At 32.2% G+C, this 72,089-nt stretch overlaps 2 protein-coding genes and 1 long non-coding RNA gene across 6 annotated transcripts; 2 read left to right on the top strand and 1 right to left on the bottom strand.

The window, feature by feature from the left end:
- Window positions 1-27,765: 27,765 nt before the first annotated feature.
- LOC139862157 (uncharacterized) lies at window positions 27,766-29,751 on the top strand. The gene is made up of 2 exons (XM_071850717.1): window positions 27,766-28,103; window positions 28,754-29,751. Exons 1-2 carry the CDS (start codon window positions 27,809-27,811, stop codon window positions 29,533-29,535), a joined length of 1,077 nt encoding a protein of 358 aa, XP_071706818.1. The 5' UTR covers window positions 27,766-27,808; the 3' UTR covers window positions 29,536-29,751.
- A 923-nt stretch (window positions 29,752-30,674) lies between these two features.
- Window positions 30,675-34,427, top strand: LOC139861580 (endonuclease 1). Its single transcript, XM_071850015.1, has 9 exons — window positions 30,675-30,831; window positions 30,941-31,121; window positions 31,668-31,775; window positions 31,987-32,042; window positions 32,131-32,214; window positions 32,307-32,402; window positions 32,744-32,808; window positions 33,197-33,270; window positions 34,068-34,427. Exons 1-9 carry the CDS (start codon window positions 30,706-30,708, stop codon window positions 34,196-34,198), a joined length of 921 nt encoding a protein of 306 aa, XP_071706116.1. The 5' UTR covers window positions 30,675-30,705; the 3' UTR covers window positions 34,199-34,427.
- Window positions 34,428-51,314: 16,887 nt separating this feature from the next.
- LOC139862344 (uncharacterized) lies at window positions 51,315-54,432 on the bottom strand. 4 transcript variants are annotated; one of them, XR_011764139.1, is made up of 4 exons: window positions 54,287-54,432; window positions 53,304-54,054; window positions 52,198-52,549; window positions 51,315-52,129 (listed from the first exon to the last, which is right to left on the bottom strand). It is a non-coding gene; the product is annotated as an uncharacterized lncRNA (long non-coding RNA). The 4 variants fall into 4 exon arrangements; XR_011764138.1 differs by having other exon boundaries at window positions 51,315-52,323; window positions 52,488-52,549; XR_011764140.1 differs by having other exon boundaries at window positions 51,315-52,549; window positions 53,304-53,564; window positions 53,915-54,054.
- Window positions 54,433-72,089: the final 17,657 nt, after the last annotated feature.

Genomic DNA, 72,089 nt, shown 5'->3' with positions numbered 1-72,089 from the left:
GTAGGCTTCCAAAAATAAAACTGTTGTTGCCCGGCTCGAACCCGAGACCTCTCCATTAAACACAAACACTCCTAACAGTGAATTCGTGGTTAACATTTAACATTATCATCACCTTATCACCGCCATAACATCATTATTGTTTATCACTAACATAATCACATAAAATCATAAACTAAACATCGTTGCCTAAACCCGTTACTCATCATCATCATCCTAAGTTCACAATCCTCGATCATCGTCTTCTAATCTTAAATAGAAAGCGAACGGGTTGAAGTAGCAAAATATAAATAAATGGGTTTTGTTTGATCAAAAATAGAAATAAGGAACCAGCGAGTAGCAGTATTAATTAATATCTTCATTGTAACCTCCACCCGTCATTATAATCATCAAAAGAAGGAAGAAGGAAAATATATATTTAGTAATGGGTATGAACCGAATTAGGACAGAAGGCGATATCATGGTTTCGAGGCCCAACAAAGCAAGCAGACTGTAGAGTTCCAAATTAATTCATGCTGGATTGAGGGGCTAGTGGTTTAGTCTATAAGCCCAAATTTGTAATATGTAGCAGTCGAGTTTTAACAGGTTTACGGTTTTAAGTGGAGAAAGGGGTCCACATTTTAAACAGCTAACTATGATTCTCTTTCTTTTTCTTATTATAATATCCGACAGGAGCTATGCTTATAACTTTTCAGAAACCAAACTGAGTGGGTGTTGTTTCTTCGGCCCACCACAGTTGACACGAAAATAATATAACCAAAGGCAAGGAAAGTTGACAACTATATTACTTTTGGAAAAGAATTTGATACAGGAAGGTTGTATTTGATAGGTGGGTTTTTTTGGTTGATCGTTTATAATAGTGAAGGTGGTTTGATTCGAAAAAGAGGACGAACACATACAGTAGTATAGCAGCTCAAACCCAGGACAGATACGATAGTAAAAGTTGATGATGGTTATAGGTTTATGGGGTCAATTCTTGGCTGCAACAATCAATTTAACCGTAACAGTAATACTATGGTAGTAGCAGTGGTGTAGCAGCTTAACATCGTAGTATTTGATGGATTATAAATGGTTGTTTGAGTAGCAGCCGAAATCAGTTACAGTTAAATGGGTGTTTTTGGGTTTGGGTTCAAGCACGTATTATATGTATGTATGTGAAATAAAGAGAGGGTGGTGATTGGTAACCAGTGTAGCGTGAGAACCAAAACAGAAAAATAGTTGATGTGTGTAGAGGTGTATACGAAATAGTTATATTTTTATTACAAAATACTATTAAATACGATACAATTTTACACAAGTTATTTATTTATTTATTTATAGAGTGGATATACCTAAACCTTGCTACAATACTTATAGGCAGTGTACCTAATCGTACAGTAGTATAGTTTTTAGTAAGTCCGGTTCGTTCCACAGGGAGCTAGCCAAGTTTAACGCTATATTTTTAAAACTATATTTGTATGTATATATATATATATATATATATATATATATATATGTGTGTGTGTGTAAAAGTAGTATTATTATTATAAAAGGGGGTTTTACCGTTTAATGACCAGTTTGTCGAATTTATGTCTTAAGTCGCAGTTAAAACCTAATGTAAAATATTAAAAATAAATATAACTTAGTTTAAAGCGTAAAGTAAATGACGATAATTAAAATGCGATAAATTAAAGTGTGATAAATAAAAGGTCGGTAAATAAAATTGCGATAATTAAAAAGTACGATAATTAAAAAAGCGATAAATAAAATGACAGTAAATAAAATTGCGATGAAATATGAAATAAAGGAATTATGCTTATTTAAACTTCTGTAATCATGATGTTCGACGTGTTGATTTTAATTTATTTATCTGGGTTAATTGTCCTTTTTCCTGGATTTATTTGATACCTATCTGGTTTTTGTCCATAGTAGTCCCTCGGTCATAATTATAAAATGCTCGTCAAATTAACCTTATTCCCGAAGTCAAATATTTCAACTAATTAGGGATTCGAACTGTAACAAGGTTTTAATACTTTGTTTAATGATTACACCAGGTTATCGACTGCGTGTAATCCAAGGTTTTAATACTTTGTTAACAATTACACCAATTACCCTTGTATGTAATCCACCCCTGTTTTAATAAGATATGAACATTAATATACCCACTTGATCAGTTTGAATAATCAATTACCCAACCCGAATAATTAATTAAACGATCTTAAAAGATGTCGTATAAACGTCACTAAATAGGACATGCATAATCATTTAATAATTATTAGATTACCTAATTTGAAGATAGGTTCGACAGATTCCAATGAGTTGTCATTCGATTAGACAATACCCCCTATCTATTAATAGTCAATAGTCCAATGTCCACAAGTGTCGGTCTTTTGTCCAAACCTTAATTATGGTACAAAATCTAATAACCCATTTTAATATTTAGTCTAACATCACGATTACTTCGGCTTAAATAAGCATAATAATAACTTAGTTACAAGACATTAATTTAAAAAGGAAGAACATAGCTTACAGTGGTGATTAATTGCGTAGCGGTACACGGAGAGAATTTCGACTAAAAACACCTTAAAACATTCTTTACAATAACCCAATTATTATAAAAACTTAATTTAAAATTAAAATTATAATTAAAAATATAATTATGATTACAGAGGAAGAAGAAAAAAAAAGGTGTATATTACTCGTCAATTCGCTGGCCTTTTATAGATGTGAGCTGATTTTGGGATCCATGCGATCGCATGGATTCCCTTTATTATTTCCATGCGATCGCATGGACAGGCTGGCCAGCATACATCACTTTGTTTTCTAGTTTTGCCGACGTTTTATTATATAATATAATATATATATATATATATATATATATATATATATATATATATATATATATATATATATATATATATATATGTATATATATAATTTTAAGAATTATTTATATATTATATTATATTCATGTGCATGGTTGACTTGTCATTTTTGCTCCGTTGCGTCGCGCGTTGATAGTTGGTTTATGTCCCGGTTCCGAATTTTCGAACGTCCTTTCGTAAGCTGAGATATTTTGTATTTTGAGTTCCGCGGCTCGTACACTTGTAATTTTTAAACGTTTCTCATCAGTATTTCGAACCACTTGGATTGTACTTTGTACTTTTGGCTTTTTGGTCATTTGTGTCTTCAAATCGTAGTTTTCTTCTTTTGTCTTCGCACTTATTTATTTAAACGAATATTACATAAAAATAGAACAATTACAACTAAAAGCTTTACATATTGGAAGGATATTGTGCCTAAATATATGTTCATTTAGAGCATTATCAAATATCCCCACACTTGAATGTTGCTTGTCCTCAAGCAATACATAAATTGAAATAAAATCACACTTCACTCGAATCACTTTTTTATTCTCACACTTTATACATCAGTGATTTTAATACAGCGGTATAAACAATGATAGTAACGATGTGGTTTACAGTCCCACATGACTATGAAAATTTAGATCCTTTAAGGAAATTGGATCTTTATGAAAACATTTGATCTTTTGAAAATTCAATCTAGCTTTTACCCTAGATAAGTTTTCCGGAATAACCCTTCACTGGTGTTTGCAAAATGTTTTTGTGGGTTTTGTGGGTTTCAGATTTGAAAATTTTAGCTCAAAACTTGTGGCTTTGTGTCACCCACTTGCTAACCTTGTATTAGGAAAGCAACACGTCCAGTTTACTTGCTCCGTATATTACCTTTCGGTAAACTACCGTCCGGTTGTAAAGGAAAGCATTGAACAAGCAACTGTTAAGGCAATGTCTAATGACATGCAGATGTTCATGGTCAAAAATGTGTCGGATGCAATTACTATCCTTTGTAGGAGCAATAGTAAAGATCACCCTATTGTTTTTTGGTCTAGCACAAGGTCCCGTCTTTGACTATGCTATGCAACCACCGTTCTTACGGTTGACACCTGATTTAGTTCAGGTGACCTAATGAATTCCGGTGAATTCCTAGGATTTTACGTTCAATGGTAATGAATGCATTGAAAATAGGTTTTCAGAAAATAAATCAGTTTTAATTTTTTTATCAAAATATTTTCTCGTTCAAGCTCGAGTTTAGATATCATTGAATTCCATGAGTTTGTAATTCTCAGTCTTTAAAGTCAATCTTAAGGATTGAGTAATATCAGGCTTAAATGCTGATTTTTAGTCTTTAAGGAGATTATCCTTTTCTGGGGGTCTGATTCATTAGTCTTATCAAGCTAATTTGCACGGTTCCTTCCCCATTTTACTTTACAGATCCTCTCATGGTTAGGATAAGTCTGACCACTTGATGACCCTGTTTGATGCTGAGGTCCGTGGATTTCCTGCTGATTTTAGAGAAAACTTTTCAAGGTTTTTCGTAGACTCTACAACCGGTCTAGACGACAACTTCCTGACCTAAATCAAGAAGCGCGTGTCTTTTTCGGAAGACTTTACTTCCTTTTAATGATGGAATTGATTCATCGTGTAGATCCATCTTTTCATTCAAATATATTACAGTAAATCGGGTAAAACTGATTAGTTTAGTCCAAAGCAAAAGTACCTGCAATAATCTGTACCAAATATGTGATACGTGTTTTAAAGAAATTGGTAAATTCTTCCCATACTTAGCTTTTATTTATTCTTTTCTTTTGCCTTTTTATTCTCTTCTATTCCATTTTAAATGAATTCAAGCGTTTTGGGTTGTTTCTCCATTTATGTTCTCTCCGAGGTAACAATAATTTTAGCATTAACACCTAGTTTTATTGTTCATAAATATGTATAAACATGATTTTGAATTCATTTAGTTGAATTTTTTTTTCTTCAAATTTTCACAAAATTTGGCAATTAAACTAAGTGTAAACCCGAGAGAATTTATAATCCTTCCCCATACTTGAGATCATGCAATGCCCTCATTTGCATGAAATTAGTAAAAAATTAAATTCATGAGGGTGATTAGTGTAGAAAAGTGATTAAAAATACCGAGTTTGCAAACATATTGTTTTATATCACAATTGATATTTTACGTTTTGTCGTTATAATTAGTAGCTTTTGCTGAACTTAATGTCAGTCTTTGAAAGTGCGCTGTTTTACCCTGTTTTCTACATAAGATAAACTACAAACATATATATAATATATATTTTTTATAAAACCTTTATTTATCAAAACAATTTAAATGAATAATTTTTTAAAATTTTGTTTCCTTTTACTTTGGGTAGTTTCGGTACGTTTACCTAGTCCGTCCCTTGACAAAATTTAAAATTTTGTCGTTTTTAAAGCGATTGTTTTAAAAGCAAAGATTTTTATTTTTTTATTTTTTTTAGTATACTTTAGATCAATAAAATTAAAAAGAATGATAATAAAATTTTTCGCCCCACCCTCGGGTAAAACAATTTCGGTTTCATCACCTAGTCTTCAACTTACGATGAATTTTAGAAATTATTTTTTAAACTTAATGAAATAAAGTAATTTTTTGTTTTTTAAATTCACACAAAACTTAAATTTAAAAATGCATATTAATTTTATTCAAAACCTACAAAACAAAAATTCAGAATGGGGGGAGAAAACAAGTTCTTTAGTGTCTGCTAGTGGAAAAGACCAATCGGATTCCATTCTCGAAACTACACGAGAACAGAACAACTAACTCTAGACAACGTTTTCTTTTTAGAACATTTGAATCTCCCCATACTTAGGTAACTGTAGTGTTGAAATTGTGATTAATTTCATCGTCAATTTCTTTTGGACCATAATCAACTTGCATATCTGTGACTTTTGCTTTAAGCAATTGGTTGGATTCCTGTGTAATATCCACAAATTCAACTAGTTTCGCCTTTTCTTTAGGCGATAGATTGGATACTAAACGGTTACACAACTTAAAGTTCCCCTTGGTTCTAGCATCGCGAATCCGTTTAATAAGTTTCTTCATTGAACTGTTAATAATGGAGTCATTTATTTTCGTATCAACAACGGGGTTCTTTGTTATCAGGTCATCATTAGGTGTTACTTCATTTTCCCCACACTTAGGTGTTTTATTATTGCTAAGCACTATTGTTGGAGTTGGTAAAACAATATGCTTCTCATCGATCGTTTTTATCGGTTCAATGGTTTTGGTTGGTGGAGATTTAGACTTTCGAATCACAAAGGTGACCGATTTGTCACCATCACTAAGTGTCATTCTACCTTTTCTTACATCAAATAACGACCCGGTGGATGCTAAGAATGGTCGACCTAAAATTAGAGGAATGTTTGGGTCCTCTTCTATGTCAATGACAATAAATTCGACTAAAAAGGTTAAATTACCCACTTGAATGGGTAGGTTGTCAGCAATTCCAACTGGGTGCCTAATGGTTTGATCAAAGAGTCGGACACTCATCTCTGTTGGACTTAACTCACCTACTCCTAATCTCTTATATAATGAAAGAGGCATAACACTCACACTCGCACATAAATCTGCTAGTGCATCATACATGACACAATCACTAAGTAGACAAGGAACAATAAATTCACCCGGGTCACCCACCCTGGGTGGAGGTTTTGGTGGAACTGTCTTCACCGGGTTTATCTTTACGGTTTTTGTTTCTTGCACTTTCTTATTCTTCTTCTTCTTTCCAGAGGTATCACAAACTTTATTACCTATTACTTGCTCATACTCAACTCCTTTTCTTGGAAACGGGATGGGTGGTCTGTATCTTGCCACCACTGGCTTTACATACTCGGGTGGTGGTAGTGGTGTAACTTCTTCATTGTTACTCACATTAAAAACCTTCCCTTCTTCTGATAATGGTTTTTCAGAATTCGTTGAAACCATATTAACATTCTCATTCCGAGGATTTACTTCAGTATCACTCGGTAGCTTTCCTTGTTCACTTTCACTCATCATGCTAGCAAGAGTACCTACGTGTTTTTCTAGATTCAAAATGGAAGCTTGTTGAATTCTTAATGACTGATCAAACCTCTCATTTGTTTGGGTTTGAGATGTAATAAATTGTGTTTGAGATTCCATTAGCTTTGCCATCATTTCTTCCAGATTTAGCTTTTTCTCTTCGGTTTGTTGTGGTGGTTTATATAAGCTAGGTTTTTGTTGATTGAAAGTGTTGTTTTGAGTTGGTTGGTTATTCGGACCTTGTTGGTTGTACGAGTTATTGTTGGGTCCATTTGGATTGTAAAGAATGTTTTGATTTCGATTAAAGTTTGGCCTTGGCGGTTGATAATTATTTTGATAATTATTTTCCGGCCTTTGGTTCATGTAGGAAACATTCTCTCATTGTTCCATCCTTTGCTTAATGTGACAATCTTTCGTTAAGTGTGGTCCACCGCATTGCTCACAACTGATTCGTATTGCGTGAATATCTTTATTCATCTTTTCCATTCGTCTTTCGAAAGCATCTATTTTTGCGGAAACGGAAACAAAGTCATGGCTAGAATCGGCTCTAGCCGCTTTAGATGATCGAAAAATATCTTTTTCTTGATGCCACTCATGTGAGTGGGATGCTGTATTATCAATAATTTTGTAAGCTTCAGTTGCGGTTTTCTTCATAATGGAACCACCAGCTGCTATGTCGATGTCTTTTCGTGTAGCAACGTCGATACCTTGGTAGAATATTTGTATTATTTGATAAGTGTCTAAACCGTGTTGAGGACATCCTCTCAACAACTTTCCGAATCTTGTCTACGCCTCATATAATGTTTCATTTGGCTTTTGCGTGAACGTAACAATTTCTCCTTGAAGTCTCACAGCTTTAGATGCCGGAAATAATTGTTTAAGAAAATTTTCAACTAAGACATCCCATGTATCAATCGCCCCTTCAGGTAACAATTCTAACCAATCTTTGGCTTCTCCCTTTAAAGTCCAGGGAAACAACATGAGATAGATCTGTTCATCCTCAACTTCTCTGATTTTGAATAGAGTACAGATCCTATTAAAGGTTCGAAGATGTTCGTTTGGATCTTCTTTTGGCGTACCACTATATTGGCATTGATTAGTTACCATGTGTAGGATTTGTCCTTTGATTTCATAATCTGGCGCATTAATGTCTGGCTTAATAAATGCGTGACCTTGGCCCGTGCGTGTGGCTCTCATTCGATCTTCCATACTTAGAGGTTCCAGATTTTCTATGATTGAATTTGTTGAATCTGAATCACTAGAGGATTCTGACTTAATGGTTTCTTCCTCAACAGTCTCTGGATGAGTAATTTGTGGTTCAGGAGGAATGATTAGTGGTTCAGGATCTCTGAATTGTCCCTGAATATCCTCCGGGCTCTCAATTGTGAGGTCGGGTTCAAAAAATGTATTATTGAAAATTTGAATTGGAGTACTTGGTCGACTAGATGATAATTCCAAAGAAAAATCAACAGCGGCAATATTAGCTAGATGTCTTGATCGAGTTACAGGTGGTGAACGTATGAAAGGTGGTGAACGTTTTGCTCGGTGCATTCACTGAATATCCTATTAGTTATAAAAATAAAAATTATATAAGTTATCAAATTAATAGACTTTTCTGATTTTGCCCACATTTCGAATAGCCAATAGATGCAGCAGGTAGCCAGGACCCTTTAAATCGGAAGCCCACAACTCGCCACTAACAAATCCAACTATTACTACGAACCAGAAAATTTTGGATGTCTATTAATTTAACCACTTAAAATAATTTTTCGTTTTGAAATTTTAGAGAAGAAATAGAAAATTCTATGTCCTAAGAAAATTCTATGTCCTAAAAACTAGAGCGTTGAGAAATAAGAAAGAAAAAGAGTGCGTCAAAAAATGTCGAAAAATAAAAGGTCGAAAAATAAAAATAAGAAAGAAAAACGTCGAAACTTAAAAATCTAAAAACTAAATCTAAAAAGTTGCGCCTAAAGATATTGAAGCTTAAAAGGAATTCTATATCCAAAACGGCAATAACTTAAAAGGCACTAAAATATATAAACGGCGTCGCAAAATTCTAAAGCGCCTAAATCTTAGTCTAAAGAAAAAGCACTTAAGGGATTTTACGGCAAAGCCTAAAAATCTAGAAATAAAATACTATGGCAAAAACTATCTTGAACTAATTATGAACGATAAATATATAAATTACGATTAAACGATTAAAAATATACAAAATATAAAAATAGGCTTAAAGTTATAAAAATACAATTTTACAAATATATTATTTTTATATTATTATTTTATAAAAGTATTAATTTAAATATTAAAACTAATTAAAACTTAATATTATAAATTAAATAATAAAATTAAAACTAATATTAAAAACTAATTAAATAATTAAACCCTAATTAGGGTTGATTAATAATAATAATTAATAATACTCCCTAAACCGTACCAGCTGATGATGCAGACCTGTCAGAAGACCTCATGAGGTCGCATGAGGTTTACTCATCTGGGCCATGCGATCGCATGGCCGTGTAGGTTCAGTTTGATGCAGACTAAAAATAAGCAGGTTCATATCGTATTTTTTTAATTTTTTACTCTTTTTTTTAACTTATAAAATATTTATAAAAACTTATATTTTAAAAAAAAAATTACCTATTAGTTTTTATAACTAAAAAAAATACAAACTTTTTAATTTTAAAACGTAAAAATATAGTAATATATATATATATATATATATATATATATATATATATATATATATATTTCTTTTCTTTTTTATCCTTTTATATTTAAAACTTACTATATTTTTACAAAAATAGATTAAAAATAAATATATTTTTTTAGAAAAATAGCGTTTCGCTTCGGCGTTGTTGAGGTCCCCGGCAGTTGCACCAAAAATACTTGATGTGTGCAGAGATGTATACGAAATAGTTATATTTTTATTACAAAATACTATTAAATACGATACAATTTTACACAAGTTATTTATTTATTTATAGAGTGGATATACCTAAACCTTGCTACAACACTTATAGGCAGTGTACCTAATCGTACAGTAGTGTAGTTTTTAGTAAGTCCGGTTCGTTCCACAGGGAGCTAGCCAAGTTTAAAGCTATATTTTTAAAACTATATTTGTATATTAATATATATATATATATATATATATATATATATATATATATATATATATATATATATATATATATATATATATATATATATATATATATATATATGTATATATATATGTATGTAAAAGTAGTATTATTATTATAAAAGGGGGTTTTTACCGTTTAATGACCGGTTTGTCGAATTTATGTCTTATGTCGCAGTTAAAACCTAATGTAAAATATTAAAAATAAATATAACTTAGTTTAAAGCGTAAAGTAAATGACGATAATTAAAATGCGATAAATTAAAGTGTGATAAATAAAATGACGGTAAATAAAATTGCGATAATTAAAAAGTGCGATAATTAAAAATGCGATAAATAAAATGACAGTAAATAAAATTGCGATGAAATATGAAATAAAGGAATTATGCTTATTTAAACTTCCGTAATCATGATGTTCGACGTGTTGATTTTAATTTATTTATCTGGGTTAATTGTCCTTTGTCCTGAATTTATTTGATACCTATCTAGTTTTTGTCCATAATAGTCCCTTGGTCATAATTATAAAATGCTCGTCAAATTAACCTTATTCTCGAAGTCAAAAATTCCAACTAATTAGGGATTCGAACTGTAACAAGGTTTTAATACTTTATTTAATGATTACACCAGGTTATCGACTGCGTGTAATCCAAGGTTTTAATACTTTGTTAATAATTACACCAATTACCCTTGTATGTAATCCACCCCTGTTTTAATAAGATATGAACATTAATTTACCCACTTGATCAGTTTGAATAATCAATTACCCAACCCGAATAATTAATTAAATGATCGTAAAAGATGTCGTATAAACGTCACTAAATAGGACATGCATAATCATTTAATAATTATTAGATTAACTAATTTGAAGATAAGTTCGACAGATTCCAATGAGTTGTCATTCGATTAGACAATACTCCCTATCTATTAATAGTCAATAGTCCAATGTCCACAAGTGTCGGTCTTTTGTCCAAACCTTAATTATGGTACAAAATCCAAAAAACCCATTTTAATATTTAGTCTAACATCACGATTACTTCGGCTAAAATAAGCATAATAATAACTTAGTTACAAGACATTAATTTAAAAGGGAAGAACATAGCTTACAGTGGTGATTAATTGCGTAGCGGTACACGGACAGAATTTCGACTAAAAAAAACCTTAAAACATTCTTTACAATAACCCAATTATTATTAAACTTAATTTAAAATTAAAATTATAATTAAAAATATAATTATGATTACAGAGGAAGAAGAAAAAAAAAAGGTGTATATTACTCGTCAATTCGCTGGCCTTTTATAGATGTGAGCTGATTTTGGGATCCATGCGATCGCATGGATTCCCTTTGTTATTTCCATGCGATCGCATGGACAGGCTGGCCAGCAAACATCACTTTGTTTTCTTGTTTTACCGACGTTTTATTATATAATATAATATATATATATAATTTTAAGAATTATTTATATATTATATTATATTCATGTGCATGGTTGACTTGTCATTTTTGCTCCGTTGCATCGCGCGTTGATAGTTGGTTTATGTCCCGGTTCCGGATTTTCGAACGTCCTTTCGTACGCTGAGATATTTTGTATTTTGCGTTCCGCGGCTCGTGCTCTTGTAATTTTTAGACGTTTCTCATCAATATTTCGAACCACTTGGATTGTACTTTGTACTTTTTGGATTTTTGGTCATTTGCGTCTTCAAATTGTCGTTTTCTTCTTTTGTCTTCGCACTTATTTATTTAAACGAATATTACATAAAAATAGAACATTTACAACTAAAAGCTTTACATATTGGAAGGATATTGTGCCTAAATATATGTTCATTTGGAGCATTATCAATGGTTGCAGCGGGTTAGGTTCGATGGCGGTGGGTTGAAGAGGTGTTAGTTTGATTGTGTTTCACGACTAGAATTCAATGGTAAGATGGGGGTTCTTGGCAAACAACAACAACGAGTATCATGTCACTAATTTGTTTATTGGGTGTGTTTAGTGATCGAGCTTGAAGATTGTGGTTCATCAAGTTAGACAGGAAACGGCGGTGTAGGGTGATGGGTTTAGATGGTTGGTGATGGAAGAAGGGTGAATAAGGTGGTGAGTAGTCACAGAACTCCATACATATAACTATACATATCATATACAACACATATATAAATATTCTATTCTTAAGTTGGCAAATGATTAGAAAGTTTTAAACGTGTAAAAGAATAGTATAGCCGCCCCCTAACTGAATTCTTGAAATAATTTGAATCTTTTTGAAAGAAACATTAAACAATGTTTTGATGTTGATTTAACTTTTGAAAAGAGACGAGTGGGAATCAAATGGGAAATAAGTGTGGTGTGTATTAATGTAATTGAAATATATAATAGTCATATGTATCATTCATGATACAGCAAAAGTGATAATAATGCATCTATTATTTACTATAATAATATATTATTAATTCATATTAACAAAACGTGTTATAAGGAAATTTAATTCTGCCGACAGTTTTAATTGGAATAGTATATCGTGCTACGTTAAAAATAAGTGGCGGATAAAAGTACACAGAAAAATCCCATATTTTTAAATTAACTAAATTTATTTATTTTGGTCATTATGGTATAAAATTTGATCATTAATTTATTAAATAAAAATTACATCAACTGTCCCGCTCGATTCTGGGTAAAATATAAAAAGTGTTAAAATTTAATAACTAGATCCTAAATACATTTGTAGTAAGCCTAAAATTATATCACTCATTTTTAGATCACCGTTTATTTTAAAATAATATAAGTTTGAATTTAACTCGCTTAATATCAATCGAAGCATCAAACGAGTATTACAATCGTTTAATATTTATTTTTAATATACTTTATTTATATATATAGATATATTTTAAATAATAATTATTATAATATCATATTTTTATTTTATTAATTTTTTTAATAACAACAACATATAATACTTCAAATTATATTTCGAATTATTATTTATATATACATACACACATATCTATTTACAATTAATTGTTCGTGAATCGTCGAGAGCAGTCGAAGGTCAATTGAATATATGAAACAGTTCAAACTTTTTGAGACCCAACATTACAGACTTTGCTTATCGTGTCGGAAACATATAAAGATCAAGTTTAAATTTGGTCGGAAATTTCCGGGTCGTCACAGTACCTACCCGTTAAAGAAATTTCGTCCCCGAAAATTGATCGAGGTCGTCATGGCTAACACTAAAAATGTTTTCATGACGAATATGAGTTGATAAATAGAGTTTTATCATTATCGATTAATATAAATAAAACGATTCAATTATGTGAAGCGTACGAGTGAAGCTGTCACAAAAGATTGAGATAGAGATTTAACTTTGGACGTAGTCACGGTGGATTTCCGGAATTCAAGGGGATTTAAAGTAAATCTTTGTAATAAGATTCGATTCTTCAGAAATTAAGGAAATTAGGATCCTCTTTGGTTAAATGCGATAATCTGTTTCGATTGCTCTGTCAGATATTTCATTATAAATCCACCCTCTTCATTTCCTTTATATTTTGGAGTTCCATACTTTCGTTTTCTTTTCTCGACTTTAAGTCAAGCGAATAATGATCCATAATTCATAGGTATGGAGTTTCGAATGAACATGGCTAATGTTCTAAGAGATTGTAATAGCACGATCTTGATTGGTTAAATTACTAAATTTCAAGAGAAAATATAGAACTTATCAGAAAGATATGTTCTTGATATATTTGGAGATTATGTAGAATGTAAGAGTCATGTAACATGGCAGATGATGATGTTATGATCTGTGAATCATCACATTTCATTAGAAACTCAGCATGACTTACTGTAATATAATCACGTTGATCAAGTGTCATTATATTATACTAACTCATGCTTCAGTTCCCAACACTACTTCAATATCATTCATATTTTAAATTCGAATTTTTCAGAATTTAGTGACAAAATAGTTTCCTTTCTGATGTAACACTGATATCGCGAAGAGATAAATGATTTCAGATAAGAATAGTTATGAAAATATCTTCAGAAATATCGAGGATATTTATAATGCAAGATACGATGATATCTTAGAATTTCTAATAACAGAGGATGATGAAGAATATTTATCCGTAAAAGTTTAGAGTCGGGAGCAAGGTATTCGTTAATGACTTCAGCAGATGCTGAATCATTTAGATTCTTTGAATGTAGGTTTAGTCTTTTTGATTTTGTCCACAGCCTCCTTCATGATTTGCTCAATTCATTTTTCAGTATCCAAATCTTTGAGCTTTTTCAACACTTCATTCTTTATCATCAAACTTTTGACTGTTAAGGCAGTCTTCAGTTTTTACTGCTTCATCAGCTTTTTTTTTTTAAAACTCAGAAAACTGATTCATAGGTTAAGACGCTTTTCAGAAATTCAGAATTGAAGTTCGTAAATCCAGGAGATAGAAGTTATATATATATATATATATATATATATATATATATATATATATATATATATATATATATATATATATATATATATATATATATATATATATATATATATATATATATATATATATATATATATAATTGTTGTCGTAGAGTTGCTGAGAAATTTGAGATTATCGATTGATGTTTCTCGGTATTTGGTATGGTAATTATCGTTACAAGATGCCAATGAGTTCATGATAAGACTTCATTAGATAAATATAGTGATTTGTCAGAGAGATTTAAGCCAAAGAGTAACGAGGTTGCTGGTATGTCTGCTGGTAATATGGTGAAATATAAAAGGTTCCCCGGTAATGATGATGGAAAGGGTAATCGTATATATCAAGGTTATAATAAGGCTCTTCCGAATGAAAAGTCGAAGTTGTCTTGCTGGAGCTGTGACAAAATTGGCTACTTGGGAAAGGGATTGCAAAGTTATTTTCGGTAAAAACAACGTCAAAGGAGCTAGCACAGATACATTTTAAACGTTTACTCAGGTTCCGAGTGTTTTCAGGTGCATAACTATATGCATCAATCTTTTCTTCCGTCGATGAAGTGCGGTTGGTTCATCCTCTCAATTGAGGTGTTTTCAAGAATCATGAAAGGTTTGAACGCAGATTGTAATCGCCAAGATACAAATGAGGTTTAAGATGAAATCAAGTGGCAAACTTGAAGAAAATGTTTAGTTTCATATGTTAAAAATGAACATATATTTAAATAGCATTATCCCTCAAGAAAGACAAGCTTTTAGTTGCAATTGTTCTATTTACAAGTGATATTCGTTTAAATAATAAAAGGTGAAGACAAAAGACAGATTCAACGAATTGAAGACGCAAATGACCAAAAGGCTCAAAAGTACAAAGTACAATCAAAGAGGTTCAAATTATTGGTGAGAAACGTCTCAAAATTGAAAGAGTACAAGCCGCAAAACGCAAAATACAAGATATTAAATTGTACGCAAGGACGTTCGAAAATTCGAAACCGGGACTAGAGTCAACTCTCAACGCTCGACACAACGGACTAAAAATTACAAGTCAACTATGCATATAAATATAATAAAATATATAAATAATTCTTATAAATTATTTATATATTATATTATTTATTAAAAGTGTCGGTAAGCTAGGATCCAAACTCACCTGAGCTGGAAAAAGAAGCCATGCGATCGCATGGCCTGGAGGTGAAAAACCCATGCGATCGCATGGTGAATAGTACCAGGCCACATCCTATAAAAAGCAACGAATTCGGTCGAATATAAAATATCTTTTTCTCTTCCTATCTATCAACGTGTATATATATATATATATATATATATATATATATATATATATATATATATATATATATATATATATATATATTATAATTTTAATTTTAATTTTAATTTTAATTCTAATAATAAGGGTATGTTAGCGAATGTTGTAAGGGTGTAAGTCGAAATTCTGACCGTGTAACGCTATGCTATTATTAATCATTGTAAGTTATGTTCAACCTTTTTAAATTAATGTCTCGTAGCTAAGTTATTATTATGCTTATTTAATGCTGAAGTAATCGTGATGTTGGACTAAATATTAAAATTGGGTAATTGGGCTTTGGACCATAATTGGGGTTTGGATAAAAGAACGACACTTGTGGAAATTAGACTATGGTCTATTAATGGGCTTTATATTAACTAAACGATACCTCGTTAATTTAATATATAGACTTATAATTTGACGTATTTATATATAACCACATACGCTTGACTGGGTATGGTGGGCGGGATATCTATAAATACCAATAATTATTCATTTGACCGGACATGGAACTGGATTAATAGTTAATAGACTTGTTGAAACAGGGGTGAATTACATACAAGGGTAATTGGTGTAATTGTTAACAAAGTAATAAAACCTTGGATTACATGGAGTCGATAACCTGGTGTATTCATTAAACAAAGTATTAAGACCTTGTTACAATTCGAATCCCCAATTAGTTGGAATATTTGACTTCAGGAATAAGAATAATTTGACGAAGACTTCCGCACTTTATGATTATGATTGATGGACTATTATGGACAAATCCGTATGGACATATCGAATAATTCAGGACAAAGAACAATTAACCCATGGTAATAAACTAAAATCAACACGTCGAACATCATGATTACAGAAGTTTAAATAAGCATAATTCCTTTATTTCATATTTAATTTCCTTTATTTCATATTTAATTGCACTTTTAATTATCGCACTTCAATTTATTGTCATTTTAATTATCGTACTTTTTAATTATTGCAATTTTATTTACCGTTATTTTATTTAATTGCACTTTAATTTATTGCACTTTAATTATTGTCATTTACTTTACGCTTTAAATTAAGTTATATTTATTTTTAATATTTTACATTAGGTTTTAACTGCGACTTAAGTTTTAAAATCGATAAACCGGTCATTAAACGGTAAAAACCCCCTTTTATAATAATAATACTAGTTTTATATATATTTATATTTTTAGAAATATAGTTTTAAAAATATAGCGTTAAACTTGGCTAAGATCCCTGTGGAACGAACCGGACTTATTAAAAACTATACTACTGTACGATTAGGTACACTGCCTATAAGTGTTGTAGCAAGGTTTAGGTATATCCACTCTATAAATAAATAAATAACTTGTGTAAAATTGTATCGTATTTAATAGTATTTCCTTGTAAAAATATAACTATTTTGTATACACCTCTACGCACATCAGTAGTTCACAGTTAGTAGTTCAATAATTCATATATAGTTTAATATATAATATTCTAATTAATTAATACGTATCGTGACCCATTGTATACATGTCTCAGACTCGATCACAACTCAAAGTATATATATTATTTTAAAATCAACCTCAATCCTGTATAGCTAACTCGAGCATTACCGCATATAGAGTGTCTATGGTTATTCCAAATAATATATATAGATGACGTCGATATGATATGTCAAAACATTGTATACGTGTCCCGATATTTAAAATGCGTAAATAACAGTATTTAAATGACGATAAATAAAGTGCGTAAAATAAATAAGAAAAATTAAATGACGATAAATAAAATTGCGAGAATTAAAATTGCGATAAATAAATTGCTATAAGGAGTTAACAGTTAGCTTGGAACAGTTAGCTAGGATTTTGTTAGCGTGGATTCTTAACAAAATTTCTCATAGTTAATTTGTTTGTTTCTAACAAATTTTATTTTTGTCCAATGTTTTCTTCATTATGCCACTTGTTAGATTCTAATATGTCAAAATCCAAATATGAAATTGAATGAAAATAGTTATTCTGAAGTGAACGGATACGTATATCTGTGGATGTAAGTAGGATAGTAAATGACTGTTGAGTCAGATTGGAAGAATGTACAGTGTAACTTATTAATGTGAAATTTAAATATTCCTTGGGTATTACCTACCCGTTAAAATATTTTCACCATTAACAGTTTGTACAATAGAATTTTTAATTACAATCTTTATGAAAAACATATATACATATATATTTTCTTCAGATGTATTCATGGATTTGATGAGTTAATATGATATTAAACTCATTTGATTTACCGTTAGAACTAGAATATATAATCTCTAAAACATTAGAAATTACATAATCGTCATGCAGAACGAAGATAAATGAAGTAGAACGATTCATAGAACGATAATAATCGACGTAGAACAAGATGTAGAACGAAGATTATGCTCGAGGTATAGTTTGTGATGTTGAGGCATGTGTTGCGGATATTGTTGTTGGTGGTACAGGTACTGTTGGTGCTGATGTTGGTGGTGTTGCTGGTGCTTGTAAAGTTTGCACCATATTCTCTAAAGCCATTACTCGAGCACGAAGTTCATTGACTTCTTCCATTACCACGGGATGATTGGTGGTTTGAACAAAGGGATGAATAAGGTTTAGAATTGTAGATATTATGGAATCATTGCAGGTTATTCTGGAAATGAGGGTGAAAATGGTGTTTCGGACAGGTTCGCCAGTAAGTGCTTCAGGTTCTTCACCAAGAGGTGAATTCGTTTGGTGGAAAGGATCTCCTTCTTCTCTTCTCCAATGATTAAGTAGGCTACGAACCTATCCCCAATTCATCCAGAATAAATGATGGCTAATTGGTTGATCCATTCCGGTCACACTGCTCTCGGAGCTCGAGTGAACTCCATATCGGAATCCGAGGGACTTGAACTAGTGGCGAGTTCCATTTCGTATGATTGAATAAAGAATTTTCGATATGAAATGATTTTCGGATATTAGATGATATTCTAATTACATAGAATATCTATATATATAGAACAAAAGATTTCGTAGATTACGGAGGAATTTACGGAATATATCAGGCAAAGTTTACAATAACAGATACGCTAAGATATGAATTAGCAGATATGCTAAGATATGAATTTTGTCTATACACTATTCATGCAATCAATGCAGTGGAACATGTCTAGACTAAGATTATTAAGTAGATAATTCTCTAAGAATGATAAGCGGGTAATTTTCGACAAGAAATGATAAGCAAAACTTTTGACATGCAGACACGGTCGAAGTCCAGACTAACTAATGCATCTAAACAACTATCATTTAGACACACTAATGCAAGACCTGGTTCGCTAAGACCACCGCTCTGATACCAACTGAAATTCCCCGTTCATATCGATTATAAACGATTCACAATAGTTGATTTCATTGTGAGGTATTTGACCTCTATATGATACATTTTACAAACATTGCATTCGTTTTTAAAAGACGAACTTTCTTTACATCGAAAATTAACGGCATACATACCATTTCATAATACATCCAACTATAATTGACTTAATGATAATCTTGATGAACTCAATGACTTAAATGCAACATCTTTTGAAATATGTCATGAATGACTCCAAGTAATATCCCTAAAATGAGCAAATGCACAACGGAAGATTTCTTTCATACGATACGATATTTTGTAGTAAAAATATGCATACGACGGAACTGAATAATGCATGGTTGACTTCGGATTCACGGACCTTTCAAGGTATTTGTAGGCTTCCAAAAATAAAACTGTTGTTGCCCGGCTCGAACCCGAGACCTCTCCATTAAACACAAACACTCCTAACAGTGAATTCGTGGTTAACATTTAACATTATCATCACTTTATCACCGCCATAACATCATTATTGTTTATCACTAACATAATCACATAAAATCATAAACGTAACATCATAGCCTAAACCCGTTACTCATCATCATCCTTCTAAGTTCTCAATCCTCGATCATCGTCTTCTAATCTTAAACAGAAAGCGAACTGGTTGAAGTAGCAAAATATAAACGAATGGGTTTTGTTTGATCGAAAACAGAAATAAGGAACCAACGAGTCGCAGTATTAATTGATATCATCATTGTAACCTCCACCCGTCATTATAATCATCAAAAGAAGGAAGAAGGAAAATGTATATTTAGTAATGGGTATGAACCGAATTAGGACAGAAGGCGATATCATGGTTTCGAGGCCCAACAAAGCAAGCAGGCTGCAGAGTTCCAAATTAATTCCTGCTGGACTGAGGGGCTAGTGGTTTAGTCTATAAGCCCGAATTTGTAATATGTAGGAGTCGAGTTTTAACAGGTTTACGGTTTTAAGTGGAGAAAGGGGTCCACGTTTTAAATAGCTAACTATGATTCTCTTACTTTTTCTTATTATAATAACCGACATGAGCTATGCTTATAACTTTTCAGAAACAAAATTGAGTGGGTGTTGTTTCTTCGACCCACCATAGTTGACACGAAAATAATATAACCAAAAGCAAGGAAAGTTGGAAACTATATTACTTTTGGAAAAGAATTCGATACAGGAAGGTTGTATTTGATAGGTGGGTTTTGTTGGTTGATCGTTTATAATAGTGAAGGTGATTTGATTCGAAAAAGAGGACGAACACATACAGTAGTATAGCAGCTCAAACACAGGATAGATACGATAATAAAAGTTGATGATGGTTACAGGTTTATGGGGTCAATTCTTGGCTGCAACAATCAATTTAACTGTAACAGTAATATTATGGTAGTAGCAGCGGTGTAACAGTTTAACATCGTAGTATTTGATGGATTATAAATGGTTGTTTGAGTAGCAGCCGAAATCAGTTACGGTTAAGTGGGTGTTTTTGGGTTTGGGTTCAATCACGTATTATATGTATGTATGTGAAATAAAGAGAGGGTGGTGATTGGTAACCAGTGTAGCGTGAGAACCAAAACAGAAAAATAGTTGCAGCAGGTTAGGTTCGATAGCGGTGGGTTGAAGAGGTGTTAGTTTGATTGTGTTTCACGACTAGAATTCAACAGTAAGATGGGGGTTCTCGGCAAACAACAACAACGAGTATCATGTCACTAATTTATTGGTTGGGTGTGTTTGGTGATCGAGCTTGAAGATTGTGGTTCATCGAGTTAGACAGGAAACGGCGGCGTAGGGTGATTGGTGTAGATGGTTGGTGATGGAAGAAGGGTGAGTAAGGTGGTGAGTAGTCAAAGAACTCCATACATATAACTATACATATCATATACAACACATATATAAATATTCTATTCTTAAGTTGGCAAATGATTAGAAAGTTTTAAACGTGTAAAAGAATAGTATAGCCGCCCCCTAACTGAATTCTTGAAATAATTTGAATCTTTTTGAAAGAAAAATTAAACAATGTTTTGATGTTGATTTAACTTTTGAAAAAGAGATGAGTGGGAATTAAATGGGAAACAAGTGTGGTGTGTATTAATGTAATTGAAATATATAATAGTCATATGTATCATTCATGATACAGTAAAAGTGATAATAATGCATCTATTATTTATTATAATAATATATTATTAATTCATATTAACAAAATGTGTTATAAGGAAATTTAATTCTGCCGACAGTTTTAATTGGAATAGTATATCGTGCTACGTTAAAAATCAGTGGCGGATAAAAGTACACAGAAAAATCCCATATTTTTAAATTAACTAAATTTATTTATTTTGGTCATTATGGCATAAAATTCGATCATTAATTTATTAAATAAAAATTACATCAACTGTCCCGCTCGATTCTGGGTAAAATATAAAAAGTGTTAAAATTTAATAACTAGATCCTAAATACATTTGTAGTAAGCCTAAAATTATATCACTCATTTTCGGATCACCGTTTATTTTAAAATAATATAAGTTTGAATTTAACTCGCTTAATATCAATCGAAACATCAAACGAGTATTAAAATCGTTTAATATTTATTTTTTATTATACTTTATATATATATATAGATATATTTTAAATAATAATTTTTATAATATCATATTTTTATTTTATTAATTTTTTTTAATAACAACAACATATAATACTTCAAATTATATTTTGAATTATTATTTATATATACATACACACATATCTATTTATAATTAATTGTTCGTGAATCGTCGAGAGCAGTCGAATGTCAATTGAATATATGAAACAGTTCAAACTTTTTGAGACCCAACATTACAGACTTTGCTTATCATGTCGGAAACATATAAAGATCAAGTTTAAATTTGGTCAGAAATTTTCGGGTCGTCACATAAACTTATAGGATAAACGATTCACATCTTCGTTACTATTAAATATGTGTCAAGGCTTATAATTGTTAGTTTAGTTTCCATTTTATAAAAATGTTTATTGTAGGAATACTGATTTTACAAGTTTTACACATGCAAATAAGTCAAATTAATGCCCTTTGTCAAGCATCATTTGTGTTACTTAACAGTTGGCCATAGGCTTTACATTCAAACCAGTTTTCTGTGGATATGAAACCCTAAAAAAATTGACTCGAGTTTTATAATTCCATGAATGCATCTGTGTCCTTAAGTTACATATAAAATAGCTGTCTGTTTTTAGCTTTCATTATAAAATAAACTTATAACTGAAACTGAATAGCTGTTGGCTTAGTTTATGCTTTTAACACATTATTATTGAAGTAGCCATCATGTTACAACACTCAGAATGCTTTAAAAGCCTACCGTGATTTTAACTGCACATCAAATATAATTATAAATTACAATAGCTGACTAAACATGTGTGGCTGTAGACAATCAAGCATCTTCAAGCCTGACTCAAACCCGTGCTCTAGAACAACTAGCATTTGCTCAGAGATACAATGTCTGGGATACTGTGGATGTGACCTACGTTTTCTGTAAAATCCCACAAGGAACATTTTGGGTGAGTTAGTTACATTTCAAGCAAGATTACTTAATAACATTTGCTTATTTTATTTATTTTGCTAAACTTTTATTCAAGTAAGATAGTGGAGTTTAGAATGTGGTTCTTTCCGTGTGGTAATGTTTAGAACATTTATTTTCACAAAACATGAACAATTTTAAGATGGTGGCTTCTGCTTTCAGAAAAAAATATGATACCAATTCGTTTTGGTTGCAAGTTAACATCAATTTATTGCCAACTTAGTAATTAGTTTTTTGCATCTATCTAAAATATTTAATACTGGTGTGGTTCAGGAACTACCTGCAGAATTGAATCATCTTAGAGAGCTCAAAGTTGGATGCAGCTATCCATGTCTGGATCTCGAAGGCGAGATCCATACGTGGGGTTTGATTCAAGCTAGAGGTGCAAGGAAGAAAGAAATGTTGGTTTATGTTGGTTGGCAATTGTTTCTGGCTAACACTGGGTACGTTGCAGGTGATACATTGATGATCAGGTTCTCCAGAAGGCTGCAGACTTTTTTCTCGTCCTGGATGGAAAGCACCCGCTTTAGAAATCTGTTTCGGGTATATTGTCTTTTGGTGGATCAAGTTTAGGTTTCTTTTGTTCATAACGTTGATAGGCGGTTTGAATTTGACCTTTTGTGTGTAATTATGGATGTATTTGTGTAGTCTTTTTGAACCTGCAACATGGTGTAAATGGAAGCTTGTAATAGGTAGATGTTGCCAAATGTAAATGATGGTACGTTTCATACATATGAACTGTGATGTAACTTACCTCTAAACTTTAGTACCTATGAATGTATGTAGTTAACCTGTTGTGATGTAACTTGCCTCTTCACTTTAAAACCTATGAATATATGTAGTTAAAATTTTTGATATGCACCCCAACGAATATTGTAAACACCTACACCAAATGGTCAAACAATATAACTCTATTTGTCTTTTCAGATTTGTATCATGTTCTAATTATGCGCTGGTGTTTGTAACACAATAACCGTAATGACTACACTACAGCAGTTGGAACAACAACAAATAGCCACAAAAACCGCTGTAAATTAATAGCGTATTACCCATCGTTTATACTTTACTCTCATTGATCCGTTCAAGCTTTTCGAATCATCGTTTATTCATATGTGCATTTGCAATTTTCAATTGCAATTACCCGGCAAATCATTTTCCTTTCTACTTTTTATAAGTAATTAATGTAACTGTTAAAATTATTTGAGACCTCAATCTGAAAGTGTGTTCGATGCTCACAGTTTTGCAGATAATGGGCCGGTTTACTCTTCATATCCATTTAATTGTCGACCCAAGCCCATATATAGCCCATTTAACAGATATTAAATACGTGTATCCGTTTAACCCCACCCCTTGGATATTACCGGGATACGAGCTTCCTACATTTTTTATTACTATAGAAGATCAAAAGATCTCACCTGCTCCATTTCCATTAACACACTCCAATAGTCCTCTCAACAACTGATCGTTCAAGCATAAGCAACTCTGGTTTTTCTATTTTCTTTAACAACACTTATAATGTTACTTTACGATTTTAGATTTGCTTTACATTGGGAACGATGTTTGTTAGTAAAAAAAATCTGCTCGATTTGTGTTAGGGTTTATAGCGACGGCATATTTTATTCCACACTTTAAAATAACCAAATACATTTGCACTTTATTGTTTTTTTTTTGTTTGCTTGCACATTAATCGATTTGGTAACAAGTTGTAGTTCGTTGTTAATATCTATATTTGGATTTGCAAACAAAAAACATGTAGGTCTAATGCCGTGAGCTCAATCCTTATTTTAACTTGAAATCAAATGGTTAGTTTGCATAATAAATGCCTTTTAATTGTTTCATCATCTGCAACATTTTAACAATCATATTGACTAGGGTTTACATGACAAATTTTTTTATTAACCACTAATTTAGAGTTAACAAATGTGCATTTTAACTTCACAATTACAGCATATAAATAATAAATATATACAATTTTATATTTTACAACAGCACAACATTTACTGTCAAGTTACAGTTTGAGTATGTTAAGATTATTTTTATTTAAATTAAGGTATTGTTACATACATATTTAGCATAGTAATTTAGGTAAATGCAAAATTTTTTTAGTGTGCTATGTATCTAACATTTATTTCTTTATGTGCATAATTTAATCAAGAGAATATGACTCAAAATAGTCCCGATTCCGACAGCACGACTACCCCAAGCACATACGAATTTGGACCCTCCTCACAAATGGACCAATCTGATGATAGTTCAGAGGTGATGATCATCACAGAGCAAGAATTTAACGATGATGTAGGGGAAGATCAACCGTGGATCAGGAATGAAGTCTATGCTTTCATGACAGTGGGGAAAGCCAGGGTCTGGGTAAGTCACTTTTATTCTCAAACAATGTTTATTTGAATCAATGTAATTTAATTGTTCTAAAATTCTATACATGAGTGCACTAGACAATGTTGCGTATATTTTACATACTATTCTGCATTGCATAACAATTATAATGTGAATGTGATGCAGCGTCTACCCCAAGAGTTTGTGACACTGTCAGAGCTGAGGAGCGGTCAGACGTACGAATGTGTTGACATTGAGGACATAATTTATAAATGGAAGCTGTTGGAAGAAGAATCCATAAAAAACCAAACCTATCGGTTTCATCAGGGTGGCTCAAGTTTGTGAACGACAATGGGTATGTTCCTGGAGACGAAGTGTGGATTGTGTTTAACCGTGAGATGCGCAGGTTTGAAGTCGCATGGGATGATTACCAGAATGTATAGGCAGAATGTTGTAAGGTCTTTTGGATTTCACTCTTTTGTTGTAATTATGGATGCATTTGGCCCGTTTTTTGAAGCTACACCATGGTATAAATGGAAGCTGGTAATGGTTAGCTGCTGTAAATGAAAGTATGTAATAGTTAGGTATTGCCAAATGTAAAGGATGACAACCTTCTAAACTTAACCTTTTGTGATGTAACTGAACTCTTACCTTTAATTCCTCTGATTATATGTACTTAAAATTTCAAATATGTACGTCGATGAATAACTAGCATTTGAGTAGGATATAATTCTTTTTTATTGTAGTCTGTATGCCCCAAAAAACAACAGGTCAAATGTGCCGTGTGAATTGCTAGCTAGCGTTAAAATCGCATAAACCTTAGAGCAGCAACGCGCGAACCCTCAATTCTTGTTGAAATCAATTTCGATTTTAATTTTTGATTTTGCTGTCAAAATTTTTAAACTAAACCGAATAAACTTAAAAAATAGAAAACTGACGATGAACAACCCTACTTGATATTATAGTATTGACATAATAAATTAAATTTTACTTATTGATATTAAGTTATGTATGCTTAATTAGCTAATCTTTTCAAGCAGACTCTAAGAATCTGTGTGTCACTTGTAACAATTTGATTCGAATTGTTTTTAAATAATTTACTAATTTTTTCGCAAGAAAAAATATGCTATTTGTAGGGTTGTTCATAATCTAACATTATATTGACATACATATAAACAAAAGCTTAAATTTCGAAGTAAATAGTAATAAGAAAAAATAAAAATATACATGCGTATTTGAATTTAGGGCAAATAACTTAAAGAGATGATGTACAAATCCATATATTTTTAATAAAGGAAATATCACTCTTATCATTACTCGAAAAATGGTCTTATTTCAATTTTGAGCATAGAAAAGATTCGAATTTGAAAAAAAGTTGCAATTGATGTAATATATTATCCACGTATATAGCCACCTAGACATCGCATCATCGAATTTGATAAGATGGCTACCACATCATCTTCTTCTAAATCCTGACATCTTTTTTCGAAAAATTGGCCCCGAGAAAATAGTCGAAAGTTTGGACAAAATGATGATGTGGCTGCCACGTCATCAGATGCGATGACGTGGTGTCAATTTGTATACAAACGTGTATAATCTCGACTGTAACTTTTAGAAATTCGAATTATTTTACCATTCAAATTGAAATGTCTTTTAAAAAATGATACTCCGTAAAAGAGATGCTCTCTTTGATTGATAAATTTGATTTTTTTTTTTAATTACCTTTTTTACACTATTTGCCAAAAAAAAAAAAAAAAAAAAAAAAAAAAAAAAAAAAAAAAAAAAAACCGTATCAATTAACCAAGAGCCCTAGAACGACCCCACTCCAATTTGATTTATTATTATGACATGTTAAATTTTCTCTATGTGCATATACTTTTATTCACGAGACTATGTTCAACATAAAGCTTTTACTTCGCGTGGCACAATATTGAGTCAAACTGTCAAAGTTTGACTTCCCAAATGTAGGTTGAAATACACCACAAACTGAAACCCCCCTATCTATGGACTATAGTCCATCGAAGCTTCTAATCTAAATTAAACAATAACGTATGTACTCATCATATAGGCGTTAATATTACGAATAAAATTAAATAACTAAGTATAACACTTTAGTTGTAAAACAATGTCAGTAGGTTGGAATTTATATACGGAGTACCTTTTTTTTTTTCTTTTCTTAACCAACATAATAATTTAAAGTCACTTGTACATCACTAAATGTTCTCCTTAATTACTCTTTAGTATCAAAAAATGTGTTCTGCAATTTTGTATTATGGAGCATAATTAGTATTATATGAAGAATTTTTTGATGATATAAAGATATTCACCCACTAAATATTAGATAATTAGAATAATAATAATAATTCTATTAATAATGTTAACATAGTATAAAAACAAGAGGGGAAGTATAGTTGCATCAGTGCTGAACAAGCTAATTGTGAGTAACAAATTCACTTAATCCGAATTGATAATAAAATAAAATATGCTGAATAGTAAATCCATGTTTTCTTAATGATATACACTGTAGTATAATTTTAATGTAATTAATGATAACATTATACCTTCAATCTTTTTAATGTAATTAATTACAATCTGGTGATATAACATTATTGACTTCATGAAGTCTTCCAAAACCAAATTTGGCCAAACACAATTTGCAACAATTTGATATACAAATTAGTTGCAAACTCACCAAGTAGACCACTATATATACATCTTGAAACACCTTATTCTTAAATCAACTCATACATTTCATTTTCTAGTTTCAAATATAACATATACTAAAAGCTAAAAATGAATATGTTTAGTGTTAAAACCCTACTAATAGTATTATTTCTAAATGCAATGTTGGCGTCCATGGTAACCGAAGCTGCATCAGGAAAAAAGGTTAAGCCCGTTAAGCCACCTAAGATCGTTAAGCCACCTAAGCCCGTTCAAGAGCTTTTAACGTGCAAGAGTCGCAAAAGCAAGTGTTTCAACAAGCTCGTCAAATGCCCTGTTGAATGCCCCAAAGTTAAACCGAAGAACCCCAAAGATAAAGCGTGCTTCTTTGATTGTTACTCACCCAAATGTGAGGCCGTGTGTAGATGTAAGTACAAACACAACTTCATGTTTTTCAATCATTAACATATCAATATCAATTGAAAAATGCAAAATGTCACCTTTAATAGACTTCATTGCCAATTAAGGCTCAACTAACTATCAACTACTAGTTCTTTTTCTTGTAACTACCCCTTTACCCTCCTTTTACAATATTACAAGTTTATTGAATTTATCATTGTTGCGTTACACTCAATGGCAAAGTTAGGATGAAAATTCGATGGGGTCCCATTTTTTTTAAACCTAATTATATTTCAACGGTATTCAAGTTGTTATTTACCTAAAAAATCATAAATCTCGTAAATATATGGTGACATATAGTTGATTTTAGTGCTTATTGTGCAATTCAAATAGTATTTTGTAAAAATAAATTCCGAACAACATTTGTCACGGGACTCACTGGTCTCTATCTAGATTCTCCCCTGGTTACACTTAAATCAATGACAATAACCATCCCAAAATAGGCTCAATTTCCTTACAAGAGATCATGTATTCAAATGTATAGCAACAAATATTTGTGGTGTTCACGGTACAAGTGTCAAAAATAATTACGGGATAGCTTGAACAATTTACCAGTTTACTTGAATATGAATGACAATATACGTGTCTAATAAGTACGTGTGTTCATGTATGTGATAGCGCGTAAACCAAACTGCAATGGCCCTGGAGCTGCATGTTACGACCCACGATTCATAGGAGGCGATGGAATCGTATTCTACTTTCACGGACGAAGCAACGAGCATTTCAGTTTAATAACCGATTCCAATCTTCAAATCAACGCGCGTTTTATTGGACTTAGACCACAAGGCAGAACACGTGACTACACATGGATCCAAGCATTAGGTATCAAGTTTGGACATCATAATTTTACCCTCGAAGCATCAAAAGCCGAAAAATGGGACAACAATGTTGATCACCTAAAGTTATCATACGACGAAACACCATTATTCATTCCTGAAGGCCATTCATCTGAATGGAATTCAACAAAAGGCGATATACAAGTTGAAAGGACCTCAATGACTAATAGTGTAACGATTTTAATACAAGATGTTGTTGAAATATCGGTTAATGTGATTCCAATTTCAGAAGAAGATAGTAAAATACATAATTATCAGATTCCGGAGAATGATAGTTTTGCGCATTTGGAAGTGCAATTTCGATTCTTTGGGTTATCGCCTAATGTTGAAGGGATTCTTGGAAGGACTTATCGTCCGGATTTTGAGAATCCTGCGAAGCCAGGAGTTGCAATGCCGGTTGTTGGCGGTGATGATAAGTATAAGACTAGTTCACTTCTTGCAACAGATTGTGCACTTTGTGTGTTTGATCCTGATAATATTGAAGATGAACAGGAGTCGCTAATGAAGGATTATGGCATGCTAGATTGCAAAGGTGGTGGCAATGGAATTACATGCAAGAAATAAGTTGATTTGGTGCATTATTTGATATTACTTGATTTCATGGATGCATGGTTCTTTTTATTATGATATGATGATTGTATTGATTAATTTGTGTAAATTGTGTTTTTAAATGTATGTGTTGTATTTTGTATTATACTCGGCGATGTGAGCCCTTTTATATGTGTTGTTCTTTTGTGTGTGTTTTGATTTATCCAAAGAAATGAAATATATAATTGAATATATGTGTTTTGTATTTATTATAAATGATGTCTCATTTTATTTTTTGAAGTCTTTCTTTGAAAATAATTTTGACTTTAAATATTTTTGTTTGTGTTACATAATATTTGATAAAACTTACATGAATATACAATTTTAAATATGTTTTCATTGTTAAAATTTCTCAAATAATATATAACACAAACATATTTAAAGTCAAAGTAGTAAAGAAAAAAAAAAAAAAAACTTTAATTAATTTAGAAATTGCAAATTGTACTCGTTGATTTAGGAATATCAAAAATCAAAGTTGGGATCGGAGTTGGACGTTACAATATCCAAGTAAAATATATGTCCTACAAAAGTGAAATATTGAATTGAAAAAGATATTTATAAAAATGTCCGGATCAATCATAATCATTATAATGATATACGAGTATTCTAGAAAACCAAAAGTAATTATCCGACTACGTTTACGTCGTTTATGTCATTGTTATATTTGACAACACGTAAAGACATCATTTAATTGCCTAATAACTAGCTTATTGAATTAGGGTGATGATCTGTTTAAACATTGTTAGTCGTAACTACTTTGCATAAAAATGAACGAAAACGATTACAGGGACACCTTAAGCCGACACTCCTAATCAAGAAAAGAGTCATCGTCACCGGTTAACTTTAAAAGGGCATACTTACACTTACCCGTTTATAAAGAATAGTCAAATAGTCAACGGCAAAACAATGAAGTTTGTATAATTTCCACTTAGTATGTGAAAATAGGAAAAGGTACATCCTTATCTAGTTTGGTATATACCCTATCTTGGCTTGTGGGACTCTCCATAGTTTGGTTGATGGTACTTAAAAGCAATAACAATTTTAAACTTGCACTCAACGAATACGTTTTTGTGTATGCGCGTATTAACTATTTATAGATGGTATCACCACATCATACTCAACATTTATTTTGAACAAGAAAAAAATATGGGAAAATTGGCGATCTTAAGATCATGTTTTGTTTTCTTGCTTGTGTTTGTTTTAATTAATGGACATATTGATGTTCAAGCATGGAGCAAAGAAGGACACGTCATGACATGCCAAATAGCACAAGTATGCATAATCCTAGTCTTGTCTAATATACGATATAACTATTAACTATGATCATTGTCTCTTAGCTTGTATGTTGTAATCATTGATCATGTTGATTAATGTATGATAGGAATTACTTGCACCGGATGCAGCACATGCCGTACAAATGTTGTTGCCGGATTATGTGAACGGTAACTTATCAGCGCTTTGTGTGTGGCCAGACCAGATCCGACATTGGTATCGTTACCGATGGACTAGTCCTCTACACTTCATTGATACACCTGATAAGGCTTGCTCTTTTGATTATTCAAGTACCACTCTCTACCCTTATCTCATGTGGATCCATGTACAATAGGCATATTTACCTAAATGTTATCATGATAATTTTCTTGATGGTAACTTAGTGGTGGCCGGTGGGGACAAATTAACATAAACTGAGATGTCATCGGTTCTACCCTTTTTGATAGTTCGCGAATTTGTTTTGCACACTAATTGGTTTAGTATTTGGGTAAGAGTACTGTCAGGCCTAATTAAAAGCCTCATCGTGGCCTAACTGGGATCCAGCTCATTAAAATATTCTAACGTGATTTCGTATGTTATTTTTAGAAATCATATATAGTCATGATCAATCTTTGCTGGTAACATTTAATTTTTTTATGTTATTATGTTAACACACAAGTACGGAGTAATAAACTTATGTGTACTATTCCTCACAAATCTTTCCATTTGCATTTATAAAGTAATACTATTTTCCGTTCCAAAAATAATATAAAAATAAATTAAATAAGTTAACAACGTATAATATGATATTATCTTATTATAATTTTGAATATGAAATATGATATGATAATTATAAGGGGATTGTCACGATACGCATGGAAGTGGGGACATGTGTGTTGCTGGAGCGATAAAGAACTTCACAACTCAGCTCTCACATTATAAAGAGGGTACTTCTGATCGACGACGTAAGTTTGATTATTTCAGCTTTTTTTTTTTTTTGCCGTATATTTTATGTTAATTCACATGTTTGGTTATGTTCTATTATTTACTCTGTATCCCATAAGGCCATAACTCCCTGTATCCCATAATTCCATGTATACATACATGATACATACACTTCTATTATGTAAATGAAGAACCTTGAATTGAAATTGAAATTGAACTTGGGAAATGTAGATAACATGACTGAGGCCCTGCTATTTCTATCACATTTCATGGGGGATATTCATCAGGTATCTTTGTTTTTTCTATATAATTTTTATTTTTAATTTCTTACAAGAAATCTTGAAATATAATTTATCTAAAGTGTAATTATAACAGCCAATGCATGTTGGGTTCACAAGTGATGAAGGAGGTAACACTATTGATTTGAGATGGTTTAGGCATAAATCTAACTTGCACCATGTAAGAATATTTCATAATATTATTTACTAAGTTATTAATTTCATTAATTATTAATTATGATAAAAATACTAATGAATAAAAACAACGTATAGGTGTGGGATAGAGAAATAATTCTTACAGCTGCAGCTGATTTCTATGATAAGGATATGAAATCTCTTAAAAAGGCCATTCAAACCAACTTGACACATGTAAGAGCACCATAATAGTTAAACCTGTTCAAAAAGGTTTATTTTATGATAGTTTTGTAATTTTGTTAATCTAGTTTTATTAAAAATATATATCTCCACTTCATTGGTTAAAGCTTTTTATTAAGAAACTCATACACAGATGTTACTGTATTTAGAAAACCGTCCGAACTATCATAAAGGTTCTCTTCTTTTTCGGTTAAAAATTTCATTGATAAGCTATTCTTAATTATGTGACAAAGGTTCTAAATTTTTTTAATTAAAACACTAATTGTTACCTTTTGAAATGTATGCGATTTGAAGTTGTTGAAATAGTTTTAATTTTTCTGCGTATGGAACATCAGGGATTATGGTCTGATGACGTCACGTCTTGGACAAATTGTGATGATCTCTCTACTTGCATCAACACGTAAGTTATTTATATTGGTGTTTTTAATCACGGTTAAGTCCTTATAAATGCAGTTAACTAAATTCTGATATTTGTTCTCTCTAGCTAACTACTTGATGTAGATTGTGTAAAAAACATGTAATAAAAAAAAGAAGGTTTTTTTTTCATGTTTGGGCTACTTGGGAGGGCAATCCGTGTTACCAATTAATAGGTGTAACGTGACATTTTTACAAGTTGAAACACGCCACTAAAATACTTACAATGACAATTGATAAAAAGTTTCTTACATAACGTCCTAGAGAGTAGTTAGCTACATAAAATAGAATTTAGTTAACAGATAGCCTTGATTACAGAATGTATATTGGGTGTTTATGAATCTAATTTGATTAATAACTAAATGGTATTGAAGGTATGCAATGGAAAGTATAAAAATGGCATGCAAATGGGGTTACAAAGGTGTAGAGACTGGTGAAACTCTTTCAGGTACGAGTACTAAATAATATACCTCCTATATTTTTATAAACGTGATGAACTTATCAAGCTTTTTGATAAATTTATCACATAATACAAATTTATAGATATATCAAAAAGTTTGATACGGAGTACAATACAGAATATTGTACACATTTCATAACTCTCAATCTATTAAACAAGCCGTATAAGTGGGCCTGATAACCATAAATTTCATCAAGGATGGTCTGGTTCACTGGGCCCGCCTTTCATTACTTTACTCTGTCTATTATTATTATTATTATTATTATTATTATTATTATTATTATTATATTATTATTATTATTATTATTATTATTATTATTATTAATAATAAACTTAAAAGTTTTAAAACTTACACTAATAGCCTACAGACAATCTGGGCCCCCACACCTCTAGCAATAGCAAAACCTATTCTAGTAAAAATATGAGCAGCAGCACCGGCACCAATATCTTGCGCCATCGAACTCTTCTGAACCCGCTTTAGCAAAGAAACAGCCTCCTTCTCTAATTCCCCAAGGGAAGAAAATGAGAAAGGAATGAAACCATAACCAATCGCCAGACAACTAGATTCGTACTTGACCCGCTTCCGACGAGCCGCATCAATCACAGCACGTCCAGGGACAAAGTCAGAAAGCCCAGACTGTGTCAAAGGAGAAGATCCTGTCAAGTCAACACAAATTATTATTATTATTATTATTATTATTATAGAGACTAGAGATATTGTCTAACTTTTGCCGTTTTATACTATTTTTTTCTAAATTCTTTTGTTTTCGTGTTTACAATCACAGATGATTACTTCAACTCTAGGATGCCGTTTGTTATGAAGCGAATTGCTCAAGGTGGAGTTCGATTATCGATGATTCTAAACCGGGTTTTTGGTGATTCAAACTCGATAGAGGATACGTTAGTAGCCACTTGACTAAATAGATTTTCGACTATCTAATTCATAAATCTATCACTAGCTTACTGCCAGACATATAATTTTTTACTTATTTTGTTAAATGTATTTGTATGTATATATACTTAACAAGTATATATGCATACTACCCATCTATTGGATGTTATTTAGTGTTATAGAGGATTTATCGAAACTTCTAAATAGCTTGGTAACATGGGAATAAATGAATGATAATTTTCAGTTTAGGTTATTTTGAGAAATCGAGTATTTTTACTCACACTGACGCGGCGTAATTGATAATTAAGTTATCATGACCAGTACTAACGTCAATCACATTAGGGATGACAATGGATCAAATATGGATCGGGTGATGTCGTATTCATATTCATATCCATTTAATTTTTGTTCATCAATATTCATATCCATATCCATTTAGTTTCAGGTCATCCATCAAGATTCATATCCAGTGGATTAAACGGGTTAATGGATATCCAATGGATATTAAAATTTTGTTATAGTATTTTCTAATATGCGATTAAAATAAAAACGTAGTATTGCAATAATGAATATAACATGAAATCTATAAGTTTATTTTGTTAGATATACGTGTCTTATTGTAATATATTATAGTTATTTCATTATAGGGTTAAAAGCATGATGTAAATCTAATAATAAATGAACTTATAATAGTAAATATGCAGTGGCGGATCTAGAATTCATAGTCACTGGTGTCACTAGTTAAAAGTACAAAAAAAATTCATAACATTTAGCCATGTGTGAAGTGTATAGTGTACAGGACCACAACAGATACGACTATGAGGAGTTGAAATTGTCAGGAAAAGTCATGTGCGAAGTGTATTGTTGTCTACACAGACACCATATCAGTTCAAGTACATTGCGTCTATTGAGAGCCAGAAGACTATGTATGTTTCATAAGGGAAGGTTCAAAGGTTAACACCTACCTATCATATGCAAGACTCAACTGTTGAGCATGTAGTATGTTTGTGTATTATAAATCGATATCTATTCATGTGAGGGATTGTTGAAAAAGGTTTGCTCTTAGATGCATTTTCCCTAACTGTGGACTTAAATATCTTTATGTATATAACATATTTATGAGCGATATTTTGTATGGTTAGGTAGCTCTTGAGAAGGGCTTCACAAGGATATATTATGTGCAGACCCGGCCCGTAAGGGGTGCAACAAGTGCATGTGCTCAGGGCCCACTAATGCATGTGCTCAGGGCCCACTAAATTTAGGGGCCTAACATTTAGCCCAAGTTATATAAATGGTGCATAATTACATCTCAACTCAAATTTTGTTCATTTTAGATTACAGTCTAAGGCTTTTGTATTTATAGAATACTAGTTTATAACCCGCGACTTCGCGGGATTATGCATAAATACTTTAGTAGTTAGTTTAAATAATGCAAATGAATATGTCATTTGTAACTGATTTTATTAGCGTGGGGTTTATGTACTTCATTATATTTTTGTAATTTGAAACGTTAATTTATGGTGTATAGAGTCGTTATGGTTCTTGTATAAAAAGGCTATGTTAAAATTAATTATGCTTCTTACCCGTATATAAGAGAGTATATAAAAGACAAAATTTCATTCCTCGTCCCTGAACTTTACATCGACTTTGACTCTCTGTCCTTTTTTTTTTGTGTGTGTACATTCCTCGTCCCTAAACTATCAAAAAAGTACATCCCTCGTCCCCCCGTCTACTTTCTGTCTAATTTTCCGTTAAATGGAGTCATGTGCTAAGCATGTGAGGGTATTTTAGTCTTATTCTCTTTTTCCCCTTCACCCATTTGTCTATATATAATACGGATACAAATATAATACAGATCCAAAAATTCAATTGATCCAAAAATTCAATTGATCCAAAAATTCAATTGATGAACTCAGACGTCAAAAACACTTGAATCCTCTTCATAAAGCATCGAATAACACATTTGATGAAGCAATATCGATCAAACAGCAGCATAGAACTCGAATTTGATCATGAACAATTTGGTTGACTTTTTACTCGAAGTTTGACCTTCAAATTCGAACTCGAATCTTCGAGTTGAGATCTATAATTTTGCATACACCATCACGAGATGAATTACAACGATTCTACATTTTTGGGAAATTCGCCCAAATACACTTTTTTAAAAACTTTTCTTCCAAAATACACTTTCGGGAAAAAAATTGTCTATTTACACCATTAAGTCGACCACCCATTGGGTCGACTACCCCTATACCCGATCGACCATTATAGTTTTCAAGGTAGTCTACCAACATGCTTCATTGATGTTGGTCGACTACTTCAATGATGTGGTCGACTGCAAGGTCGACCGACTTGTTAGCCATAAGTGGGTCGACTAACCCTATTCGACCATCCTTGCGTTGTAGGCGACCGATTAGTGGGTCGACTAACCCTATTCGACCATCATGAGTCCCAATGTAGTCTGCCATCCAATTTAGTGAAATAAACTTTAATTTGAACAACAAATATTATATATTATCTCATACTACATTTATTGATTACACAACAAATAACACAAGTTACAGACACAACACATACACGACAGTTAAACGGCTAGAAAACATACGAACACACATACCTATCATCCATGGCAGTTAAACACATTTAAAACACAAAGAAAAAGCTAATCATCACTCAAATTGTAAGTGGAGCCAAATTGTGTTGAGCATGAGTCTTCACGTTTTCCTTTACCCTTGCCCTTTACCAACCCCTTCGGCTTTACCTTTGTTTTTGAGTTACACTTGGACTTTTGTTTACCTTCAGAAAGATCATAATGTGCGGTGCAAGTTGATCTAGTATGTCCATATTCCAAGCAACGACTGTATTTTCTTTTAGATTTGAAATTGTATTTGTCCTCTCCTTGGGACGGTATACGAGCAGTACTCTTCAGTCTACCCGATTGTCGCTTTGTAACCAATGGCGGTAGGACGGTTTGTAGGTGTCCTGGATCTATCCATTCAGAAATATGATCTAGCGGGTTAATATCTTCCATGTATGCCGACTTGTACGTTTCAGTGTGGAAATACTTCTGAACGTGTGTAGTAACGTTACGTAGGACAAAATACCTTGCTACTGCCATTACATGTCCACAGGGTATACCGGAAAACTGCCATTGTTTACATGTGCAAGTTTTATCTTGTAGATTGACTTTATCGCCTTTTTTCATATCCAATACCTCAAACTTAACTTGTGATATCGGTTTGACAGTCCAACTAATAGACTTACGATTTCTTTTACCAAGCTTACGCTCTGCATATGGTGTGACAGGGGTTGTTAAACCATCGGCAGTGTTTCGGTGTTCCCAAAACCATTGTTGAACTGAAGCTCTAAAGAATTCAAGAAGCATTGTAATCGGGAGTTTCCTCGCATGAACTGACAGTGCGTTCATTGACTCTGCACTATTAGAAGTTAGGTAAGCATACCGAACACGATCTGCATGATGTCTAGACCATCTGTTGAACCCAACAGTAGTGAGTGTACGTGCACTGTCTGGGATACGTCGTGCTAGTGTCACGACCCGGAAAATTTCGACTAATTTTAAACCAAACTCTCGAAACAATTTAATATTTTTACACGATAAGCATATTCTGTTAGGTTGGGTCTCAAAAATTTTGAACTGTTCCCTATGTTCAATTGACCTTCGACCATTACCGACGATTCACGAACAATTAATTGTAAATAATATAGATATATAGAAATTTATAAATTTTTCATTCCATACAAATAGTTATGTGATAATATGGTTTTGTATATTAAAAATTATTATTAAGTATTAGCATTATTATTATCGTTTTATTTTTATTATTATCATTATCAATAAAAATTATTATTTCTATTAAAAATTTCTAAAATTATTATTAATTAAGATACAACATTATTATCACTTTCAGCTTTTATATTTTTGTTCTTTTCTCCCTTCTACCATGAATTATTGTCATTACAGACTCGTTATATAACAAATCGTTCAGTTCATATTCATTTGATTCTCCAATATCATTAATTACAAATATGATTAAACACGCGTAAAGATATATATCACAATCAACTTTTATATTTTCCTGTTTTTTCCTGTTTCCCTGTGACTAAATGTCGAGCCATATCTCCTCTATATAACAATTAATCATCTCAAGTTGATGATGAATACTAATCGATCTCCCACCACCTATTACCACCATTAAACATCGTCACTGCTTCAACTTATACTATCTGTTTCCTATATCAAATTAAAAGCAAAACCAAGAAAAACCCACTCGTTCCTACTATTAACCGATGACCACTTCTGTCTTCTATCTGCTATTGTTCGAATCAAACAAAGTCAAACACCATGTAAGATTTCTGCTACAAATGTTACTTACATTTTTCCTGTCGAACACAAGAATCAAACACCATCAAGTTTTGTTGCAACACCACTCTCGAACAACCCATATCACCACCTTTCCACGATCACCACCACCTAGCTCTCCCTTAATTATGAATCACCACCACCATACGGGAATCACCTTCACCATCTTTAAGACAACCACCGTCACCTTCCTCTCTTTCCTCTCTCTCTCATCTATTCTTCCTGAACTTGAAAATCACAACCGTCATTTGATTTTTCTATACGATCATCCCACCACAACCTCACCATCACCACACCCTTCTTCTTCTTTTTCTTGCTTCTGCGAGTACTTGTTTTATTACCAAAAACCGAAACTAAACACCCCTATGAATACTATTGCTGCACCTGTGATCTTTTTTTTTATTGCTTTCGTAATTCTAATACATTAAAGAGTGATGATAATGATGCTGTGAGGATTGATGTTCAACCATCGATTATTATATAAAAAGGTTAATGGGATGTTGAGCTGTAAAGGAATGAGACAAGAATTATTTAATTTTGAAAGTATTACTCCGTATAAACTGTTGCTGGTAATCTGTCTATTATAATCGATAATGGAAAATGACATAGTAATGACGTCAAGGAAAAGTGATAGATTGGGTGATGATTGATCGAACAAAGAAAGGAGATGTAGACCGCCGTTTTTTTTCTTCTTTTTACTGCTATCGATCCCTTCTTTTTCTGTTTTCAATCGGGCAGTTATTGAATCACTTAATTTTATGGGACTAGACTAATGGGTGTTAAGAAGTGGGCTTAGATAATTAACTATGTTGGGCCGAGATAAAGTTTGGCTTGTAAAACTGTATTGGGCCGAGACCCATCCCCGTTTAGATTATACATGTTGATGACGAAGTGATAAGATAAGGGTGATGGAAATATACGGGTTAAAGAATATAAAATGCATCAAAATATCAGACAGCGTAATGGTTAAGCATGGTTATGTATAAGTGGGAGGTCATGGGTTCGAGGCTAGGCAGTGGTTTTTTTTTTTTAAGCTTGCTTTCAAAGGTAGTCTTATTTATTATTATCATTTTTATTATTACTATAATTAATATTATTATTATTTTTATCATTATTAATATTACCATTATTATTATTATTATTATTATTATTATTATTATTATTATTATTATTATTAAAAGTAATATTATTATTAAAATTATAATTATTATTAAAATCGTCATTTTTATTAAAATTATCATTTTTACTCTCATTTTTAACAACAACATTATTATTAAAACTATCATTATTTTTATTTAATATCATTAGAATTATTATTATTATCATTATTACTTATATAAGAATATATTTAATAGATATAACATAACTATACTAATATTTTTATAATAAATACTAAATATTTATCTAAGGTACAGAAAATAAATATAGTTAATTAAATTATTATTAAAACAAATAATTTACTAAAATAACAATTAATAAGAATATATGAATTTATTCGATTACAATTATGTGTGTTAATATATATAAATGATATAGGTTCGTGAATCTGAGGCCAACCCTGCATTGTTCAATTTAGTCATATGTATTTTTACTACAAAATACAGTACGGTGAGTTTCATTTGCTCCCTTTTTAATTGCTTTTGCAATATATATTTTTGGGCTGAGAATACATGCGCTGCTTTTATAAATGTTTACAAAATAGACACAAGTACTTAAAAATATATTCTACGTTGAGTTGTACCACTGGCATATTTCCCTGTAGCTTGGTAACTACTATTTACATGGGTATTGTAAACGCGAATCCTGTTGATAGATCTATCGGGCCTGACAACCCCAACCGGACTGGACGACCAGTATTCAACGGTTGCACAGTACTTCGTTTCGGTGACTACACTTGGTACAGTGTAGGGAGATTTCATAATAAAGGGAATATGCGACGTTGATTAAATGTTAAGTATGGTTACCAAGTGCTCAACCACTTAGAATGCTTTACATACACTTGCGAGTGTATTATGTTTATGATTATGAAATCTTGTGGTCTATTAATATATTAAAAAGATTGTTATGATAAACCTATGAACTCACCAACCTTTTGGTTGACACTTTAAAGCATGTTTATTCTCAGGTACGAATTAAGTTTTCCGCTGTGCATTTGCTCATTTTAAGGACATTACTTGGAGTCGATCATCGCAATGGGACCAAATATTGATGACTTCGTCCAGGTGGATAAGGACGGGTTGTTACAGGTGGTATCAGAGCATTGGTCCTAGCGAACCAGGTCTTGCATTAGTGTGTCTAACTGATAGTTGTTAGGATGCATTAGCGAGTCTGGACTTCGACCTTAGCTGCATATTATAAGTATTGTATATCATTCCTAGTGGAAAATTTCCTGCTAATCATTTCTAAGTCTAGACATGCCTTACTGCCTTTATTGCATAGATAGTGTATAGACAAATTTATATCTTAGCGTATCTATTACGGTAAACTTTGCCTGATATCTTCCTTAAATTTCTCCGTAATTTAAGGGATCCTGGTACTATATATATCTAGGCATATTATGCATTGAGAATACCATCCAACTATCATTTGCTGTCACTAAGCTTTTCATACCAAAAATCTTTTCTGTGATCGTGTACGATGGCCTCTACGAATCGACCAAGTTCTTCTGACTCCGAAGATAGCGTGACGGGAGCGCACCAACCGATCAACTACCGTGATTTCTTTAGAAAGTGGGGATGGGTTCGCGAAATACTTACCCTATGGAGAAATAAAGAAGGTACTCCATATCACGAGCCGAACTTACCACCTAACGTCGGAGTGCTCGACCCGCTCACCGGCGAACCTGTTCGCAACACCGTTTATACCCTTTTTGCAAGAATTTTTCGTCTTGAGGCTACCATTAACGGAACTAGAGAAGATATCCGACCTCTACCTCACACTGATAACCAACCAGGGTTAGTAGAAGAAGTTAATGAAATCTGAGCTCGAGTGTAAACTTTAGAGAGCACGGTACATAATTTGCAAGCACTAGCAGTATCATCAACACCAGTAACATCACCAGCCTCAGCACCAACAGCACTAGTACCACCAAGAACAACATCCGCGTCACCAGCTTCAACATTTCATTCTGTACCTCGAGTATAATCATCGTTCTACATCACGTTCTACATCATTTATCTTAGTTCGACATAGTGATTATGTAACCTCTAATGTTTTAGAGATTATATATTCTTGTTCTAACGGTAAATTAGATGGGTTAATATCATATTAACTCATTAAATCCATGATTTCATCTGAAGAAAATATATATGTATATATGTTTTCATAAAGATTGTAATTAAAAATTCTTTAGTACAAAGTGTTAATTGTGAAAATATTTTAACGGGTAGGTAATACCTGAGGAATATTCAGATTTCACATTAATAAGTTACAATGTACATTCTTCGAAGCTGATTCAACAGTCGTTTACTATCCTACTTACATCCACCGATATACGTATTCGTTCACCACAGAATAACCATTTTCATTCAATTTCATATTTGGATTTTGATCTATCAGAATCCAACAAGTGGCATAATGAAGAAAACATCGGACAAAGTAAAATTTGTTAGAAACAAACGAACTAACTAATTGAAATATTGTTAAGAATCCACGCTAACTGTTCCTAGCTAACTGTTCCTAGCTAACTGGTTACATTTTATTTATCGCAATTTACATTCTCGCAATTTTATTTATCGTCATTTAATTTCTGTATTTATTTTACGCACTTTAAATAACGGGACACGTATACAAGGTTTCGACATATCATATTGACCCATCTATATATTTATCTTGGAACAACCATAGACACTCTATATGCAAATGACGGAGTTAGCTATACAGGGTTGAGGTTGATTCCAAAATATATATATAGTTTGAGTTGTGATCAATACTGAGACCGGTACACGGGTCACGATACGTATTAATTAATTCAAATGTTATATATTAAACTATATATGAACTATTGGACTGTTAAATGTGGACTATCGACTGTGGACGAATAATATTGGACAATTAAAATGAATTAAAATACTGATTATAACATATGAAACTAAATAATTCTTCAAGTTTGCCACTTGATTTCATCTTAAACCTCATTCGTATCTTGACGATTACAATCTGCGTTCAAACCTTTCACGATTCTTGAAAACACCTCGATCGAGAGGATGAACCAGCCGCACTTCATCTACGGAAGAAAAGATTGATGCATATAGTTATACACCTGAAAAACCCTCAGAAACTGAGTAAACGTTTAACACGTAGCTGTACTAATTCCTTTAGTGTTATTATTACCCAAAATGATTTGGTAATCCCTTTCAAAGTAGCAAATTTTATCACAGCTCCAGCAAGTCAAATCCGACTTTTCATTCGAAATAACCTTATTATAACCTTGATATATATGCGTACTCTTTATTGTTACTGGAGAATCTTTTATATTCCACCATATTACCATCAGCGTTTAATCATCTAAAAATACAATTCTCCTGAAACCACCTCAGTTTGATAACCGATGACCCAGATCCGTTAACTTTGAAAATGCTGACAAAGTAGCATGTTGTAGATGGTCTTAATGGCCAATAGTTGATGATAAGAAGGAAGTGTTAGGAACGCTCGATAGAAAATTTGGTACTTAAAATCGGATTGAGCACACCGTGAAGGAAACAAAGAACAAATACAAGTACCAAACCCTATATTCAAAGAATCCAGGTAATTCTGAATCCACCGAAATCTTTAGAGAATATCTTGTTCCGAAGTCATGTTAAAATCTTGCGAAAAATTTTTCTTCATCAACCTTCGAACTTAGAAATTCCAAAATATCATCATAAATATCTTCGATATTTCTGAGGATATTTATTCTTGTCCGAATTATCTACCTCTTCGTGTTTTCAGAATTTCATTATATTGGAAACTTCTGTAAAATCTGAGTATAAATTATGAATGAATTGTAGAGAAGTGTTGGGAATTGAAGCACGAGTTAGTATAATATAATGACACTTGGCCAACGTGATTATATTACAGCAAGTCATGCGGAGTTCCTAATGGAACGTGATGATTCATAGATCATAACTTCATCATGTGTCATGTTACATAACTCTTTCATTCAACATAACCTCCGAACATATCAAGAAGAATATATTCTTGATAGTTCTATCTTCAGTAATTTTGATAAATTTGAAAATCAAATCGTGCTATCACGTTCCTTTCTACTTAGAACATTATAATCATTCGAAATTCTATATCTACAAATTCTGGACAATTATTCGCTTGACTTGAAGTCGGGAAGAGAAAACAAAAGCATAGAGCTTCAAAATATAAGGGAGAATATAAAGCCCGATAACAGCGCATAAATTACAAACCATGTATGTCAATGTTTATCGCAACATAAAGACACGGGAGAATTAAAAACACTATAACCCCAAAGGCGAAGTAGAAGAAATTAGATTCCTCTGGTAGAAGTTGGAAAAGGAGAATGAATGCGGCGATAGTAAGGATGAGGACAAGGATCAGAACTGGATTAAGCATTTTCACAATCGTTTGAAAGAATGGATCGAGAAAGAAAGAATTGGAGTGGTGAAAATGATGGGACGAAAGAAGTTCATTTATAGAGAAGATACCAGACAAAGCAATCGAGATAGATAATCGCATTAAATTAAAGAGGATCCTAATTTTCCATAAATCCCGAAGAATCAAATCCTATAGATATCCAAGATTCTCTTTTAAATCCCTTGAATTCCGGAATTCAATCAAGACAACGTCAAGAGTTAAGACGAACCTCATTTTCCAAAAATTCAACCATGACTAGTCAAAAGTTATGATGAAATATGTCTTTCTCGTTTCACTATTTACTGATAGCTTCATCCGTACTCTTCGAGTAATCGAATTGTCTTATTCATATTACTCAATATTGATAAAACTCTATTTATCAACTCATATTCTTCATGAATACATTATTACTGTTAGCCATGACGATCACATTCAAATTTCGGGACGAAATTTCTTTAACGGGTAGGTACTGTCACGACCCGGAAAATTTCGACTAATTTTAAACCAAACTCTCGAAACAATTTAATATTTTGACACGATAAGCATATTCTGTTAGGTTGGGTCTCAAAAATTTTGAACTGTTCCCTATGTTCAATTGACCTTCGACCATTACCGACGATTCACGAACAATTAATTGTAAATAATATAGATATATAGAAATTTATAAATTTTTCATTCCATACAAATAGTTATGTGATAATATGGTTTTGTATATTAAAAATTATTATTAAGTATTAGCATTATTATTATCGTTTTATTTTTATTATTATCATTATCAATAAAAATTATCATTTCTATTAAAAATTTCTAAAATTATTATTAATTAAGATACAACATTATTATCACTTTCAGCTTTTATATTTTTGTTCTTGTCTCCCTTCTACCGTGAATTATTGTCATTACAGACTCGTTATATAACAAATCGTTCAGTTCATATTCATTTGATTCTCCAATATCATTAATTACAAATATGATTAAACATGCGTAAAGATATATATCACAATCAACTTTTATATTTTCCTGTTTTTTCCTGTTTCCCTGTGACTAAATGTCGAGCCATATCTCCTCTATATAACAATTAATCATCTCAAGTTGATGATGAATACTAATCGATCTCCCACCACCTATTACCACCATTAAACATCGTCACTGCTTCAACTTATACTATCTGTTTCCTATATCAAATTAAAAGCAAAACCAAGAAAAACCCACTCGTTCCTACTATTAACCGATGACCACTTCTGTCTTCTATCTGCTATTGTTCGAATCAAACAAAGTCAAACACCATGTAAGATTTCTGCTACAAATGTTACTTACATTTTTCCTGTTGAACACAAGAATCAAACACCATCAAGTTTTGTTGCAACACCACTCTCGAACAACCCATATCACCACCTTTCCACGATCACCACCACCTAGCTCTCCCTTAACTATGAATCACCACCACCATACGGGAATCACCTTCACCATCTTTAAGACAACCACCGTCACCTTCCTCTCTCTCCTCTCTCTCTCATCTATTCTTCCTGAACTTGAAAATCACAACCGTCATTTGATTTTTCTATACGATCATCCCACCACAACCTCACCATCACCACACCCTTCTTCTTCTTTTTCTTGCTTCTGCGAGTACTTGTTTTATTACCAAAAACCGAAACTAAACACCCCTATGAATACTATTGCTGCACCTGTGATCTTTTTTTTTATTGCTTTCGTAATTCTAATACATTAAAGAGTGATGATAATGATGCTGTGAGGATTGATCTTCAACCATCGATTATTATATAAAAAGGTTAATGGGATGTTGAGCTGTAAAGGAATGAGATAAGAATTATTTAATTTTGAAAGTATTACTCCGTATAAACTGTTGCTGGTAATCTGTCTATTATAATCGATAATGGAAAATGACATAGTAATGACGTCAAGGAAAAGTGATAGATTGGGTGATGATTGATCGAACAAAGAAAGGAGATGTAGACCGCCGTTTTTTTTTTTCTTTTTACTGCTATCGATCCCTTCTTTTTCTGTTTTCAATCGGGCAGTTATTGAATCACTTAATTTTACGGGACTAGACTAATGGGTGTTACGAAGTGGGCTTAGATAATTAACTATGTTGGGCCGAGATAAAGTTTGGCTTGTAAAACTGTATTGGGCCGAGACCCATCCCCGTTTAGATTATACATGTTGATGACGAAGTGATAAGATAAGGGTGATGGAAATATACGGGTTAAAGAATATAAAATGCATCAAAATATCAGACAGCGTAATGGTTAAGCATGGTTATGTATAAGTGGGAGGTCATGGGTTCGAGGCTAGGCAGTGGTTTTTTTTTTTTTAAGCTTGCTTTCAAAGGTAGTCTTATTTATTATTATCATTTTTATTATTACTAGAATTAATATTATTATTATTTTTATCATTATTAATATTACCATTATTATTATTATTATTATTATTATTATTATTATTATTATTATTATTATTATTAAAAGTAATATTATTATTAAAATTATAATTATTATTAAAATCGTCATTTTTATTAAAATTATCATTTTTACTATCATTTTTAACAACAACATTATTATTAAAACTATCATTTTTTTTATTTAATATCATTAGAATTATTATTATTATCATTATTACTTATATAAGAATATATTTAATAGATATAACATAACTATACTAATATTTTTATAATAAATACTAAATATTTATCTAAGGTACAGAAAATAAATATAGTTAATTAAATTATTATTAAAACAAATAATTTACTAAAATAACAATTAATAAGAATATATGAATTAATTCGATTACAATTATGTGTGTTAATATATATAAATGATATAGGTTCGTGAATCTGAGGCCAACCCTGCATTGTTCAATTTAGTCATATGTATTTTTACTACAAAATACAGTACGGTAAGTTTCATTTGCTCCCTTTTTAATTGCTTTTGCAATATATATTTTTGGGCTGAGAATACATGCGCTGCTTTTATAAATGTTTACAAAATAGACACAAGTACTTAAAAATATATTCTACGTTGAGTTGTACCACTGGCATATTTCCCTGTAGCTTGGTAACTACTATTTACATGGGTATTGTAAACGCGAATCCTGTTGATAGATCTATCGGGCCTGACAACCCCAACCGGACTGGACGACCAGTATTCAACGGTTGCACAGTACTTCGTTTCGGTGACTACACTTGGTACAGTGTAGGGAGATTTCATAATAAAGGGAATATGCGACGTTGATTAAATGTTAAGTATGGTTACCAAGTGCTCAACCACTTAGAATGCTTTACATACACTTGCGAGTGTATTATGTTTATGATTATGAAATCTTGTGGTCTATTAATATATTAAAAAGATTGTTATGATAAACCTATGAACTCGCCAACCTTTTGGTTGACACTTTAAAGCATGTTTATTCTCAGGTACGAATTAAGTCTTCCGCTGTGCATTTGCTCATTTTAAGGACATTACTTGGAGTCGATCATCGCAATGGGACCAAATGTTGATGACTTCGTCCAGGTGGATAAGGACGGGTTGTTACAGCTAGTATACCATAGTGGTGATCAAAATCAGATTTTCTATACGCTTTGCACATTTTCCAGTAGTGCCACTCGTAACTTTTAACCCTTTTAGACACACTTTTGAGGTTTCCCAACAAATGTCTAGCACATAGTGCATGAAATACTTCTGGAAATACGTTTGATATGCCAGCAGCTATTGCAGGTGCCCTGTCAGATATAATGGTAAGATTAACAATACAACACCCCGAAGACTGTAGAGAGTCTCTTAGATTACCAAAAAACCATGTCCAATTATCGGTGGTCTCTCCTGCTCCAATACCGTAGGCTAATGGAAGGATTCCATTGTTAGCATCCATAGCGACAGCAATCAAGTTAGTCCCCAAGTAACGACTTTTTAAATGAGCCCCATCGACTATGATTACTGGTCGTGCATAGTTAACAAACGAACGTGTCTGCATATTAAAGTATTGAAACATTATTTTTAAATACGAGTTGAATTAATAAGTAAATAAAGAAAGCATTAAACATACCGCTGCACCAATGGACATGTAACTCATAACAAATCTGCCTTTGTTGTCCGTTCGAATGTTGGTTACACTACCTGGGTTAGACAATCTAAGATTATATAGATAATTAGGTAGTATTTGAAAGGAATCTTCAAGACTACCCCTCAACATCTCAATTGCGTAACATTTGGCTTTCCATGCTTGGTGGTATGATAGACTTATTTTAAATCGCGCCGACATATCAGTCCTTATATAATTCGGTCGATAGACACGACCTTCTTGTTTCATCACCTCTTTCAGTATATTACCTAGGACCTTCTTGGTGGCATGCTTTCCGGCTTGAAAGCATATGCTTCTATTCGGTGTTTGTATGCCTCCCATATCCACATCTACAAACAAAAACCAAATTTGGTTAAATATGAAACATGTTAATTGCTTAAAATTCATAAGTACGGATTACTACCTTAAATGCCCAAGTGAAGCCGCTCAAATGGTATGTCATTACCCCCTTCCGGGTTTGATCTGCTACCCTCTCTTTATAAGGTACTAACACGTGATGCAAACTATTGTAAAGTTTGGTCCATAAGAAAGAACCCCACGGATACTTGTTCATCAACTCAAAGTCCTCTAATAAAAGAAGCATGTCATCGTCTACGCTATCCCGCAACTGCTTCCCAATGAAGCATAAGTTAATTATCAACGCAATAGCGACTATGACCTTATCCTTGTCAGTTCCTTTCAACTCATCTTTGAAAAAGGCGTCGTGAAACTCCGAAAGATGACGTTGACCACTATGTCGTTTAATAAAAACACGAGATGAAACCGAGTGGTCAAAATCCGACCTCTCTTGACCTATCCAATCTATAAAAGATGTAACTGGACCAAACCGCATCCCGGTAACCAAGCAAAACTCACGTCTACCACACCTAATGACATGGTCTCGGGTAACTCGAAACCATAGCTCTTCTGGCTCCTCACATATTTCGCGTCCGTTGATTACAAACTTTTTCGGACGGTCAGTCTGATTCATTAATAAGCAATGTATGTATCCCGGATCATTGTCATCACACTTTATATCTAACCAATGACCGAAACACGTCTCTCTGAAAATCTTTGTCTGAGCCGGAGTGAGTTTGTTCTTAATCTCCCTTATAAGAGACATCTTGCTTCGAATGGTGACCTTGGCCTCGAACCAAACCTGTAATCAGACAATGATAATGTCATTATACATAAATGTTAATATACATACACATACATACAGGTACATACAATTGAAAAGCAAATACACTATAGTCGACCTTCGTTTTGGTCGACTAAAGTTTTATTCAACTATAGGCGACCCAAAATGGAGTCGACTATAGTGTATTTTTTTGGAAGTCGACCCTTTGAATGGTCGAGTATGCAAGTGATCTTCTGACCTAAGGCATCCCCATAACCATTTACAGGTATATACACTTTAGCAAAAACAATGGGAGAATTGTATATCTATAGTTACATATACATATACATATACATATACATTTACATATACATATACAATTACAGATACCTATCATATACTGACATATACACACATACAAATACATCCATACACACATATATATAAATACAGGGACCCATACATAGATATACATATATACACATATATACACATACAGATAAACTAACATATACATACAACAACGAAATAGGTTTTACCTCAATATCTGTCATCTTTGAAGGGAACTCTTGATTGAATCTAGGGACGAAATAGATACACTGACGATGGAATTAGGGTTTATCTACAAACTATACAAACTATTGAAGTGATCTCTTGATTGAATCTGCAATGAATGAGGGTTGATGAATCAGGTTACGATCTGCAATGTTAGAGTTGAAATTTGAATTTTGTTATCCCAACTCGCTATTTCAGTGTCTTTTTGTATACTCGACCATCATTAAGGTCGCCCGTGTTTTTTGGGGTCGAATATAGTAGTCGACCGATATTCAACAAAAGTCGACCTTTCTAGTTATAAACGGTGGTCGACCACATTTAAATTTGGTGTGGTCGACCAGGTATAGCGGTAGTCGACCCAATGGGTGGTCGACTTAACGGTGTAAATAGACAATTTTTTTTTAAAAGTGTATTTTGGAATAAAACTTTTTAAAAAAGTGTATTTTGGGGAATTTCCCTACATTTTTACATTTCTCGATTTCGTTCCGAATTGAACCGGAGGCCAAAACGGTTATCGTTTTGGGTTTGAACGAACTCGATCCGATGATGTTGTTGTTGTAAAGCTATTATAACTGATCACGAAGGTTCAACTTATGTTCAAGATTGAATTTTTTAATGTAAGTTTTCAGGCTTATCGTGAATTTGTGTAACTTTTCTATTGTATTTAATATATAAGAGATAATTAAAAATGATAGGTTTTCTTGATGTATTGTTCTCGCTTGCCGTTTTTTTTCTTTATTTTTTTAATCAAGTTACTAGAAGGCTAGCTAATGATTCATGTATTGAATTTATGTTCAACTGCACAAAATGAGTTGGAGCCTTGTTAATTAGTTTTGTGTAAACTGATATCTATATGTATATACTGATTGTAGGTATAATTCGGTCAAACGAAGAAATTGTTGACCAATTGGAAGAAACAATTGAAGATCTGAAAAGTGATGTTGAAATCGATGTTGCAGATCTGAAAACAACAAGAAGTCGGATTTGAGATGGTTACGATGACGACTAAGAGTTTGAAGAAATCGATGTCGTCTTTTGATCTCGAATCATTTATAATCTGTTTTGTTGATTTTATAAAATATAAAATCAAGGTTCTTGATTTTGGGATAATGAAGAAGAGGACGAGGGTGAAAAGATAAATTATATAAAAAAGAAAAGAAAAAGAATTAAAAGACTAAAGTACCCTCACATGACATGCACGTGATAAGGGGTAACGGCAGGTTTTGACATAAAGTAGACGGGGGGACAAGGGATGTACTCTTTTGATAGTTTAGGGACGAGGAATGGACAAAAAAAAGAAAAAGGACAGGGAGTCAAAATCGATGTAAAGTTCAGGGACGAGGAATGAAATTTTGTCTATATAAAATAAATACAAAATTAGTTATTGTTCTTGATTTAACTTCTTTCTTATGATTTTATAAGTGTATATGACCATTCAGTTGTATATATGATAAGAGTATATTAAAATGACTACAAAATTAGTTCTACAGCATGCCAAATATTATGTACATTTAATCATCCAGATGTTATAAAATAGCAAAAGACCGGCCGCGCGCTGCTGCGACGCATTTGGTACTATCCTTTTGAAAGAGATCGCATTTAACAAAGTTTCTCTTACATTGACCGTAGCTGTTGGAATAACAAAGTAGTCACTACCCTGGACGACTCCAATAACAGCTGTAACAAAGGAACCTTGTAAGAGATCAATAGCGGTTAACAAAATCTAACAATATTCACCACAATAAGTAAAGAAGCAACAAAAAATCACACCTTGCCGTTGAATTGTTAGTTACTGTGGATCAATCAGAAATCTTAAAACCTAATAGGCTATCAGAAAATTCGTTACGAACGATGAAGTCACACAACTACTACCCAGAGTAACGGTTTCCCTTTGAGGTGAGGTAACCAAATTATTAACACTTATAGCTTCTACTACCTTTCTTGCCTTTTGTTAGCCGTCATTGGATCCAAAATATTCACCCACAATTATAGAACTCATAAGATACTTCACATACATGAACATAACGATATAACAAAATATCATGAACAACATAATAACTATGGATCCTAATTTCTACAGCAACGTAAAAAAATAGTACCTTGAAACAATATACAAACTGAAGGATGGTGTTGGTTAAAAAATAGTTTGCAGATGGCATATAATGTACAAAAACTGCCTCTTTTTCGCCATCAAGTTTCCTATTCAACGTGCTAATGGCGCAACTAAGTTTTTCCCCTCCTGCAAATGCATAGTCACGGAATAAAAGGATCATACACGTATTAACATAAAACCCTATAGAATATTACCTGGTATAAGCAGTTTCAAGAGATGTTCACGTCTTTTTAGAAATGGAAGATGGATGATAATTGTGAGTAAGTTGGGAATCAACTTGTCGCACTTGTTCTCAAACCCAACCAATTTTTTTCCACTGTCTTCATGTCGTAAAAGCAAGAGAATATGAAGAATTAAGGATTGGAATTGATGCAAACATCATAGTAGGACATAGAGCAAAATCATTTTCAAAACATAATAGAAATTAGCAAATGTTATAAATATAATTAAAGAAATATAAAGCTAAACCAATCAAGTTACTTACCTTTTAGTAGATGAGTAAATCTGAGAGCAATCTAAATACGTCTAAATACATCCAAATTGCACCTATTACGGTAAAACCATATTCATAAAAATGTGAAGCTAAAGACATCTTAATAAACGAAAAATAAATGTATTTGCTTGAGGCTAGTATCCAATTCAATGAAATTGAAAACAACCACCAAGTGGAGATATTGACTTATTTTACAACAAAATAATAATCAACCCATATGAATTATACATGATACGATATTAGAAACACCACAAAGCGAAACAAAACGGAGAAACTAATGGTATATATGTATTAACAAAACATAATTCATTAAGAGTGTTAATATAGGAGCTGTGTTAATATAGGAGCTGTATTCATTCAATTAAAAGCATGAGATTTATAAATATGAGTTTAATGTGGTTACTTACTCACCTATTGATTGTTTGTAATTCTTCAACATATGGGTTCAAATAACAGTGAGTTGTTGGAGTTCCAGAAATACAAATAACTACATGTTTTGTTGTAAATGAGGGGATTAAAGGAAGAAGGAAATTCTATGATTCACATTCACCAGCAAATACGTAGCATATACATATACAATTGTGATAATAACAACACTAAAAAGGTAAGAAAAGGCAAGCCTGCAAAAATAGTGTGACCACAACATAATGATATATGAGCACATATACATGTAACGACTACAAAATCTATAAATGAAGCCGTCAAATCCACACTCTAGAAAATACTGCCCGGAAAAAAATGTTAGAAAAAAAAAAAAAAAATTGAATGACATTGTTTCACCTAGCCAAAACTTGAAGTAAAAAGTACCTGTTTTTAGACGCCATTGATCAAATGCCTGCAATTTCTGATCAACAATCGCTTGTCGTGGAGTATGTGGAAGAAACTCCTGGAAGATAGTGAATTGGAGAATAGATATAGACTAAATTACAATAATAGTTAGTTGTGCAATTGGATGTTAAGATGTCGTTTTACGGTAATCAAACGACCAAAAATAGGGAGGCTGGTATACAAGGAAATTAGTTCTACAACATGACTGAAGCATATCCCTGACTCCTTGAGCTCTGACTTCTGAAATCGAAAATCAAACTCTCACAGTAATAATCCATCATCACAATCTCATAAACACCAACCACTTGTTGCCTAAACTAATTAAATAACAAACATTTAAAGAGACTTAAAGTGGCATACTTAAAAACAGTATATAGAAAAATTAATAAACTTGGACAATGAGTTTTTGGAGCAGTTTGGCTAATCATGCTAGAAAATACCCGCGTTTGACCCAACCCGTTTCGCCCAGTTATACAACCCTTTTGAGTTGCTCATTACTAAACATGTACTCGTAGTTACACTTACCATTGTGATTACTCATAGAAGAAACTTTAGTTGAGAAATGGAGTTAATGAGTTGAAATTCCATACCTTCTATTCAACATACGTTCAAACCATAAATTATTTATATTTATTCCTTTGCTAATCAGATCGTAAGTAAAGTATGTGGCTGTTATTGGCATAACAATGCAACCTTACTGAAACGAACTTTTTTTTCACTTTCTCAGCATCTGCAATCAATTAATTACATATATCAATAAAAAAAAATTAATCATAAATATGCAATTGGGGTGTCACATATCCTGTATCAATAAATAGCATAATCGTAATTGTAAATAACAATAAAATGTGAAAAATTTCATATCCGCTGAGCATGTCACAGTAATAAGAATGCTTGGAAGAAAAGAAATTAGGGTTCAAAGATTTTTTCATCACCGCTTGTAATCATATATCGTAACTTACATATCGCTGGATTAATAGGAATGGATTATCATAAATTGAAGTTTTCTTGTTTAATTGTATTTGCCATCCATTAATTACAGCATCGCTAATCGATCTGCCTTTGCCATTGACGAACCCTAATTGTACCTGCTAATGCTTCGTTTGTTTTTCTTTCTCAATTTTAAATGTCAGTGGATGGATTGGGAATAGATATGATTTGATAGACCCCGTATTTTCATTTGGGGCTGGAATAGTGTAGGGTAGTTTTGTTCTCAACAATTGAAATAGAGGAGAGACACAAATGTTGACTGATCAAGTAATCTAATGGTTACTATTGAAAGATGATATTTAATTCAATGGTCCTTTTTTCTTCATTTAAATTTTTTGAATCTTGATTTGTTATTATATATAATATAGATATAGAATATAGATATAGATATAGATTTTGGTTATATAAGTCTCAGATGTGGAATGAAAGCTTAGAAACACGTGGACCCTTAAACTTGACACCTTGTTACAAAAGTCTCGTGAATTATGTACTTCACAATTGTTATTATCTAAATCTAAGTATATCCAAGTATAAAATAATATAATATTCGTTATTATTTCAATTTTTTAATACCTACTCCTATTAGTTATTGTTATTGTTGTATACTCCGTATAATAGTAGTCTCGTGACACTGTAATTGTCCAATTCAGTGGCGGATCTTGAACTATAGTACTGAGAGGGCGAAATATTCCAACGTAAATCAAAACGCATAAAATATATATTTAAATAGTTCATACATGTAACATGAAATAAGACAAAGACATAGTCACATAGACGTTAAAGCAAAAAGAAATTACAACTCGGCTCGACGACCTTTCAGGTCTAAAGTTATGAAGTGGTTCGTGCTTCAAAGTAAGGTGGTTGATGCTGAAAAGGGAGAGAAAATAGAGGTGTTTTGGGTCAGCCGTGCACTCAACCCGTGGAGTTGTTTATGACCCGTTACCCACCCATTTATGCGGGTTTGGTTGACCCACCAGCTGTGACTTACTTCCAAGATATTCTCTCAATCATTTCCATGTTTATGAATTCTTATTTTTAGTAAGTAAATCAAGTTGTTGATTCATTTTGATGTATAAATAGACACCACCTACCTCAATTAAAAGACACAAAATTTCAGCAAAACACATTCATTCTCTACATTTTCAGGCAAGTTCTACTCCGGCTTTATGCAGCTTTAGGTCGTCGTATCCTGGAAAACAGACTCACACTTGTTTTAAGGGAATTGTGTTTAACGCAACCTCCGGCCAAACCTTTATTGCCTTTGTTTGCTTTTTTATTTATAATCTGTCATACCATCTTGTTTACTTGTTTTCTCCGGTTGTAACAATCCCAGTTTAGTTTTATTTCTTAACTCTTTCTACATAAAGTAACTATATGATATAGTTGACCAACCATAATCTATATGATATAGTTGACCAACCATAATCCCTATCTCTTTTTAAATTTTGCTAAAGACAACTTTTAGGACGGTCGTTAACGTATATTATTATAATGTACTTGGTGGTTGACATTAATTTTTTGATGGCGGTTATGCAAATGTACAATGAATTTATGCACGTTAACGACAATTCTAAAGGCTGTCGTTAACAAAATCCTATTTTTATCATTCTTTTTTCAGTAAACAAATTCGTGAATACAACAGATAATACCATCAATTACTACATTGTGTATATAAGAACAACTTGTAACAATTCAAAACCTCAAACCAATTAGGATTGTACATAATACTCAAAATTGCAGTAACATATTTTCTTATTTCTCAAACTGATTACATGTATTACACATACTATACGACATTAATCAAACTTACTCTCTCAACACTACTTTCTCTATAAAAAAACCACGAGAAAGCGGGATAGTACAAGATTAACCAAAAAGATCAACGGCTAAGATTATCGTTTAGGATCGAGCGTTATTGGAAGAGAACAACGAAGCTACCGAGTGAGCTAATACATATACAATACCAATCTTTACTTGCCCTCTTTTCGGAATCCTACGACCAGTAACCGTTACTGATCGAATAATACTTCCGGTCTTAATTGCTCCTGATCTTCTAACTCCAGCCATCTTAAAATTGATGTTTGTATTTAGAAGATGGTTTGCACTTTGCAGTGGTTGTTAGTACTACTACTAGTTAGTGTTATGTTTGGTGTCCATTTAGTGATAGTTTATATAGAGGGGATGTTTAGAATATGCCCCTGGATTTTGGTTTTATTATGTAAAAACGTGGCCAACTACTTCTTGACTCGGTTTGACCATATAGGTTTCACGTAGTTTCACACTACTTTTTGTCTTGTACCAATGATTAGTCTATTCATGTTGACTAATGTAGAAATCACATATTCGACATTTTTAACTATGGGGTCTGGAGGCTTAAAACCATGACTTTTTTATTGTTTGGTAAGATGCATCCACCCATCACTAGCTAAGTGTGTTATGTGTCATTGGCACATCGCATGTATGCATATATGTCTTTTTAACTTCAAGGATTTCTCACATAACATTAGGTGATAGGCAGATTGATAAATATTATATTACGGAGTATTTTCTACGTCTCAATTTGATTGTTCAGTAAGTCTTTTTAACGTGTTTCATTTTAATTGTTTATATCCATAAATAGATAATGATAAGATGTAGTAAAATGTAATGAGTAAAATTATAAAAAAATAATAAAATAAAGTGTAATATCAGCATTTCTTAAGCGGAGGTGATACTCACACACTCTTTTTTGATCCATACACACTTTTTGGCATAATACTTACAATTGTATCCCTAAATTTACCTAGGAAATTGAACCTGCATTATCATAAGTAAGGGTATATTAGTAAGCTAGTGTGTATGGATCAAAAAAGAGTGTGTGAGTATCACCTCTTTCTTAAGTGGTGTATTTCGTTTAGGAATAATTAAATTACGGAGTAAATTGTTATGAATAAAGTCATTTTGATGTTTATATGGAATGCAAGGTATAAAGTGGTGTCTGACGGGTCGTATTCGTGTTGGGCCTTAGTTGTAATTTCTTTTATTATGCAAGTATTTCTTGGTTCTAGCACTTCGGGTGTAATTTGGCTCTGAAGTTGTGTTGCTATAGGTGTGTGGATGTTTATATGGTCCCCGTAAGTTGTATGTTTGCTAGTTTATGTGTTGAATTGCGTGGATATGTCTAATTGTAAATCCATGTGATGCAGTTTGTAATTGATGTTTTTTTTTCACATTTTTGTGAAAATTCATATTAATTTAATTTCTGTTTTTTGCCAACAAAAAAAAAAAAAAAAAAAAAAAAAAAAAAAAAAAGGAGTAATTTTGATAATTAGTGTGACTATTATTTAGTATTTAATAGTAATACATCTTGTGACATAGAATAAAGATCACATGGACAAAAAGCGGTAACGCAGTACCCGTCCTTTTCCTACCTGGTGACCCCACACACGTGCCTTACCATCTTCCCACGTGTTTATTTTCTATTACTTCATTCATACTTAATCCGTTCCACTATAAGTGTCCCGTTACTTTTTTCACAAAGTTTTTGAAAAATTCCACAAACTTTATTCTCCACCAATCAGAAATCTTTTCTCTCCAGAATAACCTTTTTTAATTGGTTGATACATTAAGTGAACACTTTGAAAAGATGGACACTTAAGATGAGACAGAGGTAGTATTTAGTTCGCGTCGAAATTGGGATTAGTATAGGAATTGGGAACTTTTTTTAGCTAAAAAATAAAAACTTTATAGTTAAAACTCTTTTTTGGAGAAAAAAAAAGAATAAGATACAATCATAAAACACAGCGAAGTTCGAAACGAACCGAACAAAGGCTAACTATAATTAAGTCTCATCGCGAACCAAACAAACAAACAAAACAAATAAACTAAAAGCATGGAAGTAACCAAAACGAAACAAACAATCTAACTATGCTAACAAACTCTATACTAACGAAGAAGATCAAAAACTCGTGCATTATCCTCATAGCAATTGAGATTTAATAAACATTAAATTAATTTTTTTTTTGCGAGAAAACGAAAAGTCTTTTTATTAATAAAAACGAAGTTCATCGAAAAAATGAAAATCCTTAAACATACATACATCGAACTACTTAACTAAACTAAAAAACAAACTAAACAAAAGCACACAACATTAGCAACAACCAAAAAGCAACAAACGAAACGGCCATCAACCTAGTAAGAAAACGACTTAACCAAAAGGTAACCAATCTACGAATCGCAACGGAAGATTAGCAACCATCTAAATCAAAACATTACATTCTAACCAAACGTAAACATAAAAGATACCACCGAATTGAACATGTCGAGTCCGGTCTCAAATACTCTCGTTTGTGTTATGTACGCAATTGGATTCTAATGTTCCCTCAACGACGATATGGCAATCTATTTAAGTGTTACATTATTTATTTCCTTTTAATATTTTAATTTAATAATCATTTTCATTTAGAACAATTAATTTGAGACTTCATTTAAGATAACTAATTTGAGACTTACCAAAAAAAACGTAACAACGGTATTTAAGCAAAATAAGTACAATTATATCTGTTTAACTTTTTGAAATAATTTTTTTATGTTGAGACAATTTATTATCAATCAATGCAACAATTGAATTACACACAAATATATAATTAAATTATCATCAATGCAACAATTACGATAAAATACGTAAAATTTTATAAACACATTGAAAATTAAAACAATTTAAAACTCACGTTACACCAAACGGAAAAAACATTATCAAATGTTTAGACAACTCGGAAACATTACCGCAATAACTTTAGTGCTACAATGCGTTGATCGGACGACTCGTTTATTTTAATATAAATACTCACATTTCATAATCTATTTCAACATGTTTTGGGGTCAGTCGCGCGCTGCGACGACGGACCCCTCATTAATTTATATATAACGTAAATTAGTAAGATTTCGTTGTACATAACTTATGTTTTAAATTAGATATTTAGATACTAATAACCCTAACAAAATCAAAGAAGAAATATGTTTTAAATCAATAATTAAAATAGCTAAAAGTAACATAATCGGAATATTCTTGTTATTTAATAGTAAAGTGTACGAATAGTAAAAAAAATGTAAATTAAGAGAGAGAAAAAGAAGTAAAAAAAAAAATTTAAATGAAATAATAAAAAAGTGGTAAAGAAAAAATTAAAGAAGTCATAATATATTGTAAGAAAGATAAGATTAGAAAGAGAATTTTTTTTAAAAAAAAATGAGAATGACAAGATTGAATTAAAAATATCAAACATTAAGGGTGAATTATGAAAAAATAAAGAAAAAGTGTAATTAAAAGATGAAAAGTAAAATATAAAATTAAGGAGAGAAGGAAGATGGGGTGGGACTTGAACCCATAACCACTCGTTTAAGATTATGCACACTTAACCACTCCTCTGTTTTTGCCCTTCAAGTATTTTTATGATATTTAATACTTAACTATGACGACCCTCAATTTTTCTTTTAACTGTTCAATTAATAGGAGGCGCAACAAGGAGTTTTAAAAGAGGGAAATTTAAAGGATGAAATATCCAAAGGATCGGAGAAGCATCTTAATATTCGAGAAGACGGAACCCGGTATAGGGCTGAAAGGATTTGGGTACCAAAATTTGGAGATATGAGAGAAATGGTACTTAGAGAAGCTCATAAAACCAGATACTCAATACATCCTGGAACGGGGAAGATGTACAAGGATCTCAAGAAACATTTTTGGTGGCCGGGTATGAAAGCCGATGTTGCTAAATACTGTAGGAGAATGTTTGACGTGTTCTAAGGTCAAAGCTGAGCATCAGAAACCATCAGGTCTACTTCAACAACCCGAAATCCCGGAATGGAAATGGGAAAACATTACCATGGATTTCATCACTAAATTGCCAAGGACTACAAGTAGTTTTGATACTATTTGGGTAATAGTTGATCGTCTCACCAAATCAGCACACTTCCTGCCAATAAGAGAAGATGACAAGATGGAGAAGTTAGCACGACTGTATTTGAAGGAAGTCGTCTCCAGACATGGAATACCAATCTCTATTATCTCTGATAGGGATGGCAGATTTATTTCAAGATTCTGGCAGACATTACAGCAAACATTAGGAACTCGTCTAGACATGAGTACTGCCTATCATCCACAAACTGATGGGCAGAGCGAAAGGACGATACAAACGCTTGAAGACATGCTACGAGCATGTGTTATTGATTTCGGAAACAGTTGGGATCGACATCTACCGTTAGCAGAATTTTCCTACAACAACAGCTACCATTCAAGCATTGAGATGTCGCCGTTTGAAGCACTTTATGGTAGAAAGTGCAGGTCTCCGATTTGTTGGAGTGAAGTGGGGGATAGACAGATTACGGGTCCGGAGATAATACAAGAAACTACTGAGAAGATCATCCAAATTCAACAACGGTTGAAAACCGCCCAAAGTCGACAAAAGAGCTACGCTAACATTAAAAGAAAAGATATAGAATTTGAAATTGGAGAGATGGTCATGCTTAAAATTGCACCTTGGAAAGGTGTTGTTCGATTTGGTAAACGAGGGAAATTAAATCCAAGGTATATCGGACCATTTAAGATTATTGATCGTGTCGGACCAGTAGCTTACCGACTTGAGTTACCTCAACAACTCGCGGCTGTACATAACACTTTTCATGTCTCGAATTTGAAGAAATGTTTTGCTAAAGAAGATCTCACTATTCCGTTAGATGAAATCCAAATCAACGAAAAACTTCAATTCATTGAAGAACCCGTCGAAATAATGGATCATGAGGTTAAAAGACTTAAGCAAAACAAGATACCAATTGTTAAGGTTCGATGGAATGCTCGTAGAGGACCCGAGTTCACCTGGGAACGAGAAGATCAGATGAAGAAGAAATACCCGCATTTATTTCCAGAAGATACGTCAACACCTCCAACTGCTTAAAATTTCGGGACGAAATTTATTTAACTGGTAGGTACTGTAGTGACCCGTACTTTTCCATGTTTATATATATATTAAATGAAATTGTTATTTACATGATTAAGTGTTTCCAACATATTAAGTAATCAAACTTGTTAAGACTTGATTAATTGAAATAGGTTTCATATAGACAATTGACCACCCAAGTTGACCGGTGATTCACGAACGTTAAAACTTGTAAAAACTATATGATGACATATATATAGTTATATATATAGTTAACATGATATTATGATAAGTAAACATATCATTAAGTATATTAATAATGAACTACATATGTAAAAACAAGACTACTAACTTAATGATTTTGAAACGAGACATATATGTAACGATTATCGTTGTAACGACATTTAATGTATATATATCATATTAAGAGATATTCGTACATCATAATATCATGATAATATAATAATTTAAAATCTCATTTTATATTATAAACATTGGGTTAACAACATTTAACAAGATCGTTAACCTAAAGGTTTCAAAACAACACTTACATGTAACGACTAACGATGACTTAACGACTCAGTTAAAATGTATATACATGTAGTGTTTTAATATGTATTCATACACTTTTGAAAGACTTCAAGACACTTATCAAAATACTTCTACTTAACAACAATGCTTACAATTACATCCTCGTTCAGTTTCATCAACAATTCTACTCGTATGCACCCGTATTCGTACTCGTACAATACACAGCTTTTTGAAATAATTTTTTTATGTTGAGACAATTTATTATCAATCAATGCAACAATTGAATTACACACAAATATATAATTAAATTATCATCAATGCAACAATTACGATAAAATACGTAAAATTTTATAAACACATTGAAAATTAAAACAATTTAAAACTCACGTTACACCAAACGGAAAAAACATTATCAAATGTTTAGACAACTCGGAAACATTACCGCAATAACTTTAGTGCTACAATGCGTTGATCGGACGACTCGTTTATTTTAATATAAATACTCACATTTCATAATCTATTTCAACATGTTTTGGGGTCAGTCGCGCGCTGCGACGACGGACCCCTCATTAATTTATATATAACGTAAATTAGTAAGATTTCGTTGTACATAACTTATGTTTTAAATTAGATATTTAGATACTAATAACCCTAACAAAATCAAAGAAGAAATATGTTTTAAATCAATAATTAAAATAGCTAAAAGTAACATAATCGGAATATTCTTGTTATTTAATAGTAAAGTGTACGAATAGTAAAAAAAATGTAAATTAAGAGAGAGAAAAAGAAGTAAAAAAAAAAATTTAAATGAAATAATAAAAAAGTGGTAAAGAAAAAATTAAAGAAGTCATAATATATTGTAAGAAAGATAAGATTAGAAAGAGAATTTTTTTTAAAAAAAAATGAGAATGACAAGATTGAATTAAAAATATCAAACATTAAGGGTGAATTATGAAAAAATAAAGAAAAAGTGTAATTAAAAGATGAAAAGTAAAATATAAAATTAAGGAGAGAAGGAAGATGGGGTGGGACTTGAACCCATAACCACTCGTTTAAGATTATGCACACTTAACCACTCCTCTGTTTTTGCCCTTCAAGTATTTTTATGATATTTAATACTTAACTATGACGACCCTCAATTTTTCTTTTAACTGTTCAATTAATAGGAGGCGCAACAAGGAGTTTTAAAAGAGGGAAATTTAAAGGATGAAATATCCAAAGGATCGGAGAAGCATCTTAATATTCGAGAAGACGGAACCCGGTATAGGGCTGAAAGGATTTGGGTACCAAAATTTGGAGATATGAGAGAAATGGTACTTAGAGAAGCTCATAAAACCAGATACTCAATACATCCTGGAACGGGGAAGATGTACAAGGATCTCAAGAAACATTTTTGGTGGCCGGGTATGAAAGCCGATGTTGCTAAATACGTAGGAGAATGTTTGACGTGTTCTAAGGTCAAAGCTGAGCATCAGAAACCATCAGGTCTACTTCAACAACCCGAAATCCCGGAATGGAAATGGGAAAACATTACCATGGATTTCATCACTAAATTGCCAAGGACTACAAGTAGTTTTGATACTATTTGGGTAATAGTTGATCGTCTCACCAAATCAGCACACTTCCTGCCAATAAGAGAAGATGACAAGATGGAGAAGTTAGCACGACTGTATTTGAAGGAAGTCGTCTCCAGACATGGAATACCAATCTCTATTATCTCTGATAGGGATGGCAGATTTATTTCAAGATTCTGGCAGACATTACAGCAAACATTAAGAACTCGTCTAGACATGAGTACTGCCTATCATCCACAAACTGATGGGCAGAGCGAAAGGACGATACAAACGCTTGAAGACATGCTACGAGCATGTGTTATTGATTTCGGAAACAGTTGGGATCGACATCTACCGTTAGCAGAATTTTCCTACAACAACAGCTACCATTCAAGCATTGAGATGTCGCCGTTTGAAGCACTTTATGGTAGAAAGTGCAGGTCTCCGATTTGTTGGAGTGAAGTGGGGGATAGACAGATTACGGGTCCGGAGATAATACAAGAAACTACTGAGAAGATCATCCAAATTCAACAACGGTTGAAAACCGCCCAAAGTCGACAAAAGAGCTACGCTGACATTAAAAGAAAAGATATAGAATTTGAAATTGGAGAGATGGTCATGCTTAAAATTGCACCTTGGAAAGGTGTTGTTCGATTTGGTAAACGAGGGAAATTAAATCCAAGGTATATCGGACCATTTAAGATTATTGATCGTGTCGGACCAGTAGCTTACCGACTTGAGTTACCTCAACAACTCGCGGCTGTACATAACACTTTTCATGTCTCGAATTTGAAGAAATGTTTTGCTAAAGAAGATCTCACTATTCCGTTAGATGAAATCCAAATCAACGAAAAACTTCAATTCATTGAAGAACCCGTCGAAATAATGGATCATGAGGTTAAAAGACTTAAGCAAAACAAGATACCAATTGTTAAGGTTCGATGGAATGCTCGTAGAGGACCCGAGTTCACCTGGGAACGAGAAGATCAGATGAAGAAGAAATACCCGCATTTATTTCCAGAAGATACGTCAACACCTCCAACTGCTTAAAATTTCGGGACGAAATTTATTTAACTGGTAGGTACTGTAGTGACCCGTACTTTTCCATGTTTATATATATATTAAATGAAATTGTTATTTACATGATTAAGTGTTTCCAACATATTAAGTAATCAAACTTGTTAAGACTTGATTAATTGAAATAGGTTTCATATAGACAATTGACCACCCAAGTTGACCGGTGATTCACGAACGTTAAAACTTGTAAAAACTATATGATGACATATATATAGTTATATATATAGTTAACATGATATTATGATAAGTAAACATATCATTAAGTATATTAATAATGAACTACATATGTAAAAACAAGACTACTAACTTAATGATTTTGAAACGAGACATATATGTAACGATTATCGTTGTAACGACATTTAATGTATATATATCATATTAAGAGATATTCGTACATCATAATATCATGATAATATAATAATTTAAAATCTCATTTTATATTATAAACATTGGGTTAACAACATTTAACAAGATCGTTAACCTAAAGGTTTCAAAACAACACTTACATGTAACGACTAACGATGACTTAACGACTCAGTTAAAATGTATATACATGTAGTGTTTTAATATGTATTCATACACTTTTGAAAGACTTCAAGACACTTATCAAAATACTTCTACTTAACAACAATGCTTACAATTACATCCTCGTTCAGTTTCATCAACAATTCTACTCGTATGCACCCGTATTCATACTCGTACAATACACAGCTTTTAGATGTATGTACTATTGGTATATACACTCCAATGATCAGCTCTTAGCAGCCCATGTGAGTCACCTAACACATGTGGGAACCATCATTTGGCAACTAGCATGAAATATCTCATAAAATTACAAAAATATGAGTAATCATTCATGACTTATTTACATGAAAACAAAATTACATATCCTTTATATCTAATCCATACACCAACGACCAAAAACACCTACAAACACTTTCATTCTTCAATTTTCTTCATCTAATTGATCTCTCTCAAGTTCTATCTTCAAGTTCTAAGTGTTCTTCATAAATTCTACAAGTTCTAGTTTCATAAAATCAAGAATACTTCCAAGTTTGCTAGCTTACTTCCAATCTTGTAGAGTGATCATCCAACCTCAAGAAATCTTTCTTATTTACAGTAAGATATATTTCTAATACAAGGTAATACTCATATTCAAACTTTGATTCAATTTCTATAACTATAACAATCTTATTTCGAGTGAAAATCTTACTTGAACTGTTTTCGTGTCATGATTCTGCTTCAAGAACTTTCAAGCCATCCAAGGATCCTTTGAAGCTAGATCCATTTTTCTCATTTCCAGTAGCTTTATCCAGAAAATTTGAGGTAGTAATGATGTTCATAACATCATTCGATTCATACATATAAAACTATCTTATTCGAAGGTTTAAACTTGTAATCACTAGAACATAGTTTAGTTAATTCTAAACTTGTTCGCAAACAAAAGTTAATCCTTCTAACTTGACTTTTAAAATCAACTAAACACATGTTCTATATCTATATGATATGCTAACTTAATGATTTAAAACCTGGAAACACGAAAAACACCGTAAAATCGGATTTACGCCGTCGTAGTTACACCACGGGCTGTTTTGGGTTAGTTAATTAAAAACTATGATAAACTTTGATTTAAAAGTTGTTCTTCGGGGAAAATGATTTTTCTTATGAACATGAAACTATATCCAAAAATCATGGTTAAACTCAAAGTGGAAGTATGTTTTCTAAAATGGTCATCTAGGCGTCGTTCTTTCGACTGAAATGACTACCTTTACAAAAACGACTTGTAACTTATTATTTGATAATGCTAAAAATGAACATATATTTCATAGCATTATTCCTCAAGAAAGACAAGCTTTTAGTTGCAACTGTTCTATTTACAAGTGATATTCGTTTAAATAATAAAAGGTGAAGACAAAAGACAGATTCGACGAATTGAAGACGCAAACGACCAAAAAGCTCAAAAGTACAAAATACAATCAATGAGGTTCCAATTATTGATAAGAAACGTCTCAAAATTACAAGAGTACAAGATTCAAAACGCAAAGTACAAGATATTAAATTTTACGCAAGGACGTTCGAAAATCCGGAACCGGGACCAGAGTCAACTCTCAACGCTCGACGCAACGGACTAAAAATTACAAGTCAACTATGCATATGAATATAATATAATATATAATTAATTCTTAAAATTAATATATATATTATATTATATTTATAAAACGTCGGCACAAGGAAACAAGCAACATGTGAGCTCTCCCAGCTGGCCATGCGATCGCATGGCCAGGAAGAAGAAAGTCCATGCGATCGCATGGCATGAAAAGTCAGGCCACATCTCCTATAAATTCGCAGTTTGGTGCACCACAAAAACATATCTTTCTCTTCTCCATTCATACGTAATATTTATATTTATAATTTATATTTTAATTTTAATTTTAATTATAATTCTAATAATAAGGGTATGTTAGCGAATGTTGTAAGGGTGTAAGTCGAAATTCTGTCCGTGTAACGCTACGCTATTTTTAATCATTGTAAGTTATGTTCAACCTTTTTAATTTAATGTCTCGTAGCTAAGTTATTATTATGCTTATTTAATCCGAAGTAATCATGATGTTGGGCTAATTACTAAAATTGGGTAATTGGGCTTTGTACCATAATTGGGGTTTGGACAAAAGAACGACACTTGTGAAAATTAGACTATGGGATATTAATGGGCTTTATATTTGTTTAACTAAATGATAGTTTATTAATGTTAATATAAAGATTTACAATTGGGCGTCCCTATAAATAACCATTTACACTCGATCGGACACGATGGACGGGGTATTTATATGTACAAATAATCGTTCATTTAACCGGATACGGGAATGGATTAAAAGCCACTAGAATTATTAAAACAGGGGTGAAATTATGTACAAGGACAATTGGCATAATTGATAACAAAGTATTAAAACCTTGGGTTACACTCAATCGACATCCTGGTGTAATTATTAAACAAAGTATTAAAATCTTGTTACAGTTTAAGTCCCCAATTAGTTGAAATATTTAAACTTCGGGTATAAGGATAATTTGACAAGGACACTCGCACTTTATATTTATGACTGATGGACTGTTATGGACAAAAACCAAACGAACATATTAAATAATCCAGGACAAAGGACAATTAACCCATGGGCATAAAACTAAAATCAACACGTCAAACATCATGATTACGGAAGTTTAAATAAGCATAATTCTTTTATTTCATATTTAATTTCCTTTATTTTATATTTAATTGCACTTCTAATTATCGCATTTTTATTATTATATTTAATTGCACTTTTAATTATCGTATTTTTTAATTATCGCAAGTTTATTTTATCGCACTTTTATTATTCGCAATTTCATTATCGTTATTTACTTTACGCTTTAAATTAAGTCTTTTATTTATTTAATATTTTACATTTTGTTTTAACTGCAACTAAAGTTTTTAAAATCGACAAACCGGTCATTAAACGGTAAAAACCCTCCTTTATAATAATAATATTACTTATATATACATTTGTATTTTTATAAAAGTAAACTAATATAGCGTTAAGCTTTGTTTAAAGATTTTCCATGTGGAACGAACCGGACTTACTAAAAACTACACTACTGTACGATTAGGTACACTGCCTATAAGTGTTGTAGCAAGGTTTAAGTATATCCATTCTATAAATAAATAAATATCTTGTGTAAAATTGTATCGTATTTAATAGTATTTCCTTGTAAAATTTAATAGTATTTTATACCCCTTAGCTTTAACATCAATTTCCGACTATAAACCTATACTTTTTCTGTTTATATTCATAAAATAGAGTTCAATATGAAACCATAGCAATTTAATTCACTCAAAACGGATTTAAAATGAAGAAGTTATGGGTAAAACAAGATTGGATAATTTTTCTTGTTGTAGCAACGTGAAAATTGGTAACAAATCTATATTAATCATATCCTAGCTAACTTATATTGTATTATACATGTATTCTAATATATTATGTAATCTTGGGATACCATAGACACGTATGCAAATGTTTTGACATATCATATCGACCCATGTGTATATATTATTTGGAACAACCATAGACACTCTATATGCAGTAATGTGGGAGTTAGCTATACAGGGTTGAGGTTGATTCCAAAAATATATATACTTTGAGTTGTGATCTAGCCTGAGACGTGTATACACTGGGTCGTGGATTGATTCAAGATAATATATATCAATTTTTTTTTCTGTACATCTAACGTTGGACAACTAGTTGAAGGTTACTAACGAAGACAGCTGACTTAATAAACTTAAAACATCAAAATATATTAAAAGTGTTGTAAATATATTTTGAATATACTTTGATATATATGTACATATTTGTTATAGGTTCGTGAATCGACCAGTGGCCAAGTCTTACTTCCCGACGAAGTAAAAATCTGTGAAAGTGAGTTATAGTCCCACTTTTAAAATCTAATATTTTTGGGATGAGAATACATGCAGGTTTTATAAATGATTTACAAAATAGACACAAGTACGTGAAACTACATTCTATGGTTGAATCATCGAAATCGAATATGCCCCTTTTTATTAAGTCTGGTAATCTAAGAATTAGGGAACAGACACCTTAATTGACGCGAATCCTAAAGATAGATCTATTGGGCCTAACAAACCCCATCCAAAGTACCGGATGCTTTAGTACTTCGAAATTTATATCATATCCGAAGGGTGTCCCGGAATGATGGGGATATTCTTATATATGCATCTTGTTAATGCGATCGCATGAGCCCGTCTGACACGTCACAGTTGACTGCAGCCTGCATTAATTACGGGTAATTATTATTATTAATATATTTAAACCCTAATTAGGGTTATATATTATATAATTTAAGTTTAGTTTTTATATTTAATTTGTATTTTTATGTTTAATTAGTTTATTTAAAGTTTAAAATTAATAGTTTTATTAAATAAATAATATAAAAATAATATTTTTATAAAAATTGTACTTTTTACAACTTTTTGTATATTTTTATATTTTGTCCCTTTTTAATCGTTTTAGCGTAATATTTGTATTTTTAGCTCATATTTAGTTTTAAACATAGTTTTTGCCATAGTTATTTTTACTTCTAGATTTTTAGGCTTTGCCGTAAAATCCCTTAAGTGCTTTTTCTTTAGACTAAGATTTAGGTGCTTTAGAATTTTGCGACGCCTTTTTAAGTTTTAGTACCTTTTTAAGATATTGCCATTTGGAATATAGTTTTTCCTATAAGCCTTAATATTTTTAGACACCTTTTACCTATGTATCAATTATCATTCCAATTAGTAATCTTAATTTGCGATTATAATTTTAAGTTAGTTGTAGTGATAAGGTTGGGTTAGTCAAGTGTTTTTAAGTTTTATAAGTTTCTTTTATTTTTCCGTCGCCTTTTATTTTTCTTTCTTATTTTTCTTTTTCGATCTTTTTTCGACGCACTCTTTTTCTTTCTTATTTCTCGCTATTCTAGTTTTTAGGACATAGATTTTTATTCTACTTCTTATCTAAATTTCTTAAAATTACGAAAATTTATTTTAAGTAGTTAAATTGATAGACATCAAAATTTTCTGGTTCGTAGTAATAGTTGGATTTGTACGTGGACCGGGTTATTGGAGCCAAACAGTCCTCAATTATATTGAGACCAAACGAATCATGCCCCTCTGCTGCATCTTTTGACTATTCGAAACGTGGGAAAAATCAGAAAAAGTCTATTGATTGGATAACTTATTATAATTTTTCTTTCCTTTTAAAAACTAATAGGATATTCAGTGAATGCACCGAGCAAGACGTTCATCACCTTTTGTACGTTCACCACCTGTAACTAGATCAAGACATCTAACTAATATTGTCGCCGTTGATAATCCATTTTTTGAACCCGACCTCACAATTGAGAATCCGGAGAATATTCAGGGACGATTCATAGATCCTGAACCATTAAATTTTCCTCCGGAACCACCAATCATTCAAACAGAGATTGTTGAGGAACGAACCATTAAATCAGAATCCTCTAGTGATTCTGATTCAACAAATTCAATTATGGAAGTAACAGAACCATTAAGTATGGAAGACCGAATGAGAGCTAAACGCACTGGCCAAGGTCACGCAATTACTCATCCAGACATTAATGCGCCAGATTATGAAATCAAAGGACAAATTCTACACATGGTGACTAATCAATGCCAATTTAGTGGTGCACCAAAGGAAGATCCAAATGAACATCTTCGTACCTTTAATAGGATCTGCACTCTATTTAAAATAAGAGAAGTTGAGGATGAACAGATATATCTCATGTTATTTCCCTGGACTTTAAAGGGAGAAGCCAAAGATTGGTTGGAATCGTTACCTGAAGGGGCGATTGATACATGGGACGTTTTAGTTGAAAATTTTCTTAAACAATTCTTTCCTGCATCTAAAGCCGTAAGAATTCAAGGAGAAATTGTTACGTTCATACAGAAGCCAAATGAAACTCTATATGAGGCGTGGACAAGATTTGGAAAGTTATTAAGAGGATGTCCGCAACATGGTTTAGACACCTGTCAAATAGTACAAATATTCTACCAAGGATGCGACATCACTACAAGAAAAGACATCGATATAGCAGCTGTTGGTTCTATTATGAAGAAAACAGAAACTGATGCTTACAAAATTATTGATAACACTGCTTCCCACTCACATGAGTGGCACCAAGAAAAAGATATCGTTAGATCATCTAAAGCAGCTAGAGCCGATTCTAGCCATGACTTAGATTCCATTTCCGCAAAGATAGATACTGTCGAGAGACGAATGGAAAAGATGACTAAGGATATTCACTCAATACGAATTAGTTGTGAGCAGTGTGGAGGACCACATTTGACAAAAGATTGTCTCAGTATTGAATTAACAATGGAACAAAGAGAGAATATTTCATACATAAACCAAAGGCCTGGAAATAATTATCAGAATAATTATCAACCGCCAAGACCTATTTACAATCAAAATCAGAACTATAACCGACATATTCCATACAACAACCAACAAGGTCCTAGCAATCAACACGTATCCAACAATAATTACAATCAGCAAAGACCTAATTTTCAAAACAAACCACCACAACAAACCGATGATAAAAAGCCAAATTTAGAAGATATGATGACGAAGCTAGTTGAAACTCAAACGCAGTTTTTCACATCTCAAAAACAAACCAATGAACAAAATGCTCAAGCATTTAGAAATCAACAAGCTTCTATTCAAAATCTGGAACAAGAAGTAAGTAACCTAGCAAGATTAATAGGTGAAAGAAAACTGGGAAGTCTACATAGTGATACAAATGCTAACCCCCGGAATGAAACAGCTAAAGCCATTACCACAAGAAGTGGTACAATATTTAAACCACCTGAAATACCTGTAACTTCTGATGAAGCTATTCCTACTCCACAAGAACCACAACCTGATCAAGATAAGAAAAAAGAACCGGTAGTTGAGAAGGTTAATGAAGATAACAAAGTTAAGGATAAACCTTATGTTAAACCATACCAACCACCACTTCCTTACCCGAGTAAAATGAAGAAAGAGAAACTTGAAGCCGAGCAATCCAAATTCTTGGATATGTTTAAACAGATAAATGTAAATCTTCCTTTCATTGATGTGATTTCAGGAATGCCTAGATATGCTAAATTCTTGAAAGATCTGATC

The sequence above is a fragment of the Rutidosis leptorrhynchoides genome, chromosome 8, assembly GCF_046630445.1.
Source record: "Rutidosis leptorrhynchoides isolate AG116_Rl617_1_P2 chromosome 8, CSIRO_AGI_Rlap_v1, whole genome shotgun sequence".
Classification (NCBI taxonomy): domain Eukaryota; kingdom Viridiplantae; phylum Streptophyta; class Magnoliopsida; order Asterales; family Asteraceae; genus Rutidosis; species Rutidosis leptorrhynchoides.
Note: the sequence above shows the minus strand (reverse complement) of the source record. Positions and strands in the feature narration are given on the sequence as shown.

Excerpts from the sequence above, each read along its gene's own strand:
- LOC139862157 (XM_071850717.1), top strand. The coding sequence starts at position 27,809 with ATGAATATGTTTAGTGTTAAAACCCTACTAATAGTATTATTTCTAAAT. Across the intron at positions 28,104-28,753 it reads ATGTGAGGCCGTGTGTAGAT|CGCGTAAACCAAACTGCAAT; the intron begins GTAAGTACAAAC and ends TGTATGTGATAG.
- LOC139861580 (XM_071850015.1), top strand. The coding sequence starts at position 30,706 with ATGGGAAAATTGGCGATCTTAAGATCATGTTTTGTTTTCTTGCTTGTG. Across the intron at positions 31,122-31,667 it reads TTGCTCTTTTGATTATTCAA|GGGATTGTCACGATACGCAT; the intron begins GTACCACTCTCT and ends GATAATTATAAG. Across the intron at positions 32,215-32,306 it reads ATAAATCTAACTTGCACCAT|GTGTGGGATAGAGAAATAAT; the intron begins GTAAGAATATTT and ends AACAACGTATAG.